Genomic DNA, 72,089 nt, shown 5'->3' on the forward strand with positions numbered 1-72,089 from the left:
AAGAAGGGCACTCCTTCAGCTATTATTTTAATCAACTATAGCATGTGCTGGTGTTCAACCATCAAGATGCATAAAATAGAATCCTGTCCCCATAAGAATTCTTTACCTAGTCAGGTAAGGTAGTGTGGAGGTGAAGAGGCCTTGGAGTGGAACAGATCAAGATCTAAGGATGGGGGCTTCCCTGGTGGCGCAGTGGTTGAGAGTCTGCCTGCTGATGCAGGGGACATGGGTTCGTGCCCCGGTCCGGGAAGATCCCACATGCCGCGGAGTGGCTGGGCCCGTGAGCCATGGCCGCTGAGCCTGCGCGTCCGGAGCCTGTGCTCTGCAATGCGAGAGGCCACAATGGTGAGAGGCCTGCGTATTGCAAAGAAAGAAAAAAAAAAAAGATCTAAGGATGGATCTAGGACAGATCTAAGGACAGCTCCTGACTCTGCCACAAATTAGCTATGAGAACCTCAGCTTCCTCATGTCTACAATAAGTATTTTTCTTAAAGTGAGGTTTTATCTGCTGGAACTCTGGAAAATAGTAAGCATGCAATAAAGGGCCATCATTATATTGCTCTTTGTTGTTTTCGTTATTATTTGTACGCACATAATAAATCATATAAGATTCAGAGCTCCTCAGCAGGTCTGCCTTTGTGTTGGTAGTCACAAGGAATAGGAGAGCAGCTTGTTCACAGCGATTGCCTGTCAGATCCTACAAGCTCAGCCAGATGACAAGCACTCCCATTTTGCAGTCACATAAGTATAAGTCACAGTGAGGCAAAGTGAGAGAGAGGGTGTGGGCCAAGCAACATGAAACAGCTCACATGGCTCACGACACAGAAGCAGGTACCCAAGAAGTTCTTACATACTCATTTAAATTTTCATACTCATTATAAAATCAAAACCCCTCCTTGTTTTTTCTCTCTTTTAATACTACTTAGATTCTCCTCAACTCATCTGCAGGCCCTACAGGGCAATATCTGACCACACGGCCCCTAAGTGCTGCCTATTTGCATACTCAAATAAAAAATAACACATTCTCATGTTATGGGAAATGTTCTGGAGTCTAGGGAAAACTTGTCTGGCATTTGAGCAGCCTTCCTTAGTAATAGTCCTAATACTAGTTGATTTTCTTCCAAATATGTGCAGGTTGTTTTATATTTTTATAACAGGATATTTGCAAGAACCAGAAATTTAGTTTCCATTACATATTGTTTCCTATTCTTCACAAGCCATTGTTGAATTCAGTACTGAAAATACTGACATATGCTATGATCAGCTATATGCCACAACATTACATATGACAAACAGCCAGAAAGTTGCTACAAGGGTTGAGAAAGGAAAAAATTCTTCCCTCTGGAGCAACCAAAAAGCCTAGAATAGAAAGGAAGCCTCTGAGCTGAACCACAAGGAATGGTTGTGATTTGGTTAAGTAGGAATGCAAGACAGGTGGTCCATGTCTGTACAAGAACAAACATGAATTAAGGCAAAGCAATAGGAAATAAGTCATTGTAGAGAACTATGATTCTGGTTTTACCTAGAACATCATAATCATAGCACCACAGAATTACTTAATTAACTTAACAATTCATTCAACAATTAATTGTGTAGCACCTAAAATGAATCCAGCACCTCACTAGGTACTACGATATATATAACCTGGATCCTTCTGTAACACCAGGGAACAAATCAATAATTATGGAGTTGTCAGGATCAACTGGTGGGAGGATGGGGGAAATGTCTGTATTCTAGAAATGGAGTAAGGACTCTAGAGTGTCCTTTGTATTACTCTATAAGTGCCATATAGTGTCACTAGTATGACTCAAATATGTCATCTCAAATTTGGCTCTGTCCACTAACGTATGAATTTATATATCATCATTGCTTTGTATCCTCCTGGATAGAACATGACCCAAGATGTACCTTCACTAACCTCCCTTTCCATCACAATTCATGGCTCCCAAGGACTGTCTCTGTCCTAATGGATGAATTCAATTCACAGAATTTAATTGTTTTCAGAGTTCTTCTCATCTACAGTGGGCTGAGGAGAAGCTATAAGAACAATCTGCATTGCTGCTAAATAATCATATTCACTGGGCTTTATCTGGGCTGCACATACCTTTAATGTGCTTTTAAAAACATCAAAACTCATTTAATTTACTTCTAAAAATGAATAAGGAAATAGAAAAGGAACACATTAATGACTATCCACATAACTTGTTAAAATTTTAACCCAGTTTATTATTTAGTGTACTGTAAATCAAATTAATTACAAATATTGGTATTATGATGTATACAAAATTAGTTTCTAATCTTTACCACTTTAACACAGTTAAGGTGCAAAAAAAAAGACTTCTAAGTGCTATCTGAGCATATTATAGACTGCTTAGAAGTAAACTACTATAATTCATATGCATTCTATTCACATACAACTCTCTGACAGGTCTATTGTGATACTTAATAATCCAATGCCAACATGGATTGAAATGGTTTAGCAAGCACTCACCAGAAGTGAAAATTAGTATCTGCCAAGAGATGACATGATTTTAAAGAAACACAACTTTCCAAGTCACTGTACTACAGCATATGGTTCTCAAAGATTAATCCAAACGTACAAAATCAGTGTTCTATTTGTATGACTGGAATTCTGTACTCATCAATCTAACTTAGTGCACTGTTAGGCAGTATGGCACCCTAAATCTACCTTGCTGCTTGAGGGCACCTTCGCGACTGAAACGAACCTCTTCCTTCTACAGATGAGAATATACGGTGCTATCAGGGAAGCTGTGTCTTATCCAGGCCCTACTCATAGGAAAGTTTGCCAATTCTAGTCCAGTATTTGCTCCTCCACACCTCATGGACACTCCAGGGGTCCCTACAGGGCTTCCTATTGTGCTACTGTGAGACAAAAAAGGAGTGAGGTAGCATCCTCCAAGATGTGATTGACGGGTAAGGAACAGGATCCTCTTTATAAGCTAGAGCTTGGAATTTCATCATCATTAATTATCCTTTGGGGATCTTACAAGATTTAATAAACTATTTTTTCTAAAATTTCCTGTTGATAGAATAGTCCTTATAGAAGAAAAGCTTAAATCATCAGTTAGCACCTTGGTAGAAATGCTAGCAAAATAAGGAGAGAATTGCCATAAGGCCAGTGAACAAAGAGGTAGGCTGTTTGAACACACAGAAAGGAAAAATGATTTGAGCCAAGTGTCAGAAAAATCATTCTCACAATCAGGGCAAAGTTAAATGGATGGAGGCAGGTGATACAGGCAGTAGATTTTCCATTATTGGCTGTGTCCGAGCACCAAATGGCCTTTTACTTGTCAAGGATGCTATAGAGATTATTTAAGAATCCGTTAAGGGTTACCAACAATAACTCTAAGTTCCTCTCTAACTCTGCAATCCCATGAGTCATTGAAAGAAAACTGAACAAAGGATATGTTAGAGAGTTGAGGGGTCCTAGAGATAAGTGGGATAACACCGAAGACAAGTTCTACTCACTTTGTATTTTTTATAAAGTAAAATTACCTTGAGAACAACTGAATAAAAAGAGAGAAGACATGCTTGAAACTGTGGAGTTCCTTACCATATCCTATCAAGTGGCACCCACAAGTGAGGGCTGTGGTACATCTAGATCCCTAAGATGTCAGAGAGACCTCTAAGCCTTGAACACTTTACAAAGGTCACAGATCCTAAGACTGTTTTCAATTCCCATCACCTCTGTAAGGAGGAGTTCAAGTACAGGATTTATTATTTTAATTAGGGGTAGAAAGCAGCAGACTTATTCAGTGGGCACTGAAAATTAATGCATTATTATTATTATTATTACACAAATTGTATATATGATTATTCTATTGTATATATGATTGTATATATGATTATTCTATTTCTCTAACCCTTGATCCAAAGGGATTATTATTTTTATGTTTTAGAATTATATATAGCTATGCTTAGTGCTCAGTTATACATACAAACTAGTTAATGTAAGTATGTATGCATTTATTTATTTTAAATGACAAAGGGCCAAACTTTTATGTATAGAGAAGCTCACCACCTTTAATCCATGACACCCCTAGTGGCTACTGAGTGAACTTCTAATATACAGCCCAGTATGAACAAACTATAGGTTGGAACTTCCCAAAAGTGTGCTATGCATGAGTTATGAGCAGGGGTAGAAGTCAGTGTTGTGGGGCCTAAAGTTTATACAATTTGGAAAATCTTTTAAAAGAAAATGAATTAAAAACTATGGATTCAAGACTTCCCTAGTGATCCAGTGGTTAAGATTCCATGCTTCCAAAGCAAGGGGTGTGGGTTCGATCCCTGGTCAGGCAACTAAGATCCCACATGCCACACAGCATGGCCAAGAAAATTTTAAAAAAACAAACGAACTATGGATTCAAAATTAGGTGCAGGACTTTGGATGGAGCCCATGAAAGTGAGAATTCCTGAAGTATAAGTTTCATAAGTATTCCAAACTATTCCAAAAAACTGCAGAGAAAGGAACACTTCTGAACTCATTCTATGAGGCCAGCATCACCCTGATACCAAAACCAGACACACACACAAACACACACACACACACACACACACACACACATTACAGGCCAATATCACTGATAAACATAGATGCAAAAATCCTCAACAAAATATCAGCAAGCCTAATTCAATAATACATTAAAAAAATCATACACCATGACTAAATGAGATTTATATCAGGAATGTAAGGATGGTTCAATATATGCAAATCAATCAATGTGATATACCATGCTGACAATTTGAAAAATAAAAATGATATGATTATCACAACAGATGCAGAAAAAACTTCTGACAAAATTCAACACCCATTTATGATAAAAATTTTCAACAAAGTGTGTATAGAAGCAACATACATCAACATAATAAAAGCCATATACGACAAGCCCACAGCTAACATCATACTCAATGGTTAAAAGCTGAAAGCATTTCCTCTAAGATCAGGAACACAATAAGGATGTCCATTCTCAGCACTTTTATTCAACATGGTATTGGTAGTCCTAGCCACAGCAATCAGACAAGAAAAAGAGATAAAAGGAATCCAGTTTGGAAAGGAAGAAGTAATTAAAACTGTCACTGTTTGCAGATGAGATGATATTATTCACAGAAAATCCTAAAGACACCACCAAAAAACTACTAGAACTTATCAATGTATTTGGTAGAGTTCAGGATACAAAATTAATACACAGAAATATGCTGCACTTCTATACACTGACAATAACCCATCAGAAAGAGAATTTTTTTTAAAATACCATTTCTAATCACACCAAACAATAAAATACCTAGAAAGAAATCTAACTAAGGAGGTAAAAGACCTGTATTTGGAAAACTGTAAGACAATGATCAAAGAAATTGAAGATGACACAGATGGAAAGTGTTCATGAACTGGAAGAATTAACATTGTTAAAATGATCATGCTACCCAAGGCAATCTAGGAAGTGAGGTGAGGGAGGTGAGGGAGGTGAGGTGAGGTGAGGTTAGGGAGGTGAGGAGAGGTGTGGGAGGTGACAGAGAGGTGAGGTGATGTGAGGGAGGTGAGGTGAGGTGAGGGAGGTAAGGGTGGTGAGGTGAGGGAGGTGAGGTGACGGAGGTGAGGGAGATTTAATGCAATCCCTATCAAAATACAAATGGCATTTTTCACAGAACTACAACCAATTATTCTAAAATTTGTATGGAAAACACAAATGACCCTGAATAGCTAAAACAATCTTGAGGAAGAAGAACAAAGCTGGAGGTATCACACGCCCTGATTTCAAACTATACTGCAAAGCTACAGTGATCAAAATAGTAAGGTACTGGCACAAAAAAAAGACAATAGATCAATGGTACAGAATAGAAAGCCCAGAATGAATCCATACTTATATGAGCGATTAATCTATGACAAAGGAGGCCAGAATATACAATGGGGGAAAGACAGCATCTTCAATAAATGGTGTTAGGAAAACTGGACAGCTGCATACAAAAGAATCACGCTGGACTGCACAAAAATAAATTCAAACTAGACGAAAGACTAAATGTAAGACCTGAAAGCATAAAACTTCTCGAAGAAAACATAGGCAGTAAGCTCTTTGACATCAGTCTTAGTAACATTTTCTTGGATATGTTTCCTCAGGCAAGGGAAACAAAAGCAAAAATAAACAAATAGAGCTACATCAAACTAAAAAGCTTTGGCACAGCTAAGGAAACTACCAACAAAGTGAAAAGACCATCTACAGAATGGGAGAAGATACTTGCAAATGATGTATCTGATAAGGGGCTAATATCCAAAATATTCAAAGGACTCATACAATTCAACATCAGAATTAACAAACAACCCAATTAAAAAATGGGCAGAGGATCTGAATAAACATTTTCCCAAAGAACACATATACGTGGTCAACAGACACATGAAAAGATGCTCAACATCACTAATCATAAAAGAAATGCAAATCAAAACCACAATGAGCTACCATCAGAATGGCTATTCTCAAAAACACAACAAATATCAAGTATTGGTGAGGATGTGGAAAAAAGGGAACCCTTGCGCACTGCTGGTGGGAATGTAAATTGGTGTGGTCACTGTGGAAAACAGTATGGAGATTCCTCAAAAAAGTAAAAAAAGAACTACCGTATGATCCACTAATTCCACTCCTGGGTATTTATCCGAAAAAAATGAAACCACTAATTAGAAAAGATATATACACCCCTATGTTCATAGCAAACTTATTCATAATAGCCAAAATATGGAAGCAACCTAAGTGTCCATCAATAGATGAATGGATAAAGATGTGATATATATTATATATATATGTGTATATATATTATCATATATATGTGATATATATTATCATATATATGTGTGTGTGTATATGTATGTGTGTATATATATATATATATAATGGGGTATTACTCATTTTGAATTCATTATGAAATGTATGGAAACACCGAATTACTTGTCGTGTAACAGGAAATAACACAGTGCTGTAGGTCAATTATACTTAAAAAAATAAAAAATGGAAAAAGAGGTAAGATTTGTGGTTACCAGTGGCAGGGGCTTGAGGGAGGGAAAGTTGGATGAAGGTAGTCAAAAGGTACAAACTTCCAGTTATAAGATAAATAATTACTAGGGATGTAATGTACAACATGATAAATATAATTATCACTGCTGTATGTTTTATATGAAAGTTGTTAAAAGTAAATCCTAAGGGTTCTCATCACAAGGAAAATTCTTTTAGTCCTTTAATTTTGTAGCTATATGAGATGTGTAGATGCTCACTAAACTTACTGTGATAATCATTTCATGATAAATTTAGGTCAAATTACTATGCCGTACACCTTAAACTTATACAGTGCTGTATGTCAACTATATCTCAATAAAACTGAAGAAAAAATAATAAATAAATAATTTTTTGGAAAAACTCCTATGGATTCAAAATTAGGTGCAGGATCTTGCATGGAGCCCACGAAAGTGAAGTTTCATAAGCAACCCAACAAAGAAACCTCTGGTTGACAGGTGTGGCAAGAATCTGACCCACTCATCTCTCAAAGTGGCCTGGTAGACTTGAGGTGGGCAGCATCCCCGGACTAACTGCCTCCAACCAGCCATGGATCTATTTACCCCTTTTGGCTATATCCATTGAGCACTGTTCCTGGTAACTTGAAGACAACTGCGCTTTCTGTGACTACAAACACATTATCTTCTTTACTTTAAGCTAGAACTGGAAGGGAAGACAGAACACACCTCATGTTTTCTAACTCTCCAAGGAATTATAGTCTCTTACCCAATTTATACCTCAAAACAATTCTGTAAGGCAAAACAGGTTGTATTATCCTTGTTTGATAAGAGAGTAAACAGAATTTTTTGTCATTTTTAAATGAATGTCCTTTTCATGTGCTTTTTTCTCCCTCCTTTTCTTAATCTCCTGTCTCTCATCTCCATTTCCACCAGAAAATACCAAATGATATCTTCATCATTTCACAGGAGTGTTTTTAATGTGATTGCCATTTGTGTTGTGAGAGCTAACTACATGAGCATGCTCACCTATGCAGAAGGAATCCCAGTACCGTTTTGAGTCTTTCAGTAAAGACTCCATGGGCACACAGGGCATCTTTTAAAAATACTTAATATATTTGCTATATACTGTGGTTCTGAACATGTCATTTCCAAAATGCTCGTTTACCAAGAAATCTGCATAATTAGCAGGTGCCAAAAAACGCTACAGAGGAGTATTTCCAATCTGCTGAATGACAATTCTTTTTCCCCATGAAGGCTGCAATGGCTTAACAAGGAGATGTTGAATTTTCTGTGCTGAAAAGTCACATATGCCCCATCTGGGCATCAAACACTATGGTATTTCCAGCTTCTTCTGTTCTTTCTAGGAAGATCTGTGAGGCAGGTGAGCTCAGGCCTGTAAAAATCTGGGTTAGCATGGAGAGCTTTTTGTCTCACTTATTGAAATTAAATGCTAATTGGTCCCAGAGCTGCAGACAATTCTGAGATACAAAACAGTGTGCATCACGGACATTTCTCCTTGGACTAGTGTGAAGTGTCCTCAAAAAGCACAGATGCTGGCCTACAGTAGGTATGCTCCTTGTTGAATTGTTGAAGGAAATAATGAATGAATGAATGAATGAATGAATGAATGAAAAAAATAAAGAGAAAATCCCCCACTGGTTTCAAAACTAACTTCTGGCCTACCAGAAGCTGTTAGTGATCACAGTATTATTCACAACAAATAATATTAATATTAGTTAACTCGTATGTATAAATCTCATCCAGCCACTTGAAGGGTAACATCTCCACCTTTGGCCTTTCCATACCTCAGAACTTTTACCTACACTATTTGACTAGCTCCTTTGAGGGTAGATATTTTTATTCTCATTTTTCATGTAAATAAATAAGCTCACTTGATGAGATTAGATTACTCATTATTATAAACTGAATATTTGTGCCCCCCAAAACGCATATTCTGAAACCCCCAGCTCCAATGGGATGGTATTAGCAGGTGGGGGCTTTAGGAGGTAGTTAGGTCATGAGGGTGGAGCCCACATAATGGGATTAATGTCTGTTGGGAAAGGCAATCTCTTGCACGCAGTCTTTTGACCCCCACTTAGCCACAGAAGAATGGACCTTGGTCCTGTAACACTTCCTTACCAAGAGATAAAGAGCCCTCACAGCCTGTGTTGGACTTGTCACCTTACGTGAGAATATCTTTCCCTGTTTCAGACTCAATGTGTACTCCTTTGTTCTGTTTAAGCGTGTGTGTCACATGTGGCACCTGACCAACCCCACTACCATATCTGTCCTCTTCGGGAAAGAAACAAGGTCTGTCTGCTACAGCACAAGAGGAGTGTGTGCAGACTGAATGCTGCTGAGAGAGACCTGCTGGCCACGGAAGACCGATGCCCACAACCGAAGCAGATCTTGCTCTGTCTCTTCCCTGTGTGAGTAAAGCATTGTTCTATCCAGTGCTTGCCTGGTTTGTCTTCTCCTTGGTGACTCCAATACCAAGATGCAGTGGGCAGAAGTCCTTGAACTTCTACCGCTGATAGTGGATACTGTCTAGCATCTGTTATCCACTGAGGATACGCCATGTGAGGATACAAAAGAAGTGAGTGCTCTCCAGACATTGAATCTGCTGGCACCTTGATCTTGGAATTTCCAGCCTCCAGAAGCAAGAAGTAAGTGTTTGTTGTTTAAGCCACCCAGTCTATGGTATTTTTGTTATAACAGCTCAAACTGAGAAGTTTGAGAACAAGGAGAGTACATAAGTTTTACTGAAAATGTCATTTCAATCCATTGGTACTGGCTTCTTGGAGTCTGATGCTGAGAGAAGAAGCTACATCCAAGTTCAAAAGAAAGGAGAGGCCTGAGTGATTAGCAATGTCTGCCATGAACATTGAAGAGGGAAGTAGTAAGTAGGTGTGCCACATTTTGCTGATCCTAACTGAGAATTATACTTTACTCACTCTACGTTTCTAATGCTCTAGTTTTTTTATGGAAAAGAACCATCACTTTTCTTTAATCCTCCAGAACTGAACTTAAGCACACCTTAGGTGCTCAATGTGGATTCATTCATTAAATCAACTAAATTAAAATGGCCTTCCATCACGCTAGATAGCAAAGATCAAGATTCTATGATGGTAACAAGAGCAACAATAACAGCAAAAATCACAAAATGTTTTGGCTTTTATGAGCACGATTTGAATCTATGACATGCAAATTCTCCATAATGTGCAACTTTATTTCCCCGATGAAACCACAGGAATTTAATAAAATAGCATTCTTTCCCATGGAATGATCTCTCTCCCCTATCCTCTCACTTTTAGTTGAAAATCAAATTTGAATGCTGTGTCTTCTCATGCATCTTCAAGATTTATTCATGAGTCACAGCTGAATGCTGTACGTGTTGTATTTATGTGAACAAACACACATTGAAAAAAAAAAGAATCAGTTCTATTATCTAGATAGATGTGTGTTTGTCAGCATCTGAGAGAATATCCATCCTGGATGGTATAAGTATTCAGCCACTCTTTTAAAAACATCAGTCTGGCATTGTAAGACATATAACTACAACGTAAGCAATGACCTTTATATGTGTCTTCCCTCCTATTATCTACACACTGTGAAATAGAAACAAGTTGATATTGGAAATCTCTGTAATATCGGTTTAGAAGCTATTTATTTCAAATGTATTCTGCTTGGCTCACCAACCATAATTTTATTAACAGTGGCAATATATCGAGACATTATTCAAGGGAATTCTATTCATTCACTCTACCCCACTACCCTCAACACACACACATATCCTTTTGAGAAGAATCAGAGGACTCTGTTTTTTTCTAACAAAGGATCCTATGGTCACTTAAAATCTTTATAACATTTTTTCAATTAAATTTCTAAAACCTTATCAGGAGTATGGCATCTTCAAGGGACGTAGCTTTCACAGGAACTATACTCTACAAGCTTTGTAATATTTCAAATGACTTAGCCACAGTGACTAATTTACCCTTCCATTCTCTAAAAGGTAAGTGGCACTTAGAACAAAAAAAAAAAAAAGGAGGTTTATTTTCGGCAGAAATTTTTCTAGGATTTTTCTTTAGATGTAGGTCATATTATATTGGTGCTCCAGCCAAACTAAATTCCTGCCACCACTCCTAGCAACACTGAATGACTCCCAACATTAGAAAAACTGGTGGCAGGAACATTGTTAATTACACTTCACGAAAAAGAAAATCATAAGATAATCTGGATACAAACTTCTGCAATTAATCAATTTTGTGCCAACTGGCCATTTCATATCATCCACCTTAAAAAAATCCATTGACCATAAAAGTGCTCTGCCTTCTTCACAATAGAAATCATGACACAATTTTCCCACTAACTACCTGAACACTTCACAATGCACGTGTGTGAGCTGCCATTGATCTTCCCCAGGCCGAAAACATAATAGAGTCAAAATGTACTGTTTTCTAAACCAAGCATAAGCCTACAAAATGATCTCATTTCTTCAACACCTAGTTTCCTATTACCACTGTAACAAATTACTAGAAGCTTAGTGGCTTAAAAAACCCCAAATTTATTTTCTTGTAGTTATGGAGGTCAGAAGTCTGAAAAGAGTCTTACAGTGATAAAACCAAGGTGTTGACAGGATTGGTTCCTTCTGGAGACTCTGAGGGGAGAATCTGTTCCTTTGTCTTTTCAGATTCTAGTGGATACCTGGGTTCTTTGGTTTGTGGCCCCTTCCTCTTTCTTTAAAGCACCACTCTAATCTGTTTCTGTCATCACATCGCCTTTTCCTCTTCTTAAGTCAAATCTCCCTCTACCTCTTTCTTATAAGGACACTTATAATTATATGTAGGGCCCACCCAAATAATCCAGGATAATCTCCCCATCTCAAGACCCTGAAATGAGTCACATATGCAAAGTCCTTTTTGTCATATAAATTAACATTCACAAGTTTCAGGGATTAAGACCTAAATATCTTAGAGCGTTATTATTCCACCAACCACATCAACTTATTAAGTTCCTTACCAAAATAAGAGGGAAATAAAATTGACTTCTCTTTTAAAATTAGACATCACTCACAAAGAAAGTATACAGAATAGATATAATAACTTGCATGTAACTTGCAGGTTCGAATGTAAATCTAACCTGTAATATCAAGCTCAGTCTTTAATATGGTACTTTAAGCAGTTTCTTGGAAGTGAATAAGGATCAGTGTTATACAATTAAGAACTTGGAAGGAGACCCTATGAACAAACAGGGTTTTTAGTTCTAAGCAACTATATCTAACTTCAGCTAACTTAAGGAGAAAAAAATATTCATTAAAGGATCGATAAATCAATGGGAAGCTAGAGGGCTCAGCTCTGACTCTGAGGAAAAAACCAAGAGAGACTGGACATAAGGAAATATGACTTAGGTTACATAATAGGAACAGATTGATTCATATGATGCTTCTGGACTTTTGCTAAACATGCTTGGGTTTTTAAAGCTAAGAAGCCTAGGGTTTCATCTAGAAACATGCCTTACTAGTAAACTGAGACAAGTTAATTAAAATCTCAGCCTCAGCCTCTTCATATGTAAAATGAATAACATAAGAGTACTCAATACACAAAGTTATCATGAGGATCAAATGAGATATTACATATAAATTACTTACAATGAATACCTGCCACATACTGTGGAAAATAAATTAGAAAAATCACTGACCCTTATTATTCTTGCAAACCCAACCATGATTAATTTCTCAACTGTCCCCGAGCCTTTGCCTCGCCTTCCCAAGATTCAAACTCCTGAATGGGATCACTTGAATCCCCTAGCTCTTCAAGGACAGAAACAAGAAAAAATCTTTCCCTTTATTTCCATAGGAAAGCAAAGCCCTATCTCACCCTTTGAGCGGTATCCCTCTAAATGAGAAGACAATTTGGACCTTGAATTGAAGATAAAGGAAAAACAAATGGCACCATGGCAAAATCCAATTTAGAATAGGAGCAGCCAACTGGAAGTAACCCAGGGCCAGGAGCCACATCCAGCAGAACAATCCAACGGCCACTTGACCATTCCCCCACCTTTGCCTGTTACCTTGGTGGCCTTAGTTCATTATCTCAATCCTTTTTTAGTTGGCTACCCCTTGATAGAATTTAATTCTAAATTTGATTTTTGGTATACATTTAAAAAAATAAAACACAAAAAAATACTAATATAATTTATGAAACACTTTATTGTACATGTCCATTGGATATTTTTAATTTGGATAAATATTGTTAAAATCGATGCATTTTTTCTTTTAAATGGATGAATTTCATATTTGGAGATGGAACACATGATAAGGAGTTGGAGAACAGATTTTCGGTAGTGATCAAAGGAAATTTTACATTCATCAGAAATAATTTTATTATTTTATTAAAAGTTTTATATTCACAGAAGGCAGACAGCAGAAGCAAGAAGAACTACACCCTGTAGCCTGTGGAACAAAAACAACATTCACAGAAAGATAGACAAGATGAAAAGGCAGAGGGCTATGTACCAGATGAAAGAACAAGATAAAAACCCAGAAAAACAACTAAATGAAGTGGTGATAGGCAACCTTCCAGAAAAAGAATTCAGAATAATGATAGTGAAGATGATCCAGGACCTCAGAAAAACAATGGAGGCAAAGATCGAGAAGATGCAAGAAACGTTTAACAAAGACCTAGAAGAATTATAGAACAAACAGAGATGAGCAATACAATAACAGAAATGAAAAATACACTAGAAGGAATCAATAGCAGAATAACTGAGGCAGAAGAATGGATAAGTGACCTGGAAGACAGATGGTGGAATTCACTGCTGCAGAACAGAATAAAGAAAAAAGAATGAAAAGAAATGAAGACAGCCTAAGAGACCTCTGGGACAACATTAAATGCACCAACATTCACATTACAGGGGTCCCAAGAGGAGAAGAGAGAGAGAAAGGACCAAAGAAAATATATGAAGAGACTATAGTCGAAAACTTCCCTAACATGGGAAAGGAAATAGCCACCCAATTCCAGGAAGCACAGAGAGTCCCATACAGGATGAACCCAAGGAGAAACATGCCGAGACACATAGTAATCAAATTGGCAAAAATTAAAGACAAAGAAAAATCACTGAAAGCAGCAAGGGGAAAACAACAAATAACATACAAGGGAACTCCCATAAGGTTAACAGCTGATTTCTCAGCAGAAACTCTACAAACCAGAAGGGAGTGCCATGACATATTTAAACTGATGAAAGGGAAGAACCTACAACCAAAATTACTCTACCCAGCAAGGATCTCATTCAGACTCGATGGAGAAATCGAAACCTTTACAGACAAGCAAAAGCTAAGAGAATTCAGCACCACCAGACCAACTCTACAACAAATGTTAAAGGAACTTCTCTAAGTGGGAAACACAAGAGAAGAAAAGGACCTACAAAAACAAACCCAAAACAATTAAGAAAATGGTAATAGGAACATACATATCAATAATTACCTTAAACGTGAATGGATTAAATGCTCCAACCAAAAGACATAGGCTCGCTGAATAGATACAAAAGCAAGACCCAAATATATGCTGTCTACAAGAGACGCACTTCAGACCTAGGGACACATACAGACTGAAAGTGAAGCGATGGAAAAAGATATTCCATGCAAATGGAAATCAAAAGAAAGCTGGAGTAGCAATACTCATATCAGATAAAATAGACATTAAAATAAAGAATGCTACAAGAGACAAGGAAGGACACTACATAATGATTAAGGGATCAATCCAAGAAGAAGATATAACAATTATAAATATATATGCACTGAACATAGGAGCACCTCAATATATAAGGCAACTGCTAAAAGCTATAAAAGAGGAAATCGACAGTAACACAATAGTGGGGGACTTTAACACCTCACTTACACCAATGGACAGATCATCCAGGCAGAAAATTAATAAGGAAACACAAGCTTTAAATGACACAATGGACCAGATAGATTTAATTGATATTTATAGGACATTCCATCCAAAAACAGCAGATTACACTTTCTTCTCAAGTGCGCACGGAACATTCTCCAGGATAAATCACATCTTAGGTCACAAATCAAGCCTCAGTAAATTTAAGAAAATTGAAATCATAGCAAGCATCTTTTCTGACAGCAATACTATGAGATTAGAAATCAATTACAGGGAAAAAAATGTAAAAAACAGAAACACATGGAGGCTAAACAATACATTACTAAATAACCAAGAGGTTACTGAAGAAATCAAAGAGGAAATCAAAAAATACCTAGAGACAGGTGACAATGAAAACATGACGATACAAAACCTATGGAATGCAGCAAAAGCAGTTCTAAGAGGGAAGTTTACAGCAATATAATCCTATGTCAAGAAACAACAAGCATCCCAAATAAACAATCTAACCTTACACCTAAAGGAACTAGAGAAAGAGGAACAAACAAAACCCAAAGTTAGTAGAAGGAAGGAAATCATAAAGATCAGAGCAGACATAAATGAAACAGAAACAAAGAAAATAATAGCAAAGATCAATAAAGCTGGCTCTTTGAGAAGATAAACAAAATTGATAAACCAATATCCAGACTCATCAAGAAAAGGAGGGAGAGGACTCAAATCAATAAAATTAGAAATGAAAAAGGAGAAGATACAACAGACACCGCAGAAATACAAAGCATCCTAAGAGACTACTACAAGCAACTCTATGCCAATAAAACGGACGACCTGGAAGAAATGGACAAATTCTTAGAAAGGTATAATCTGCCAAGGCTGAACCAGGAAGAGATAGAAAATATGAACAGACCAATCACAAGTAATGAAACTGAAACTGTGATTAAAATCTTCCAACAAACAAAAGTCCAGGACCAGACGGCTCCACAGGTGAATTCTATCAAACATTTAGAGAAGAGCTAACACCCATCCTTCTCAAACTCTTCCAAAAAATTGCAGAGGAAGGAACACTCCCAAACTCATTCTATGAGGCCACCATCACCCTGATACCAAAACCAGACAAATATACTACAAAAAAAAAATTACAGACCAATATCACTGATGAATACAGATGCAAAAATCCTCAAAAAAACAGTAGCAAACAGAATCCAACAACACGTTAAAAGGATCATACACCATGATCAAGTGGGATTTATCCCAGGGATGCAAGGATTCTTCAATATACGCAAATCAACGTGATACACCATATTAGCAAACTGAAGGAGAAAAACCATATGATCATCTCAGTAGATGCAGAGAAAGCTTTTGACAAAATTCAACACCCATTTATGATAAAAACCCTCCAGAAAGTGGGCAAAGAGGGAACCTAACTCAACATAATAAAGGCCATATACAACAAACCCACAGCAAACATCATTCTCAATGGTGAAAACTGAAAGCATTTCCTCTAAGATCAGGAACAAGACAAGGATGTCCACTCTCACCACTATTATTCAACATAGTTTTGGAAGTCCTAGCCACGGCAATCAGAGAAGAAAAAGAAATAAAAGGAATACAAATTGGAAAAGAAGAAGTAAAACTGTCACTGTTTGCAGATGACATGATACTACACATAGAGAATCCTAAAGATGCCACCAGAAAACTACTAGAGCTAATCAATGAATTTGGTAAAGTAGCAGGATACAAAATTAATGCACAGAAATCTCTTGCATTCCTATACACTAATGATGAAAAATCTGAAAGAGAAATTAAGGAAACACTCCCATTTACCATTGCAACAAAAGGAATAAAATACCTAGGAATAAACCTACCTAGGGAGACGAAAGACCTGTATGCAGAAAACTATAAGACACTGATGAAAGAAATTAAAGATGATACAAACAGATGGAGAGATATACCATGTTCTTGGATTGGAAGAATCAATATTGTGAAAATGACTATACCACCCAAAGCAATCTACAGAGTCAGTGCACTCCCTATCAAATTACCAGTGGCATTTTTTACAGAACTAGAACAAAAAATCTTAAAATTTGTATGGAGACACAAAAGACCCCGAATAGCCAAAGCAATCTTGAGAACGAAAAACGGAGCTGTAAGAATCAGACTCCCTGACTTCAGACTATACTACAAAGCTACAGTAATCAAGACAATATGGTACTGGCACAAAAACAGAAATATAGATCAATGGAACAAGATAGAAAGCCCAGAAATAAACCCACGCACCTGTGGTCAACTAAACTATGACAAAGGAGGAAACGATATACAATGAAGAAAAGACAGTCTCTTCAATAAATGGTGCTGGGAACTGGACAGCTACATGTAAAAGAATGAAATTAGAACACTCCCTAACACCATACAGAAAAATAAACTCAAAATGGATTAGAGACCTAAATGTAAGACCAGACATTATAAAACTCTTAGAGGAAAACATAGGAAGAACACTCTTTGACATAAATCACAGCAAGATTTTTTTTGATCCACCTCCTATAATAATGGAAATAAAAACAAAAATAAACAAATGGGACCTAGTGAAACTTAAAAGCTTTTGCACATCAAAGGAATCTACAAACAAGACAAAAAGACAACCCTCAGAATGGGAGAAAATATTTGCAAATGAATCAACGGACAAAGGATTAATCTCCAAAATATATAAACAGCTCATGCAGCTCAATATCAAAAAAACAAACAACCCAATCCAAAAATGGGCAGAAGACCTAAATAGACATTTCTCCAAAGAAGACATACAGATGGCCAAGAAGCACATTAAAAGCTGCTCAACATCACTAATTATTAGAGAAATGTAAATCAAAACTACAATGAGGTATCACCTCACACCAGTTAGAATGGGCATCATCAGAAAATCTACAAACAACAAATGCTGGAGAGGGTGTGAAGAAAAGGGGACCCTCTTGCACTGTTGGTGGGAATGTAAATTGATACAGCCACTATGGAGAACAGTATGGAAGTTCCTTAAAAAACTAAAAATAGAATAACCATATGACCCAGCAATCCCACTACTGAGCATATACTATGAGAAAACCATAATTCAAAAACAGTCATGTACCACAATGTTCATGGCAGCTCTATTTACAATAACCAGGACATGGAAGCAACCTAAGTGTCCACTGACAGATGAATGGATAAAGAAGATGTGGCACATATATACAATGGAATATTATTCAGCCATAAAAAGAAATGAAATTGGGTCATTTGTAGAGATGTGGATGGGTCTAGAGACTGTCCTACAGAGTGAAGTTACATCAGAAAGAGAAAAACAAATATTGTATATTAACGCATATATGTGGAACCTAGAAAAATGGTACAGATGAACTGGTTTGCAGGGCAGAAATTGAGACACAGGTGTAGAGAACAAACGTATGGACACCAAGGGGGGAAAGTGGTGGGGGGGTTGTGGTGGTGGTGTGATGAATTGAGAGATTGGGATTGACATATATACACTAATATGTATAAAATGGATAACTAATAAGAACCTGCTGTATACAAAAATAAGTTTTAAAATAAAAGGAAAAAATTTTTTAATTCAACCTGAAGCCATTATGGAAAAATATTTATAGCACTTAATTCTGGATGGTGAAAACACATGTTAATTACATTTTTCTACTTTCTCAACTTTTTAATTTCTCAAAAATATTCATACCAAGTTAAGGTATAATAAAACAGCAAATAGCCATAAAATGTGTTTTAAAAGCCCAAGTATTTAGTAATATGTACAAACCCATAAAGTGGAGAGGAGACAGAATTCTTTCCAGTTGTACGAAATGGAATTAAATAAAGTTCATTAAATTCATCGTGTTTTGTCCAATGAAAGCAGAAAAGTCATACGAATATGAAAAAGACCACACGGCATGGAAGAGGAAAAAGGTCTGAATACTAATCACTGTAGTTTGACATTGTAACAGCTCTTTGTTCTACTCTAACACAAAGGTCAAGGGCTCTAGGGAACAGTGGACTTTTCGTAATGTGATGAAGTGGGAAAACTCCCCTCCATGAATGCAGTGTCAACCAACCCTGGTCAATGAAGGGCATTCTGACAAAAGCAGACCAGCAAGAAGAGTGAGGCGAGAAGGGACATAATTTATTAAACACTCTGCCACAAAGATCATAGACAGCTTAAAACTAGAAGATGTCTTAGAGGCTAATCCTCTTTGCATACAGATGAGAAACCTGAGGCCCAAAGAGAGGTGACCAGTGTTACATAACCAGCACCTGGCAGCACAGAATTGGACCCTGGCACTTCTGCCCCCCTGACCAATGAATGTTAGTCCCCTTAACACATCATACAAAGGGCTTTGGCACTTGGCCCCTGCCCACCTTCCAGTTCCAATCTCCTACCACGATCCCATATTCTAATTTGGATCCCCTAGCAAGGGAACAATTCTCATTCCTCTCTTCCTCTGCACAGATGTTCCCTGTGCAAAGAAGGCCAATAGAGCTTTCCTCATCCTTCAAGACTGAGCCCCTCTCCTTTCTTTTTTGAGGCCCTAACTCCCAGCTTGAGCTGGGTTCCCTCATCTGTGCTCCCATAATATCCGTTACCTCTTCTTGTCATAGCTCTTCACATTTGCTGTGTTCCCTCTCCCACTACACCATGACCATTGGAGAGAAGACAGAACAGATCTCTATGCCCCTTTTAAATGGAAGGATTTATTGTCAAGATCTTTTTGCACTGTGCGTCTAGGGACCCTCCTAGAAAGAGAGAGTGGAAAAGCCATCACCACAATGATGATTATGGAAGCTTATCAGCTCTGACATTCTGTCATTATGAACCCCATCCTCATTGCTAGCTTTGGTTGAGGTACCACTTCCATTTGAAAGCCTTTTCCTCATTAACTCAGTCTGCAACACCTGATTGGATACTAAACATCCCAACAAATGACTGTCACTTCCTTTTCAGTCTGTCTCTTCAATTAGACTGTTGATTGCTTTAGGGCAGGAACTTACTCGTGCCTTTCAGGACTTTTATATAGAAGTATGTAATAAACACTTGTAGATGATAATTCTGTTACTAGAATACTGTTTATAGTGGCTCTGTTATTGTTAGTACCAGGTTAAAAGATGTTTATACAAAAGTATGTAATAAACACTTGTAGATGATAATTCTATTACTAGAATACTGTTATAGTGGCTCTGTTATTGTTAGTACCAGGTTAAAAGATGATAAGGAACAAAAAGTGTGTGTGTATGTAATCAAGCTTAGAAGTAAGTTGATCTAAGCGAGTCCCTGCTAGTAGCCTAATGTGGCACTATTTAGGATGGCACTGTTGATGGACCAAAAGAGGTACTGCGCAATAAGCTTGATAGAGCAGAGGAAGGGAACAAAGCAAGGAAAGTTCTTGCTTTTTCTAAATTGGTAAATCTTATATGTGTGATAACTTCTCATGTACTACAAATTCGTTGCCTTTCCTGTTGTCTCTGGCTGGGTCATTATTGATAATAAATCATGTAGTTACATATCCACATTGCTTTGCCTCTTCAACTGGTAGCATGGGACACAGAAGAAGCCATGGGCTGGGAAAAATTAGATTCTTGCTCTCCTAGTGCCCTGTCAACTGTCTTGGCATCAGAGCCACCATGCTGCATACTGCCTGTCTGTGTCAATGTTCAATAGTGTTGACCCTCCTATAGAGGGAGAGTGGAAAAGGCATTACCATGAATGGCATAAAATTATTCTGTGATAAGTAAATTAGGAAAAATCTGGGCCAGTTTAAACAAGTTTCTTTACTGCAGGACTTCTCAGAGCCTTTAGTATGCAGATAATGCCTCCAAGAAGGGTCTATAAAAATTCATAGAGCTTCCCACACTATGATTTTCCATTTGGCAGGAGTAGTATTCTATGAAACATACTTAGAGGAATGCTGTGCTAAATCAAATAAAAATCAGGTTAAGGAAAATCAGCATGATATGGAGGGACAAGAGAAAGGCTCTCACCCACCATTAAAGTTTTTGTTTGTTTGTTTTTTTAACACATTTGTTTTACATGATCTACCAGCTGGAAAATAATGTTGTAGACAAGGAAAAGTTATCCCCTGTGGAATCATTTTACCTAACATCTCTGTTGATTTCTTGTTCTAATGTTTCCCCCTTTGGGAGGATCCACATGCTCTAGTCTAATTGAGAATTTGATTGCTAGCTAATTTAGGATTCTGGCGCTCTACTAGAGATGGCTCAGTTCTTGAAACAAACTAAGCCCTCATTGTGTGTCATTATCAGTGACTAAATGATTGGATAAATGGTGAAATCGCTTTCCATATGTACATCCTGATCAGATTTTTTTTTTATTGATAACCCTGTTCATTGGGCCCATTAGGTCCTCCCTTCTCCCGTTAAAAAAAAAAAAAAAAAAAAAAGTGTTTTCTTACACAGATAGTACATTAAGAAATTATATTAACAAGAAAACAGAAAGACTCAGCAAACTGAACTTTGATCTTAGATTTTGTCCCTGAAAACTAAACTGCAATTGGTCAACTAAACTTAATGCTCAGATCTTCAGCCCAAGTCCTCCCAAGGTCAACAGCACCTTTATGGGGCACCCAGAGCTGAACTGCTCTAATGTACTGCAGGCAGAGGTGTTTTTACGCAACATCTGTGGTGGCAAGTACTTATAAACCACACTGGTTCCCCCCAAAACCAATGATGTACAGTGGAAAGAAACAGTATGTTTTGAAATAAAACACAAAGTACAAGATACTCCTTATTTTTAAGTAATATAACCTGAAAATGTAAATAGTACATAGTCTTTTAGCTTGGAATTTCATGTGAACCATGTACCATCCATTATCTGCCCATAGTTTGTATTTACCAAGGACAATAGTGTTCATACCTACTGAGGTTTAGTTCCTTCCATAGAGTTACTTGAATTTTTTAAAACTATACTTACTATGGAAATTTCCAGATAAAGCTTAGAGTGATTTTCTTATCTGATTAAAATATAATACACAAATAGTACAGAGAGGTTGGCTGCAAATCTTGCATAATGGCAAAAACAAACAGCATTCTGAAGAAACAGAGATAAAGAAAAAATGGAAAACAAACTCCAAAATATGTCACAGGGAATAAATTCCTACCAAGAAATATGCTCTCTTCTAAACTTCTTATTTATAACTTTGAAAACACATTTTATTTCAAGCATAAGTAATATAGCAAATGCATTTTACAAGGAAACATATAAACTTATACATACCAAATTTTAAACTTTATGAGAGCAGTTCTAAAAGCCTGGTATAAAGATGATATCTGGCAAAATAAAGGCTTGGGGAGGTATTAATTGGCCCCAATCGGTCTTCCTTCTGGGGAAAAGAGAAACTGAAAACTAAGATGAGAGACTTCCCAAGGCTCATTATATGATTTCTGACTCTGTTTTAGTGGCCAGTATCATTCTTCGTTTTCATAAAACGTTTAGCAATTCTTTCCCTATTATCAAGCAAGGGCACTGATGTCTGTCCACAAATATCTGCCTCAGTCTAGCATTCAGTATCACCTCAACAAGCCAATGTCAGACCCTTTTCATCCCCTCCTTCCAGAATCTCAAACCTCTCCTCCAAGGGGAGCTAGTGACTCATTATTTCCCATAATAGACCAGCATATTTCAATCAGCTCTCTCAGTTAATATGTTTCAGTATAAGGCACAGAAAGGCCAATTCAGAGATGCATTTATTATATCATGTAACTGAGAATTTTGGAGTCGAAGTAGGCTGTAGCATGGTTTAATTCAGAGATCTCTCTATTTTTATCTGATTCCCTTGACCATGTCCTACTCTATGTTGGCATATTTCTAGAGATGGCTTCTCTCATACAGCAGTTCTGCACCTCACATCTGCACACTGTACTAATCAGAGAAAGAGAGACTAATCACCAAGGCCTGGGGCTGAGGGGTTAGGGGGGATGGAATGATGATTGATATAGGTCATATGATCCACTCCTAGAAGTAGGAGTGAACTTCCCCAGAACCACGTGGGTCCACAAACAAAAGTCAGGGGCTGTTGAGAAGACAGAAATGGAGATGAATGTTAAAAGAGGCAATTACCAAGCACCTACCATAGCATACTTCTCCCTCCACTTTGTACTTTCCCTTCACTCCTCTTGTCAATCAAATTTCTTATCATCCATCCTTTGAGGCTCGACTCATATAAAACTTCCCCAGAAAATCTTCCCCAAGTCATTAGCTCTTTCTTCCAACCACCACTATAATACTTAACAGTTCATACTGTATTACCCAGAGTACTACTGGTTTACACACATACTTAACTGAATTGCCATTATTTATGGATAAAATATTGTTTCCTGAAGTCTTTTTTTTAATAGATCTTTATTGGAGTATAATTGCTTTACAATACTGTGTTAGTTGCTGCTGTACACCAAAGTGAATCAGCCATATGCATATAAATGTCCCCACATCCCCTCCCTCTTGAGCCTCCCTCCCACCCTCCCTATCCCATGTCTCTAGGTCATCGCAAAACACCGAGCTGATCTCCCTGTGCTATGCTGCTGCTTCCCACTAGCTAACTATTTTACATTCGGTAGTGTATATATGTCGATGCTACTCTCACTTTGCCCTGCTTCCCCTTCCCACCCCATGTCCTCAAGTCCATTCTCTATGTTTTTAAAGCACTTTGAAGAATGAGTGGTGCCTTTTACTTCATATACCCCCCATAAATCCTAGTACAATACTGGAAACAGGGTAGATACACAAAAAGTATGAATTAATTAAAAAAAGCCTTCCAAACAGATATGCCATTCATAAAAGTCAACTTTGATCATATTGCTCCACTGCTCAAAACTCTATGGCTTCCCATCACCTATAGGATGAACTCTAGGATTCACAGCATAACAGATTTTGTAAGATGGTATTTTTCAAACTGTAACTCCGTTTTTGTCCTACCAGTTTTTCATGTTTGGCCATCACCTAGCCCCATTCCCATTTAGTCAGCTAGGCCATTTCCATGTATATTGCCTCAGGAAAGGTGAAACCAGGAAGAAAACAGAGGCAGAAAACACAGAATTCCTTTTTTGTTTTCCAAAGGCATAATCCTTACATAAATTCTCCAACAACAAAAGAGTCCCTGTGTTGAAGAGAGAGACAAAAGAGAAAGATGAGAGAAGAGAGATTAGTGGGGTTCCAAAGGAAGAGGGTTAGCACATCAGGGCCACAGAAATATAGATGATTTCAGGGGAGGACCCACCAGGGACATTCACTGTGGGAGCTGGGTGGGTAGCCCATAAGGTTCCCAGTCTCATCCCAGTGAGTGCCTTCCAGAAGCACTGTTTCAGAGGCTCTGCCATCTTGCTTACCTCTAGCTTCTGGGGAGGACCTCCTTTGCCATAGTTGGTTAGCTCTGCCTGAGGACTGACTAGACCTGGGACCAGAGATCTTGTTCATTCTTTTTCCACATGTATACAACTCCATGTGGACAAGCCTCCTTGCAGTGTCAAGGATAAAGAGGGTGAAGCATGGGCATCTCTGCAGTGACACTGGTAGTAAAAGTAAAGCCTCCCACCATAACCTTTACCCTGGGAAAGAATGGGATAAGTAAGGGGTGGGAACTGTTTCTCACCAGGACCATGGTTAAAATAAAACCTCCATCTCCCACCATCCCCTCCCCAGTGGCAAATCTGAGTCAAAGAGTGGGAACATGGATGGGTCTTTCTTCTCCCAAGAACCTTTCCCTATTTAGCCAAACTTTTTCCTATGTTGAGGGTATGTAAATGTGACCAAGAAAAAGATGGGCCACACTTTTGACTGCATCAGGGGCCATATTCATTCATTCAATTTTCATTCAACACAGTATTATGTTTGCCCCCCAACAAAATACTTACCCATTATGCTAAGTGTCAGGAATAAAAAGATGAATGAGACCTGATATTTGTCATCAGAAAATCCACAGACAACACATACTGATAATTACAGATAAACAGATAATTACAGTGAAATGTCTTCAGTGGTGTTAAGGGATTATAATAGAGGAAGGAGATGGTCTTTGCTCCATGGTAAGAGGTATAAGAAGTGCGTAGAGACAAGAGATGCGGAATTTGCCAACCTAAAGGGTGAATCTTGTGGCACCTCACTGAGCCACAGGCTTGGAAGAGACTCTGAGCGATCACTGACTTCAACCTTCCAGGGACCTGCAAGATCTAACCTTAGCATCTAGCCTGGGAAAGACTGAGAGCAACTGAACAGCCCAGTCCCTTCTCAACATCCTGGAAAAACAAAAGAACTAGAGCAAATCCAACCCCCATGTACCTATGAAAATAAAACCATGAAAATTTGACTTCTTTATGGAGTCTTTCTATTATACTTTTAAAAAAAGACAAGAAGTTAGCATTGATTCTAGAAACTTCGATCCTACCTCCCAATCTCCTCAATAATGGCTGACAGCTTTACTTTTAAAATCCAAATTATATTGAATACAGGCTGAACTACCTGTAGAATGGCCAGGTAGTTGTTCTGACACCAAAGGAAGTATCACATACACCATACATAGATTACCTACTTTCCATAATGTATATTTAAGATAAACCAAACCAAACACAATCTGGTCTTTCTCCCATGTTTCAAAAGATTCCCCAGACATGTTCCCAGTTGAAGGTATTCCTAATTTCATGCAAACGTTTCCCACTTTCCAGTAAATAAAATTCTGAAGGAAAAAGTCATATTTTGTTTCAACAGCAAGATTTCTCTGTAATGATTAAAATAATAGTAACAACTGAGTGAAGAAGTAAAGCAAAGCTCTTCTTTGGAAGGTACAGTCTTCCTAGTGCTTACTTCCTAGTGCTTAATATGGGAAACGCTGGATAACAAAAAAAAAAAAGATGAAGGGGAGGAGGGCCATGCGGAGATGGCCAGGGAAGTTACATGCACTGTTTCACTGCATCCAGGCCAGCTCTATGAAAGAAATTATTTGGAGACTGAGGCTTAGGCATGATGTTGTTTATGCCAGAACACACAACCAGCGAGTGGAGGTGGTAAATCTAGAACCTCAGTCTCTGCCTCTCTCCCCTATAACAGGCTTCCTCTCCTTAACCTTGTACTACCTCTACTTAGCTGGGCAGAAGCCACTCAGAAGTCTCATAAACAAAAGGCACTTTTTGGAGAAGAATAAAATGTCACAGTTGTGAGCTGCATTCTTCCAATTCCTCTTTTTTTAATTTTTTTTAACATCTTTATTGGAGTATAATTGCTTTACAATGGTGCGTTAGTTTCTGTTGTATAACAAAGTGAATCAGTTATACATATACATATATCCCCATATCCCCTCCCTCTTGCGTCTCCCTCCCACCCTCCCTATCCCACCCCTCTAGGTGGTCACAAAGCACTGAGCTGATCTCCCTGTGTCATGCAGCTGCTTCCCACTAGCTACCTATTTTACGTTTGGTAGTGTATATATGATTCCTTTTAACACCATTCTGTTTTTTGCATCCCTGTGTTTTGCCCTCGGGTAGGTTGGGGATTGATAGAGAGATCCTCGAGTGAAGATGGTGATTTGCAAACCATCCTACTGGGTGCCTAATAAAATGCAAATCGAAACATGGGGAGAAGAGAAGTTCTCTGTCCTTCTCTTTACAAATAAAGTGTTACATGCCACTTGCGGGGGTCAGGAGCACCGTGCTGGGGCTGCACCTGCTCTTTCTGACAGCTCCCCAAAGAGCCCTGCTTCTTCTTTTTTGCAAGCCAGCAAGCTGTTCTTGGAGAGTACAAAAAGAAACCTGCTGCAGAAAAAAACCAAAGTTTCTCTGAAAAGCGAGAAGAAATTCAAAATCACCTAAAAAAAAATCAAAAGCTAAAATCTATGATAGTCGTTGACTGAAGAAAAGCACATAACCTAAAGGTTTCGAATTAAATTTTACTTGGGGACCTCACTGAGGACTATAGCCCTGGAGACAGCCTCTCGGGTAACTGAGGAACTGCTGCGAAGAGCTATGGGAGGAACCAGGATATATAAGATTTTTTTTTTTTTTCTGAAACAAAACATGTAGTCGAATATCAAAAGATTACTGCTAATCATAAAAAGCAGACGTCTCAAGTTAATGAGTTTAGTAGTTCTCTATGTATGGGGAGATGCAAGAGGCTGGGCTCACTGAAATTATTCCTTAGATACACATCTTAACTATCTAGAGCCAGTATCCAAAGCACAGAATCCTTCCTGTTTTCTCCATCCTGAATTCCCCTTAGGGAGCCGGGGAGGCAGTCACAGTGGCTGATGACTTGATCCTATAGAAATGGAATGGATGGCAACATTCTTTGTTTACTGGAATAGCAGATAATATTCCCTTTCCACAAGCAAAACCCAAGCTCATGTTCCCAATAAAGGAAGCCCTTTTCAGTTAGGAAGAGGAAAGTTTGCAAACTCATTGAGTACAGGGACCGAATGTGTGGATATGAGAGAAGTGACCAGGCTGGAGATGGTGGGGAACTGGAGAAAGCATGCTCTGTGTCACGAAAGCCATTGTTCAGCTCTAGCCAATGATGCCTTGAGGATGCACAGTCCCAGAGCTGGTGGAGGGTATAGTTTTTAAAGAGACACTAGAATTTGTAGATTTTTAAGTGAAGTCTCCCAGTTTTAAAGTTTTCCAAATTATTATTATTGTTTTGCCAGGCAAACTGAATAGGGTTCTTGGGAGTCAATGTTCCCCTTTCAATTTCCAGGATGGAGGAATGCTGGGACCACCTCAAATATCTGAGTGTGGTATGCAAGGGGGGACGTCCTCAAGAAGAAAGAGAAAGCCCCAAGAATACGCAAGAAGACACCTGGTGCTGTGGAACTGTAGACCCTGGGCTGTGAAATCCTCGAGCGTAGTGGGGAAATTACAGCAAAGCTAACTTTACATTCATTGAAAGTTTACCATGTGCCAGGCCCAGGGCTAAGCTCTTCAAAAACATCATCACATCCCATCCTGACTACCACCCTACAAAGTAGGTACAATTCTCATCACCAATTTACAAATGAGAAATCAAGGAGCAGAACAACAGCTAGTAAGTGGTGAAGAAAGAGCCTGGGTATCCCTCTCCATGGGATTTAATTGAAACACATCAGAGTTCCAAAAATGTCAATTCATACATGATGAATAAATTCTGGGCAGATCCCTGTCCCAGAGGAAAGGAGGGGCCCACTATTTTTAAATGCTGACATAAGAGATCTCTTGCCCATCATGTTCTTCTTAATATTGATGTTTAGATTATGTTAATACCTTTCATGCATTCTAAGGGGCAAGTCTTACTTTGTAAAAATCAAAGCTATATTCAATTGTAATTGTGTACTTCTCTTTAGTTTGCAGGCTTATTATTCAATGTACAAAGTCAGATTAAAATTTTAAACTGTGACACAACTAATCAAATAATAAAATGCTTTATCCTTTCTTTAAGCAAAACTGAGTATTCTCCTGAGAATCATCTTCTAAATTATTTTAGTATGTTCTGTCTGTTCACAGACTTTGACAGTTAAATTCATTTCCTGTGTTCAGCTCACTTCTCCCAAATAGACAATGAGCTTTCTGAGAAGCAACAAGGAGGCTTTGGAAAAAAAGAGCCAGGACAAAAATGGCTCCAGCCATATCTCATTTGGTCTGGATTTCAAGAAATTGAGCATGCTTACCAAGGAAATTTGGTAAGGAAGGCTTCAGTGTCAAAGGAAAAACACATGTAGATATTTCTGGATAATTAGAGGGTAGGTCTAATTAAATGAGAGATTAGAAAGTTGTACATGACTTATTTGAGTAGCACTACTACCAGTGGCAAAAGTCACTAGGAGAGAGTTTTCAGTTCAACATACTGAGGACTTGAGAAGAGTCAGCCTTTTAAGAAATGTAAAACTGGCTTCCACAATGGTGGGTCTAGACACCATTTCTGTTGCTAGAAGTTTCCAACTAAGACCTGGAATATCTATGGAATAAAAGATTCCAGCTCAGTAGGAAGTTAGACAATAAGGCCTTAAGCATTTCAAAAGTTTTATTATCTATTTCAGAAAATTGTTAATTTTTATTAAGACGTGAGTGTACAGAAATGGTTCAAAGAAAGGTAATATAGGGATGTATAATAACTGTATGGGTTAAAAAAATAATAAAAGAATGATCTATGTACCAATTACCCTGATAAGAAATGTTACCAAAGCCTTAGAAACCTCCTGTACATTCCTTTTTATCATATCCCTTTTCTCTCTTCCAAAGGCAACCAACATTCTGGATTTTGCATTCATCCTGTGCTCCTCTTATAGCTTTTCTATATATGTATTTACTCCTAAATAAATACTGTTTAATTGTGCCTCACGTGGAACTTTCTATAAATGAACTTTATAAAAACAGCATGTATTCTGCTTTCTTGCTTTTTCACCAAATGTATATTTTAGATACCATGTTGAAGTGTGTATCTACAGTTCATTCATTCTCATTGAATGACTGTAGCAAAATTTATTCATCCTTTCTACTATTGATGAACGTAAGTTTCATTCCTATTTTTTAATACTATGGATTATGCTGCTCTGAATATTCTTGATGTGCACTGATGCAAGCATTTCTCCAGGATTCATACTTTGGAGGACACAAACAGCTGGTTTATTGAGAAAGTGCAGGTTCAACTTTACTACATGTGGTAGGCTGCTTCTGAATGACTTTGTGATAGGCGATATTTTATTCAATATGACATGAAAAGCACAAGCTACAAAATAAAAACAGATAAATTGGACTTCACCTAAAAATTTGTGTGCATAAAAGGACACCATCAATCTTTACAGCAGAGTAATATTTCATTGTATACATACACAACATCTACTTTACTCATTCATTTATTGATGGACACAGGTTGCTTTCATATCTTGGCTATTATAAGTAATGCTGCTATAAACATTAGGGAACATGTATCATTTTGAATTAGTGGTATTTTTTCTTTTTTTCCAGAAAAAAAAAGTGGAACTGCTGGATCATATGGTAGTTCTATTTATTTTTCTTGAGGAAACTCCTTACTGTTTTCCATAGTGGCCGCACCAATTTACATTCTCATCAACAGTGTACAAGGGTTCCCTTTTCTCCACATACTCAGCAACATTTGTTATTTGTAGACTTTTTGATGATAGCCATTCTGAAAGGTGTGTGGTGATATCTAATCTAATGATTACTGATGCTGAGCACCTTTTCATATGCCTGTCAGCTATCTGTATGTCTTCTTTGGAAAAATATCTATAAGGTCTTCTGCCCTTTTTTTTTTTTTTTTTTTTTTTTTTTGCGGTACGCTGGCCTCTCACTGTTGTGGCCTCTCCCGTTGCGGAGCACAGGCTCCGGACGCGCAGGCTCAGCGGCCGTGGCTCACGGGCCCAGCCGCTCCGCGGCATGTGGGATCTTCCCGGACCGGGACACAAACCCGTGTCCCCTGCATCGGCAGGTGGACTCTCAACCACTGCGCCACCAGGGAAGCCCTCTATTTCATTTTTTTAAAGCCATGACACATGACATCCTCATTGTATAGATATACCCCAAATTTATTTATTCAACCTCCTGTAGGTGGGCTATTGGGCTTTTTAAACTGGGGGTTAGAAAGGTGGAGAGTAGTAAGAAAGGACTAGAAACACTGGTAATAGGGAGAAGTTAAGAAGAACTGTTCTTCTGGGAAGGGAAAAAAAGAAAAATATGAGGGAAAAGTCATTAGTGAAAAATTTCACACCTATGACAGAAACCATAACTTTCTTAAAGATGAAATAAATTAGAATATGAAAAGCCAAATTATATCTGGAAGAAAATATAGGAGGATATTCTTATGATTTCAGAGGAGGAAAAGATTTCTTAAGACTCAAAAAGTGCTATAAATAAAGGAAAGGATAGATGAATTTGACTATATTAAATTTGTTTACAGTTCTTCTCACTAAGAGACACCATAAGGAATGAAGAATAAGCCACAAACTGGGAGAAGAATTTGCATCATCTATAGCTGACAAAGGATTAGTATCTAAAATGTATTTGAAAACTGCTCTAATCATAAAAAGAAGCAAAGAAAAGGTAGAATAATGCACAAAAGCTAAAAAACAGATGTTTCATAAACTGTATATTTGAATAGCCTATAGACATATGAAAAGATAATCTCATTAGTAAGCTAGGAAATGCAAAATAAAATATCACTATTTTGAAGACTTGCCCAATTGGTAAACATTTAAAATTCAAACAACCAGGTGACAGCGAGGACATGGGAGACTGGGAAATTTCATTCACCACTAGTAGAAGTATAAATTATTACCACAACCATGGAAAAGGGTTTGGTGGTGCGTTCATTGTATTATGCTGCATAACACATTACCATAAAATTTAACAGTTTAAAATAACATTTATTATTCACAGTTTCTCTGGGTCAGAAATCCTGGAATGGCCTTGCTGGGTTCTTTGTCTCAGGGTTTCACACAAGGCCGTAATCAAGGTTTTGGCCCAGGCTGTGGTCTCATCTCAAGGCTCGACTAGGGAAAGATTCACTTTGAAGCTCACTCATGTATTGATAGTTGTTGGCAAGATTCAGTTCCTTGTGTATTGCTGGACTAGGGGGCCTTGGCTCCTTGCTGTCCTCTGGTTAGAGGCCTCTATCTGGTCCTTGCTACATGGATCTCTCTACAAGGCAGCTCACAACATGGCAGCTGGTTTCATCAGAGTGAACAAGTGAGAAAGAGTGACAGAAGCCACAGTCTTTTTTTAAAGAGCTTTATTGAGTAATTCACATAATATTTGCCCATTTAAAGTATTCAGTTTAGTGGTTTTTATATTCACACATTTGTGCAGCCAACACTACCATCTAATTTAAAAACGTTTTTATGACCTAAAAGGAATTTCATCATAAATACAGTCAACTGATCTTTGACAAAGGGGCAAAGATAATACAATAGAGCAAAGAAAGCCTTTTCAACTAATGGTGCTGGAACAACTGGACATTCACATGCAAAAAAATAAATCTAGACAGATTTACACACTTCAAAAAATTAACTCAAAATGGATCCTAGAGCTAGATGTAAAATGTGAAACTATAAAACTCCTAGAAGATAACGTAGGAGAAAACCTAGGTAACCTTGGGTACAGTGATGACTTTGTAGATTCAACACCCAAGGCACAATCCATGAAAGAAATAATTGATAAGCTGGACTTCATTAAAATTAAAAACTTCTCTATGAAAGATAATATCAAGAGAAAGAGAAGACAAACCACAGGCTGAGAGAAAATATTTGCAAAAAAATCTGATACAAAACTGTTATCCAAAATTTATAATGAACTGTTAAAGCTCAACAATAAGAAAACAAACAACCTGATTTAAAAAAAATAGGCCAAAGATCTTAACAGATACCTCACCAAAGAAGATATACAGATGGCAAATAAACATCTGAAGAGATGCTCCACATCATATGCATCAGGGAAATGCAAATTAAAACAACGAGGTAACGCTGCACCTTTTAAAATGGTCAAGATCCTGAGCATTGACAAAGCCAAATGCTGGTGAGCATAAGGACCAACAAGAACTCTCACTGACTGCTGGTGGGAGTACACTTTTGGTGATTTCTTACAAAACTGAACATATTCTTACCATACGACCCAGTGATTTTGTTCCTTGGTATTTATCCAAAGGAGCTGAAAACACATCTACACAGAAACCTGCACATGGATATTTATTCTCACTTTATTTATGATTGCCAAAATTGGAAGCAACAAAGATGTCCTTCAGTAGGTGAATGGATAAATTAACTCTGGCACATCCAGACAACGGAATATTATTCAGTACTAAAAAGTAATGAGCTATCAAGCCATAAAAAGACATGGAGGAACCTTAAGTGCATGTTGTCAAGTGAAAGAATTCAGTCTGAAAAGGCTGCACACTATGTGATTCCAACCAGATTACATTCTGGAAAAGGCAAAACTATGGAGGCAGTAAAAGGATCAATGGCTTCAGGGGCTGCGTGGAGGGCAGGGAGGGAGGCATGGAGCACAGGACTTTTAAGGTGGTGATAATACTCTGTACGATACTATAATGATGGGTATATGTCATTATACCTTTATCCAAACCATAGAATGTACAACACCAAGAGTAAACCATAATATAAACTATGGACTCCGGGTGTTAATGATGTGTTAATGTAGGTTCATCAATTATAATAAGTGTACATCAAAGATACCACTCTGGTAGGGGTTGGTGATAATGGAGGAAGGTGTGCATGCATGAAGATGGGACATATGGGAAATTTCTGAACCTTCTTAAACCTAAAACTATTCTAAAAAAATAAAGTCTTAAAAAAAAGGGATCCCATACTCATTAACAGTCACTACCCCTTCCTGCCCTCTGCCACCCCCAGCCACAGGTAACGACATTAATATGCTTTCTGTTTCTGTGGATTTGCCTATTCGGGATATTTCACATAAATGGAATCACACAGTACATGGTCTTTGTGACTGGCTTATTTCACTTGATAATTTTTAGGGTTCACTCATGTTGTAGCATGTATCAGTACTTGATTTTTTTTTACTGCTTAGTAATATTCCATTGTATGGACATACTCCAATTTTTTTTTCCATTCATCAGTTGGACACTTAGGTTGTTTCCAGTTTTTCACTATTATGAATGATACTGTTATGCACATGTGTATACAAGTTTCTGTGTGGACATAGTTTTTATTTCCCTTATGTATATACTTAGGAGTGGAATTTCTGGCTTGTATGGTAACACGTTTAACTTTTTAAGGAACTCAAAACTGTTTTCCATAGCAGCTGTACCATTTTTACATTCTTACCAGCAATACATGAAAGTTCCAATTTCTCCATGTCTTTATCAAAACTTATTATTACCTGTTATTATTATGTTATTACCTGTTGTTTTGATTATAGCTATCCTAGTGGGTATGAAATGGTGTATCATAGTGGTTTTGATTTGCAATTCCCTAATAACTAACAATATTAGTCCTTATTGGCCATTTGTAATCTTATTTGGAAAAAAATCTGTTTAGATACGTTGGCCATTTAAAAATTATGTTATTATCTTTTAATTGTTGCATTATAGTAGTTTTTATATGTTATAGATATATATTTCTTGTCAGATATGTTATTTGCAAATATTTTCTCCCATTTCGTGGGTTGTCTTTTCACTTTTCTGATGGTGTCCTTTCCTAAATATTTTGTTTTTTTTAATTGAAGTATAGTCATTTAAAGTATTATATTAGTTTCAGGTGTGCAGAATACTGCTTCAATATTTTTACAGATTATAATCCATTTAAAGTTCTTACAAAATAATGGCTATAGTTCCCTGTGGTTTACAATATGTCCCTGTTGCTTATCTATTTTATACATAGTAGTTTGTATCTATTAATCCCATACCCTTATTTTGCCCCTCCCCGTTCCCTCTCTCCGCTGGCAACCACTAGTTAGTTTTCTATGTCTGTGAGTCTGTTTCTGTTTTGTTATATACATTCATTTGTTTTATTTTTTAGATTCCACATGTAAGGGATAATATACAGTATTTGTCTTTGTCTGACTTATTCCGCTAAGCATGATACTTTCTAAGTCCAACCACATTGTTGCAAATGGCAGAATTTCAGATGACATGGTACTTTATATAGAAAACCCTAAAGTCTCCATCATAAAACTATTAGAACTAATAAATGAATTCAGTAAATTTGCAGGATACAAGATTAATATATAGAAATCTGTTGCTTTCCTATACACAGATAATGACCTATCAGAAAGAAAAAGCAAAAAAAAAAAAAATCCTGTTTAAAATCTCATCAAAAAGAATAAAATACCTATGAATAAACTTAACCAAAGAGGTGAATGACCTATACTTTGAAAATTATGAAACACTGATGAAGGAAATTGAAGATGATACAAAAAAATGGAAAGATATCCTATGTTCTTGGGTTGGAAGAATTAATGTTGTTAAAATGGCCATACTACCCAAAGCAATCTACAGATTTAATGCAATCTCTATCAAAATACCCATGATATTTTCACTTAACTACTTCAAGTAATCCTAAAATTTATATAGGATCACAAAAGATCCCCAATTGCCAAAGCAATCTTGAGAAAAAAGAACAAAGCTGGAGGTATCAATGCTCCTTGACTTCAGACTAAACTACAAAGCTACAGTAATCAAAACAGTATGATACTGTTACAAAAACAGACACACAGATCAATGGAACAGACTAGGGAGCCCAGAAATAAACACACACACCTATGGTCAATTAATCTACAACAAAGGAAGCAAGGATATACAATGGAGACAGTCTATTCAATAAGTGGTGCTGGGAAAACTGGACAGCTACATGTAAAAGAATGAGGTTAGAACATTTCCTCACATGATATACAAAAAGCAAACTAAAAATGGATTAAAGTCCTAAATGTAAGACTTGAAACCATAAAACTCCTAAAAGAGAACATAGGCAGTACACTTTGACATAACTATATATATATAGGATCTGTATCCTAAGGCAAAAGACATAAAAACAAAAATAAACAAATGGGATGTAATAAAACTTAAAGGTTTTTACACAGCATAGAAAACCATCAACAAAATGAAAAAACAACCTAATGAATGGGAGAAAATATTTGAAAATGATATGAGCAATAAAGGGTTAATATTCAAAAACCATGAACAGCTCATACAACTTAATATCAAAAAAATGTGATTTAAAAATGGGCAGAAATGTTTGCAGATGACATGATACTATACATAGAGAATCCTAAAGATGTTACCAGAAAACTACTAGAGCTAGTCAATGAATTTGGTAAAGTAGCAGGATACAAAATTAATGCACAGAAATCTCTTGCATTCCTATACACCAGTGAATAAAAATATGAAAGAGAAATTAAGGAAACACTCACATTTACCATTGCAACAAAAGAATAAAATACCTAGGAATAAACCTACCTAAGGAGACAAAAGACCTGTATGCACAAAAGTATAAGATACTGATGAAAGAAATTAAAGCTGATGCAAACAGATGGAGAGATATGCCATGTTCTTGGATTGGAAGAATCAATATTGTAAAAATGACTATAGTACCCAAAGCAATCTATAGATTCAATGCAGTCCCTATCAAACTACCAAACTACTGGCATTTTTCACAGAACTAGAACAAAAAACTTCATAATTTGTATGGAAACACAAAAGATCCCGAATAGCCAAAGCAATCTTGAGAAAGAAAAACGGAGCTGGAGGACTCAGACTCCCTGACTTCAGACTATACTACAAAGCTACAGTAATCAAGACAGCATGGTACTGGCACAAAAACAGAAATATAGATCAATGGAACAGGATAGAAAACCTCAGAGATAAACCCATGCACATATGGTCACCTTATGTTTGATAAAGGAGGCAAGAATATACAATGGAGAAAAGACAGTCTCTTCAATAAGTGGTGCTGGGAAAACTGGACAGCTACATGTAAAAGAATGAAATTAGAACACTCCCTAACACCATACACAGAAATAAACTCAAAATGGATTAAAGACCTAAATTTAAGGCCAGACACTATCAAACTCTTAGAGGAAATCATAGGCAGAACACTCTATGACATAAATCACAGGAGGCTCCTTTTTGATCCACCTCCTAGAGAAATGGAAATAAAAACAAAAATAAACAAATGGGACCTAATGAAACTTAAAAGCTTTTGCACAGCAGAGGAAACCATAAACAAGATGAAAAGAAAAAAAAAATGAAATAGAACTCTATGCTGAGCTAGAAGAATATGTGATAAAAGCAAGTAGCAGAATAGTACAGCTGTGAGTGTGTGAGCGTAGGTGTGCATGTGAAGAATTACGGAATAAACATCAAACTTACCAGGGGCTATCTCAAGGATAAGACACAAATTATATTACAGGCTTTCCCTGTTTAAATCCATAATGCTTGATGGTTTCGCAATGAGCATGTACCACTCTTATAATTTGCAAAAAATAAATATAATAAAATATGAGGCACAAAAGAAAACCTCCTACCTATCATGTATTTGATAAATATCTGCTCATGCAAGGGCCATATCCCACACTGGGGACACAACAGAGACAAGGAGGTCCCAACCTTCATGGAGATCATTGTAACAGACTTGCCTCCCAGTACGCATCCCTTCTGTTGTGCCTTTCCTAACTGTCCTGCCCTATCACATGAGTCTTCCTTTCTCTGTGCTCCTAAAACACCCATCCTCTTGTCCACTTTAGCTCACAGTAACAGATTATCTGATTATCACTGTTTCTTCTTATACAAATCTCATTTCCCTGAACAAATTAAGTAAGGCTTCCAAAGGACAAACACAATTTTTCACATGCCAAACTCTTCCCCCGGCAAGCATCAAAGAGTAGAGAGAAAGAGAGTGGGCACTCGATGGACAGTTGCCGATTGACTTGGATGAGGTGGAAGTTGGGATGGGCCTTTTGGGGAAAATCAAATTTTCTATTTTCACTTTAAGGAATGGGGATGATCCTGACTTATACTGCACTCTGAGAATAAAAACTCAATATCCTGCACGAGCAAAACAGGGCAATTGTCAATGTAACTATTAGAATATTGTAGGCATCAACTGCTTGTCTGCATGCTTGTTATCCACTTTGTGGATTATCTGTGGCCACACTGATATCCTCAGTTGGTTGTCCCCTCTCTGACCTGCAGCCTTCTGCTTGGTTGCAACACTGGTGTGTGCCCAAGGAACACTGACTCATTTAAACATCAGCTCAGAGCAAATGTAACTGGGAAGTTGAATCTGCTGCAAAGATACCACACATTGTGTATTCAAACCAAACAACAATAACGTTATCATGTATTGTTTTAGGTGATTCATGACTCTGCTCACCTCAATAACCATGAATAGTCATAATTTTCTCAGGGGAAATATTTTTTCTATAAGAATATATATTTTTTCTTATAAAAATACATATAACCTAAAGATACCATATGACCCAACAATCCCACTCCAAATTGACTTGGCATTCACCCAAGTGAAATAAAAACTTATATTCACGCAAAGACATGTACGCAAATGTTTATAGTGGTTTTATTCATAATCCTCCAAAACTAAAAACACATGTCCTTCAGTTGGTCAAAAATAAACTATGGTATAAGTAAACAATGCCATACTACTCAGCAATAAAAAGTACCAACTACCAATACCTCCTTCAACATAGATGAACTTAAGTGCATTGTGCTAGGTGACAGAAGCTAGACACAAAAATCTGTGCACTGTATGATCTCATCTATATGACACTCTGGAAAAGGCAAAATTATAGAGACAAAAAAAGGATAAGTGTGCACGCAGGGCTGGGGTGGAGAAGAGGTTAAGTACAAAGGAGGAAGAGAGAGCATTTGGAGGGAATGGCAGTGCTGCTTCTGTTTCTTGAATGTGGTGGTGACACAACTATAAGCGTTTGTCAAAACTCATAGAACTGTACCCTGACAAGAATGACTTTTACTGTATGTAAATTATAACTCAATAAACCTGACTAAAATCAAGTTTACCACTCCCTGAATCACAGATTTTTCCTTCTTCTGCAGAGTCCCTGGTATAACATCTCAGAGTGAGAAGTTCTCCTTAAAGGGGCATTTGATAAATGCCTTCAGAGTCATGGCGGAACAAGCCCTGTCACCTCTGTTTTCCAACTATACTACTGTAGGTTTGCAAGTTATTCACTGAGGCTCATCACCTAGCCTTTAGGAGGAATAGTCTAGATAGAGCTTTATTTTTCATGCACTTTTATTTTAGTAACTTGAAAAAATTTAATCCAGAGTTTTTCATTTGCATGAGCATTGTTTGATAAAGTAGCTTAAATTAGTGGAAGAATCACACACCGGTACCAAATTTTCATATCAACCACCTCAAAGACTTTGAGTCAGGGAAGAATTCATATCCAAAAATGATCTCTCATTTCATCATGCACATTGGTATGAAGGAAATAAAACATGTTAAAGAAAACAGAAAAATAAAAATAAAATCAAAGAGGTGGCATTTATGTTTCTCCACTTACATCTGATTATGAAGCAACTCTCAGAAGACTAAAAATATGTCAAGTTAGTGGTGAATATGTATCAAAACCAATCCTAACTGTCCTCTGTTATGTCTAGCCAATGAAAGGATAGATCATTTCAGGCATTCAGTAGTATGCCTCATGCTCTATCAGAACATTTTGTGGGTGAAATTCCACCCAACCGACAGTTGTGAACATCCATGAGATACCCATGACCTGTGCCAGAAACAATCTAATACATAAAGATGAAGAAAACTGTGGGCCCCAACCTTAATGAAATTGAAATTTAGCAGGAGAAACAGGCATGGACACAACTCTATGTAACACACAGCAAGGTGCAATCAACGTTATAATAATATGAGGTCACAGAAGACAGATTAATTTTGATGGAAGAACTGGGAAGCCTTCATGAAGGAGGTGGTATATGGTCTTGGTGGGGTTTCAGCAGGCAGTGATGGAGGCACGTGCTGCTCTGTGATTGGAGAACAATGGGAACAGCAAGGGGTAGCATGTAACTAGAGAATGAACGAGTTGGGTGTAGCTAAAGCTAAAGGGTAGAAGTTGGAGAAATGTCCTACAGACATAGCGGAGGGCATGAATTCCATGAAAGGGGCGGGGAGGAACTGAAGAACAGCAGGATCAGACTAGCTTTCCGGGCTGGGCATTAACAATACTTCCTGGGAGGCAGATAAAAAAAAAGAGTGATTAAAAGCCAATGCTAAGGAGCCAGGCAACCCTGTAGTCGAGTCCCAGGCCTGCTGCCTCAGAACTCAGACTTGTCTTGCATGCAGTGGTGTCTATACAACAGGCAATCTTCTCTCTTCACTGCTAATAAAACCTTGATTTTGTTTGCTCAGCTATCTGTCCAGCTTCAGGAGATGAATTATTAATGGTCTAAAACAGCAGTTTTCAAAGTGTGGTCCACAGACCCTTGGGGTCCCTGAGACCGTTTCAGGGAGTCTGCAAGAAATAAACTATTTTCAGACTTCCCTGGCAGTCCAGTAGTTAAGACTCTGCACTTCCAATGCAAGGGGCACGGGTTCGATCCCTGGTCGGGGAGCTAAGATCCCACATGCCGTGTGGCACAGCCAAGAAAATATTTTAAAAAAAGAAATAAACTATTTTCATAAGAATACTAAGACATTATTTACCTTTTTCACTGTGGTGAAAGCAATGGTGGGTAAAACTGCTGGCACTCTAGAATGAATTAAGGCAGGGGCACCAAACTGCATGGTAGCCATATACTACCATAAAAAAAAAAAAGCCAGTTTCACTTAAAAGAATCCTTGATGGAAGAGTAAAATTACTAACGAATTAGAAGTAATTCAATTAAATCCTGACCGTTGAATACACATCTTTTAATTGTGTGTGATGAAATGAGAAGCACACATGAAGCATTTCTGGGCATTTCTGGGCATACTGAAGGACTATGTCTCAAGGAAAGGCAACCTGTGCAAAGCTCTGAGTTATAGGCTGAACTAACCACTTTTTATCATGGAACATCATTTTTACTTAAAATAACAACTAAAAAAACATGGTTAACCAGACTTAGGTATTTGGCACACAATAAAACCTCACACTTCAAGGAAAACAACTGATAGTATTTGCTGCCAATAACAAAAAATGAGCTTTCAAGTGAAAATTAGAATTTTGGAAAATTTGTATATGCCACGGAAAGATTTGACAACTTCCCAATATGTAAAGATTTGTGATGATATCAATGGTGATATTGATGAATATGATTTTTTACATTGTTTAATAAAATATAACATTTGGAAAATCTGCATAACTCAATAAACCAATATTTTCCAAATGACCAATGCATGAGGTTACAAAGTCATAAAAGGTGGGTAAAAGGTCCCTTCAAATTACAAAAGAGACCAATGAATTTTAATGAAACAGAATTCAAAATGTTTATTGATATGGTTTCAGATTTCACATTGCAAGGAACCTTAAAATACTTCCACTTGGTGAGTTTGGGGAGTGTCAATAAAGAATACCCACGCTTATCTAAAAAGAGTTTTTAAAAATATCCTAACTTTTCCAACTAAATATCTGTGTGAGACTGGATTTCCCTCATATACTTCAACTAAAGCAACTTATCACAACAGATTGAATAGAAGGAGCTAGAAGAATCCAGGTGTCTTCTGTTAAGCCAGACATTAAAGATATTTACAAAAACATAAAGCAATACCACTCTTCTTGCTAATTTTTTTGGAAAACATTTTTAAGTAAAAATATTTTAATATTAATATGTATTTTGTTTCTTGTTATTGTTAACACCTTAATCTTTTTCATTTATCAATTTTAATTTCTAATATGGTAAATATCAATAGGTATAACTCATATAAAAAAAGCTCTCTGTTTTTAATAGTGAAAACAGGTCCTGAGACCAAAATGTTTGAGAACCACTGTTCTAAGCCAATCAAGGCAACTTCATTTTTCTTTGCCTCAAATTCACTTTGCCAGCTTCCCTGGAAGGTGAGCACGATGGTTATGACCTAATTCTAAGTAATGAGTTGAAAACGGGAATCTTCTGGGGTCATCTAGGAAGGATTTTCCTCCCTGAGAATTAAAGAACAGTACAGAGAAGAGGTCCTTTGCCACTTCCTCTCTTGTTTCCCGCTTTGGGTGTTTTTCTATGAAGGTGTGATGCTTGGGGCTGTTGCAGCCATCTTTCAATACACTGGTGACTCACTGAAGTTGTCAGAATTGAAAGTATCAAAGGAGACTGAGTCCTTTGGGACATTACTGAGCACTGGTAAGGCCTGCTTTGAGACTTCCTGTAGAGCAAACAATAAGTAATTTCACCAGTTTAAGCCACCTTTGGCCAGGTTTAGAAAGTATTCCCAACTTTTCCTCCTAGGGATATTGCCATCATTAAATGAGATAATACAAGTTAGGTACTAAAAACAGTGCTTGACTCATAGTAAGCACTCAGTAAATGTTAATGATCACTATAGGTTTGTTGTGAAGATCAAATAAGGTAACATATGTAAAGTGTTTAACTGAATTCTTACCTACATAAAACACTATTTGTGAGAAATCTTTCTCAGTGATACTCACGTGTGTATACTTGAGCTCATATTGTCTTGTTATTCTTTTTCTGGTTGAAATAGGTTAGATAACCAGATAGTTTAACCACTATTACTGTAGCAAGAAAGAAATCAATGTTCCCTGAGGGCAAAATAGAACTTCTAAGGTATTCACATTAAGTTTTATTTGCAGTTGTCATATTCCAAAAGGCAAGAAGCTTCCAAACCAGGCAATTATCTATAGTTTCAGTGAACATGCAATTGTTTTCTATCTGTAACACTGTTATTTTTGAGGCGTCACTAGGCACTTAGCTTACATGCATAGATAGATGTTAACCACAGGAAAATCTAGAATACAAACTAACATTCAGAAATCTGAAATAATTATAAGAGTATTGTCAGGCACCCAAAAATAATAGAGGGAGAAAAAAATACAAATGGCAGGAACCCAGATTAACGTTAGTTCAAGTGAGAAAACTTGGGTGTTAAATGAAATCTAGAGTCAGGAATGATGTCTCTGCCTCCCCAAAGCTGTGACTATATCTTAAGGCTATATTGATACAGTATCTAGAAGAACAGATTTAGAAGTCTTAGTTTATATTATTCAGACTATGCCTGAAATGCTACATTCTGGGAATCTCTTCTTACATACAAATTTTAGTAACTCAAGGATATTTAGGCCCACGCCACGTGCACTTTTCTAGGAGAACTCACCCTAGGGCCAGTGTTTGGTAAGGGCACAACTATGTCTAACTTGGACTTAGCATTGGCATGGGTTTGAAAGCTGTCTCTGCCATTTACCTGGCGGCATGATTGTGACTCTCTAATCAATACAAAATTTTGTGTTCAATTTTAGGAGGTTCATTTACACTCCCCTCCTGTCCCAAGCCCATCCAAAGACCCTTTATGCTTAGAGCTTGTCCATTTACCCTCCCAGTTAAGGTGACTAAAAACATACTGGTTTGCCCAGGACTGAAGAGGTCCTGGGATGTGGGTCTTTCAGTGCTGAAACTGGAAAAGTCCCAGGCAAACTGGGATGAGTTGGTCACCATATTCCCAGATGAAAGACTGGCTAGAAGCTACCCACATAGGATATTTTTGCATCATTTTGATTTTCCATTGGAACCCCTGTAAGGAATGATAAAGAAAAGGAATCGGGGCTAGGCGACTGGAATCCATTCTGCAGCCACTTTGACAGAAGCCCCCACAAAAGAAAGAGTAAATATGGGTAGTTATCCAGGTGAGAAGTGAGGCGACTGGGGCTCTGGGACCAGTAATCAGGAAGGAAAAGGAGATCACAGGGTGGCTACCTGGTCCTACGCCTAACAATGGATTCTGGAGCTCAACAATAGAAAAGCCTTAGAAGGGTTGCCACCAAGAGCATCATGGTAGGAGCAAAGGCTTTGGAGTCCGATGGACTCAGGTTTGAAATTCATCTGCCATCTACAAGGCCTGAATATGTAACCTAATTGATTTGAGCTTCAGTTGTTGCATCTATAAAATGGAAAAATATTACAGGGTTCCCATGAGGACTCAGTAGATTCATACTTATCTAAGTGCTTGGCACAAGCCACCGGAATTATAATTATGATCATTATTATTTTCTATGAAAGATACTTGTAGCGACTGATGATGTTCAGCCTGAAAAAGTGGTGGATGGGGCTGAAGGGTCATAACAGTTGCCTTTAAATACATGCAGGGCTACCACACAGAAGCGGGATTCACCTTTCATATAATAATAATTAAAATAAAAACACTCAATGCCTGAACAAGACTCTCCAGTTCCTAAAGTGCTTTGATATATACTAGGGATAAAATCAGAAGCAGTGGATAAAAAAGCTACAAGAATTGAGATTTTTATATAATAAAGGAAAATGCTTTTTTATAACAAAGGACTATCTTGAGATTCAGAGAGTTCCCATTCTGGTGTGTTAAAGCTGGCCTACATGTGGAATATTAGAAGAGGTTAGACTAGACCACAGTAGCACTTTACATTATTTGGCAGGCAGTTTAGAGGACAGGCAGCCTGCCTTGGTTCAAATTCTAGCCCCATCACTGAATAGCTGTGAAACCTTGGGCAAAACACTTAACCTCCCTGAGCCTCAATTATCAACTCATTAAACTGAAGCCAATATGTGCGCCTACCTCAGAGAAAAATGAAGAACAATCAGTGAGCTAATGCACCTAAAGCAGTTAATAGGGTGTCTAGCACATACTGGGCACTCAAGAAATGTTAGCTACTTTTAGCTAAAAATGAAAATTTTAGCTGGTGAAAATTTGGCATATTTTAAAAGTGTGAATATTTCATTGTTCTTTAATCTTTGAAAATTGCTAAAATATTAGCAAATATATTAGTAAATATATACTTACAGTTAACCAAATATCTAACTGCATGGTACATCCCATTTCCTGATCACTCTTGGTTAAAAAAAAAAAAAATGAGGAGCAGCAAAGTTTACTGAACAGCTTCAATCCACGAAGTATTGTCTGTCTTATGCACTATGTCACTGTTTCTCCAAAGATAGTCACCTATGATGTATAGTAACATACAGTACTTAATGGATCAAGAGATTTGATATGGACTTTTAGTAATAAATCCATGGTCCAAGAAGGGGGAATTTTCTTACAACCTTTTCTCCCCAAAGAGCTATTAATAAAAAATATCTCAGAGGATATATTTCTACTAAACCAAGATTCCTGGGATGTAAACCCTTACTGAGTCCTGCTGAGCTGTTTATTCCTACTGAAAAAGTCTGGAATGATTGATGAATCCTGCCAGGAGACTGTCACACATTTTGCCTTGCGCCATTATGTACATTTCATACGTAGTAAACTTTAATGTGGATATCTTTCAAGCTCTACCTGGAAACGGGCAAGTGTAAAGGAGGCCTTTCAGTTTAATAGCCCTGCAATTTGAGTCCCCATTCTGAATCAACCACGAGATCACTTAGTGGGAATGGTGAGAGCCCTCCACCTCTCATCACACCTGATCTACCTACCCAAACTGAAGCCGAAGGAGACCTGTAAATTTGGGCTCCAGGGCAGAAAGTCCAGAAAGCTGGCCTCAACACAAATTTCCCCTGATGGATGGTTAATTTGGAAGCACAGCCCCACATAATGAAGGGGCTATTCAAAGGAAAAGTTGAACTCTCCTGAACCAAGGTTATAGCTAGTAATTATTTCACAGCTTGCAATAAATATGATTGAACAGTGAGGTTTAATATATCAAAGGGTGACTAGCAATTCCAATAGTAATGGCATTTTATTCTGTATCTGGAGAGGAACTTTTGAGTTTATGTCAAATGATTCATCCAGGCAAAAGAATTTTTTAAAAAAAAAGGACACTACAGTGAATTTCGGAGCTTTCAGATCTCAACCAATCTGGGTCAACAGCTTTCTGGTATTCTGAACAATTTTCTTTTATTTTGGAGGGACACTGACATACACACATATTTAAAGTTTATTCCAAGTATCTATAAAACTTGTGATGGTTATTGACAAATCAATCAAGTATCTTAGTAGAAACCAGAAATAAAACTTCCCTGCTCCCTTTTCCTAGTTCACCTTGCCACATTTTTGAAATGTAGCTAAATGCTGCCCCTAAACTGTCCATCTTGTTCAGGATTCTATGACAGGTATTGGTGGTGTTAATTGAGTTCACGTTGAGTAATTCACTTGCTGCCTGATTCTGGAGTCGGGGAGGAGCTGGATTTACATCTCCTCTGGCCAGTCCACTGAGATGCAGTCGCAGCCGAAAAAGAGGATGCTAATAATCTGAGTCTCCAGAAGAAAGAGGCAGCCGCCAGAGGTGGCCTCTCTTTTTCCCGAATCCGAATGTACTATTTTCCTGCAGGCCAAAACAAATTGCTCCCTAGTCAGACTGGACACCCTGGAGAATCCCATCGGAAATTATTTTTGCTCTCTCAGAATCTACACATTACCAAGGGAAAGACTTCCTTCACAGGCCTGAGACCTAGAATGACTAGGAAAAGGGTGTGTGTTATATTTTGCCACTTTTTAAAAATATCACTCAATAAACCAACTCAAGAACTTGCCCAGGGTTAAAATTATCCTTCTTATGTGCATAAACTGCTCTCTTCACACCTATTACTTAACCAAGGGAAACTCATCTTTTCTTCTTTCCATGGAAAACAATCCTTAAAAGCAATAAAAAAAAAGCCCACCCCCTGTGAATTCAGGAGAAGTGGGAGCCTTTGGGGAGGAGGCAAGCAGCTGTGGAAGTCAAAAATGTCATTTGGAGAACATGTCATTCGTTCTGCTCAGCTCAGTAATCTTGACAGTTAAAGGGGCAAGGCATGCTTTGCCCCATGATAAAACGTGAAATGAATTCGTACATTTATAAATAAGTGATCTGACTCTAATTGGCATTTCTACTACCTCTCTGGGTAGTAGCTTTCTTGTTAACAAGCTACAGCATTTGACACTGGTGATATAGGAGCCTCAGAAGAGAAATTGCAAGTCTATTTCTAAACTCCTATTTAGTAACAGAACCTGAAACTTTCTTCTAATACCTGCACCTCTGGACTGACATACGGAGAAGTTAACAATAAAAGTTTCTGAGCACAGCTAAATCTGAAAATAAGAACCAAAATATTCTCAAGGAAGAAAAAGTCGATTTTTAAAGGTTGCACATCTTTGGAGAAGTAACTGATTTATTGGACTGGGGTAAGAGATATACAAAATGAGCCTGGAGCATCTTGTAATAGCAGAAAGTAAGGATGTGCTAAAAAACTAAAAAGCATAACAAAACAAAAAACCCACATTGATGTGGGTATATCAAAGGGACAAAGGAGTCAACTGAAAGAGCTCCCAATGGACAATGGTGGAACAACTTGGGCAGCAATATAAATAAAATAGTATTGGATTATAACTCAAAGTATAATATAAATATCCATGAGTTCATATGGATATAAATAGTTGAGCAAATAAATTAGGGGAGAAGCAACAAATCTCTCAAATTCATAAGAACTCCAAATAATTTATATAATTACTCTGTCCTCAAGGAGGTGGAGCATGACTTTTCACTCCTTAAGTGTGGGCTGTGCACAGTAACCTCCTACCCAAGTGTACCGTAAAGAAGTGGGGCGGGGGGTGTGGAGACACCTGACAAACAATTCCCCTAGGCCAAAAGGAATTGCTCCCTAGTCACCCTGGACACCCTGGAGAATCCCATCGGAAATTATTTTTGCTGTTTCAGAATCTACACATTACCATAGATAGATATGTGAATGATAAGATTTAGGGCTTATTTAGGTAAGCAACCTCAAAATGAAGAGTAGAACCAATCTAGTATTTCCAGTCTTTTTAGTACCTGAACTGTATCCCTGAAAGTCAATCCAGTTGCCACTCAATCAATTAAGAAAATAGCACTAGATTTCACATAGACCCACCTCCACCTCAATCCTTGGGCATGAGGCAACTAAAACGTGAGGATACTTTGCCAAGAATGTCTTTTCTCTTTGTGAATAGTAATTGCATGGACCTGCATCTCATATTACAAATTTCTACTACTGAGCAAACCTATTCATTATTCAGCCCCTTAAAAAATACTTACTGACACCTTTGTGTTACAGGAACTATTCTAGGCAATAAAGACAGCTAGCTGAAAATGAGACAGGCGATCTCTCAGGGACCTCACATTCTGGGGGGGAAAAGTAAGCAACAAGCAAGTCACTTAATTTCCAGTCACTCCCACTAGTCAATGACCACCAGACCTTTTCAGATGCACCCACCACCAGCTTCCAAGCTTTCTTAATTTCCTATGCTGTGATTCTATCTCTTGGATTTAACGTACAAGATCTTTTGCTCTTTCTGTAGGCAGCTTGAGGAGAGAAAATTTCTTCTGACAGCAAACTAAAGCAAGGAGAAGCCGTTGAATTCATAATTCAACTTCTTTATCTTTACAGATGAAGAAAGTGAAGCTTGGTGGCATTAGACAACCAACATAGCCAGGAAATGGGACCCTAAAACTAACAGTCTCCAATTCAGGGTTTCTTCTATGATCCCCAGAGCACCCACCGTGATGTTGTAAAATCTACAGATTCGTGAAAACGTTTTCTCACTCTGATATTCCATATAAATATCCAGATAGATATTCCATCCCTGAAGACCTCCAGGGAAACATATCAGCTTCTACCCTACCTACACATTCAAGTATTGCGCAGTTGACACCCCAGAGAAATCTGACTCTTTTCTGCCTGTTAGCAAAGTGGCAAGGAGTTAGAGAGTGAACAAAGGATAAGAATGAGACAGAAAATTTGCAGGCTGTGAAAGAAGTATCTTGAATTTTTTCCTTTAAAATATTGTGACATCATATCCATGGCAGACGTTATTTTCCCTATGATTGCAAGTAATCTAATTATTTCAGCATGTTTTACATCAGCAAGCCAATGTAGCACCTAACGAGAAGAGATGCTGTGACACACTTAGCAAAGTATCACCCTGTAATGCTTTAATCAATTATAGCATGGATGGCTGGTAAAGTTGGCAGGGCCCTGGAACTTCTAACCTCTTGGTCCCTGTTAATACCTGATGCTATTTTATCTGAGAATCTAATTTGGGTTTGTCAGTAATTAAAATGCATGAAACTCAGTCCACTATTAACCCCAGGTCTACCCTTCTGGATCCTGAATCTCTTATGAAAAGCTCTTTACCTCAACATAATGTCAATGGCTGTCTTGGATATTTATATGTGTATGGAATAAGCAACAGAAAGAAGAGGTGTGTCTCAGAATCCCATTTTAGAGATGGAGAGATGGAGATGCAGAAAATGTTAGTCAGCTAATAACTATTTGAGGAGTACCCACAGAATTACCATTACCTCTTTGTCAAAAAATGGAAATTGTGAAGAAAATGAATAATCATTTTAAGCAATATCAAAACAATATGGTTTGTAGGCATTAAAGTGATATTTCTGAAGACTGTGAAGTGAAATTGAAGATATAAATATATGTAAGATACTCAACCATATTAAAAAAAGAAGAAGACTGGAAGGAAATATATACCACAACAGTGACTATACCAGGGTGTTAGGATTTTTCTCTACACTTTAAACTATTTTCTAATTGTTAAATTTCCCACAGTAATAAAACACAGGGACTTTCCTGGCGGCCCAGTGGTTTAGACTCTGTGCTTCCACTGCAGAGGGTGTGGATTCGATCCCTGGTCCAGGAACTAAGATCCCACGTGTGCAACCAAAAAAGAAAAAAAAAAAACCTTAAAAAGTGTTTTTAAAACGTCAAAAAAGATAATAACAAAATCTTAGGAGATGATCCCAGTCTCCTGTGTTCTTTCTTTTTTTTCCCTCAATGCACCAGAAGAGAATTTGGTCTCACTGCCACCTCTCTTGCTTCATTCTGTTGGTTAAGAGGAGAACCTGTCATAAATCCGGTAACACTTGAGATGATCTATGTCTATTCTTTGTGTTCCACCCTGGGGCCTTACATTGAAACTAAAGCTGTTGCCTCCCTTCCTGTTTGCCACCAGATCGCTGAGTGGCTTTGCTTAGCACTCTTTTCCCAAGGCACTTATTGCATGAGTGATATCCATGATGGAACCTATAAATTTATACGACAAATCAAAGAAATGTTTCCTCACAAAGCTTTAAGAGGCAATATTAATTAAATATGTCTTTTCACATGGGATCATATAATATCTATTGCTGAAGTAATTAAGAATGAAGACATAAACTCATTAGATGTGTATTGCAAAGATGAAAACGCTCAGAAATTATTGACTGTTCATATATTACCACCTCAAGCCATTTAGGGACAATGCAATCAGCTAAGACGTAATGTGCCAGAGGTTTGAGTGAGAATAAAAATAAGTATTAACACATATTCCTTTATTCTTCGTGTAAATTCATTAACTAGCCGACTCAGGAAGTCCTCTAAGAAAGCCATTTAATTTTTTAAAATTAAGTGAATATGTCTGACTTTTCTGTTTCTCATCCAGTTTTCACAAATCTTAAAACCCACTTATTCTTCATGATCATTTTTTTGTTTGTTTCAAGGACTAAGGAAATAAGCTATCGAGACACTAACATTTTAGGCAGATCTACAATGTACAGCACCGTGCCTACTTAATAAATTCACCTTTGGTGACTCACTTTGGAAGATATTCAGAAACCAAGATAGAGCCTGTATTGGGCCATCCAACTGAGAAGATTTCCCTTCCTGCCATGCATTTCCTTATCACATCTGAGTAATGCAAACATTCTCCTTAGATCACAGTGCTAAGTTTACCTTTAAGACTTAGTCTCCAGAGAGTTATGGTTTCACCTTCACTGTCTTAGAGGCCCAAATATTTTTGGGTGATGAGAGTAAAGTGTCTGAAGGCTCTCACATACTATGTTTTTAATTTTCCTTTTCATAGAATGAAAGGGCATTATTGTTTCTTTTTGACTAGCAATAATAATTTTGGATTACTAAAAGAGTCTATGGAGTGTCCAAAACAATGAATTTAACATTTTTAAAAAGACCATATCAAAAGTGTTACTTTTCATTATAAGCCTTGTAAATCTATTTAACTTTTGAAACTATGTCATTGAATTATCTGACTAAGTAAAACCTAAGAGGAGAGAAGGGAAGAGAGAGAGAGCAAAAAGAAAGTTAGGCATCTAAGTATTGTCTTATAAGTTTAAGAATAATCACCAAAAGACCTGAGATACAAACCATAAATCAAAGCTTCCAAACTAAGAGAGGAAATCAAAGGGAATAAACAAAATCCTATCCAATCTACAAGAAGTATGAAAAGAAAAGAAAAAAAAAAGCTAAGAAAAATCATGGCCAACTGAAAACCAAAGACAGACAGTAGAAATAAGTTGTTTTTTTTTAAAGTGCAATGATATTAATTCAAGGAAATGTCAGATTGGATAAATAATGAAAACCCAACTGTTTTCTGCTTAGGGACATTGAACTAAGAGAAAATGTTTTGGAAGGTTAAGAAGAAAGAGATGGTGAAAGAAAAACAATTATAAACAACATCAAAATCTAGTATAGTGACATTATTATTATAATAAAATAGCATTTAAAGCAAGCGATACTAATAAAGCTAAACAAGGATATGCCTAATAAGATAACCATAAAGAAATAACTATTGCATAAAGAGAAATAACCAAGAAGATATTAAAATCATATGCATCAAACAAATGCAGCTTAAAAACATAAAGCAAAAAAGGGTTTAATTTCATACAGTGGGAGATTTTAACACACTTTGTTTATAAACTAATAGATCAAAATTACCAAAATCAAGGATAAAGGAGATATGAATAACAGAGTAAGATTTATTATTAGTGGCATAGTTCCCACTTCAAGTGATTCTCTTTAGAAGGTCACCTCTATTTATAGAGATCTGTCTATATATCGAGAGGAAAAAGAAAAACTTTTCAAGTACTCTTGGAACAAGGAATAAACATATTCTAGAGTTAAAATGTATTTCCCTTAACCCATGGTTTATTTAGGGTGAGCATTTTAGTTTCATGTATGTGTAATATATATTATGAACATTGCATACTCGTATTATTAGACACATTATACATACATGTAACGAAATGCCCACCTAAATAAACCATGGGTTAAGGAAATTAGATTGTAATTCTAGAATATTTAGAACAAATGACAATTATAAACAATATATATAAAAAACTTACAGGAGGGGCTTCCCTGGTGGCGCAGTGGTTGAGAATCTGCCTGCCAATGCAGGGGACACGGGTTCGAGCCCTGGTCTGGGAAGATCCCACATGCCGCAGAGCAACTAGGCCCGTGAGCCACAATTACTGAGCCTGCACGTCTGGAGCCTGTGCTCCCCAACAAGAGAGGCCGCAATAGTGAGAGGCCCACGCACCGCGATGAAGAATGGCCCCCGCTTGCTCCAACTAGAGAAAGCCCTCGCACAGAAACAAAGACCCAACACAGCCATAAATAAATAAATAAATAATTTTTTTAAAAAAAACTTACCAGGAATTCCCCAGCGGTCCAGTGATTAGGACTCAGCACTTTCACTGCTGAGGCCCCGGTTCAATCCCTGGTCGGGGAACTAAGATACTGCAAGCCACGTGGTACAGCTAAAAAAAAAAAAAAAAAAAAAATCAGTCACTTACGGGAGACATATAACACATATATCCAGCAATGGACTTATAAAAAGAATATATAAAGAACTATAAATCAGAAAGAAAATAACAGAATAGACAAAAGGGCAAAACACTTCAACAGACACTTCACAAAATATGATATTTAAACGGTCATGACAATTATGAAAACACGTTCGATTTCGTCATAAAAATACAATTAAAACCAAAATTACATAACACCACACACCCAGAATTCCTAAAAGGGAAAAGACAGAAAATAACAACTGTTGGCAAGAATTGACTTAAATTCTTTTACACTGCTGGTGAGAAAGTTAATTGATACAACTTTGGAAACTATATGACACTACTGACTAAAACTAAATATTTGACAACTCTGTAACCAAGTAATTCTCCCCCCCAGGTAATACAAAACAGAAATGCATACACGTGTTCATTAAAAGAGATATACAGAATATTTACGGCAACTATTAACCAAAAACTGGAAACTAACCAAATGCCTGTCAACAGGAGAATGGATAAAAAATGGAATCCTAGACAACAACAGGAGTGAATAATTTTCAACACCACGTAAAACATGAATGAATCTCACAAGCAAAATGTTTAACAGAAGAAGCCAGTTGCATAAGACAACATGACCTATGATCCCATTTACCTAAAGCTAAATAACAAGCCAAACTAATCAATGCTTTTAGAAATCAGGATACTAACTATTCTTGAGTGGGCAGTGACTAGAAAGGTGTTAAAGGGGGCTTCTAGAGTGTAAGAAATACACTCATGTGTATTCTGGGTACTTGTTACCCAGGTATGTTAAATTACTGAATATTCATAGAGCATTGTACTTATTATCTGTACATTTTTTTCTTTATTCATATTGCACATCTGCAAAAGTTTATTTTTAAAATTGTGGGATACAGCTAAAACACTACTTAGAGACAAAAGTATGGCTTTTAAATGCATGTATCAAAAAATAAGAAAAAATGTAATTAAATTGTACCCCCTCCCCAAGGAATATGTTCAAGTCCTAATCCCTGGTACCTGTAAATGTGGCCTTATTTGGAAATAAGGTCTTTGCAAGATGTAATCAAGCTAAGATGTGGTCTTACTGGAGTAGGGTAGGTCCTAAATCCATTATGACTGGTGTCCTTACCAGAGAATAAGAGACAGATGTAGGAAGAAGGTCATGTGAAGGCAGAGATTGGAGTGATGCTATCACAGACCAGGGAACAGCCAGGGCTAGCAGAAGCTGGAAGAAGCTGGAGAAATTAGTCTTTTCCTAGAGGTTTCATAGAGAACATGATCCTTGATCTTAAACTTCTAGCCTCAAGAACAGGGAGATAATAAATTTCTATGCTTTTAAGCCAGCCAGTTTGTGGTACTTTATTACAGCAGTCCTATGTAACTAATACAGTAATGAATTCACTAAATGAAGCTAGAAAGGTAACTAAAAATGAATTCAAAGGACGTACGAGTTAAAAATAATACAATAATAAAATAAAGTCAATAAATAACAAAATAAATAATAAAAAAATTAGTACTAAGTAATAAATGAGAGAAGAACAATCAAACAGAAGGAATAGAAACCAATAACAAAAAAGCTGAATCTGTTGGGGAGGGGATACAAATTTTAAAACAACTTATAAACTAATTAAGAAAAGAGAAAAGCCACTCACAACAATATTAGGGATAAAAAACTACCAAACAATAGATAAAATAGATTTTTAAATACTTTAAAATATTTTTAATTTTTATTTTATAATAATTTCAGAAGTTTTTAAAATTTGAAAAATTATGCAGGGTTCTAGTATAACCCTCATCCAAGTTTCCTTAAATGTTAATATCTTTTCCAATGTTAACACAGTGTTTATCTTTTATCTAGACCTTTATCTAGACCACAATCTAATTCAAACTCATAATGCTGCACTTAGTTGTCATTATCTCGTTAGTACTTCCATTCTCAGTTCCACAGTGTCCTTTCTCTTTTAAGACTGTGATACTTTAAAGAGTTATTTTGTAGAATATTCCTTAATTGGTGTTTACCTTATGCATTCTCACAATTAAACTCAGGTTATGCATTTTTTTGGCAACAAAACTACAGAAGTGATGTCGTGTCCTTAACAGTGCAACATAACAGCAATACATAATATCAGTATGTCTCATACTGGAGATGTTAACTATAATCGCGGGGTTAAGTGAGTTAAGATAGTTTCTCCACTGTAACGTTACCTTTTTCCCTTTGTAATTAATGAATATCTTATGGGGAAATACCTGGAGGCAATGCAGATACGCTGCTTAGCATAATAATTTCTCCCACTAATTTCAACATCTATTGATGATTTCTGTCTGCAACAATTGTTACTATGATGTTTGTAAAACGATGATTCTCTATATCATAATTCATTCTACCTTTATTAATTGAAATTATCCTTAAGGAAAAGCTATCCTTTCTCCACTTATTTATTTAAACAATTATTCAATTATTTGTTCCCATCAGTATGGACTCATGGGTATTTGCTTTATTCTATGGATTATCCCCCAATACTATCTATTACTGTTTATATTGTTCATCTAATTATCCAAGATATGGCCACTTGGAGCTCTTGGATGAGTTTCTGTGTATTTTCAACATGACATTATGTTTCAGAACTTCCTTTCTTTAGGACATCACAAGATGTTTTAGGTTCATCTTATATTTTACTGACCTTAACTTGGGAATCAGCATTTCTCCAAGAAGGCCCAACTACTTTTATTGGAAAATAGATTTAGTAACAAAGATGCTAAAACTAATAAATACCATAATCCACTTTATAACAGTATTTTTTAACTTAGATGAAATCTATAATATTTTGGGGGGTAAGGTAATCAAAAATAACTTGAGAAGATATCTAAACAAACTAGTCATAATTAAATATCAATAATTTTAATCTAATAGGAAAAAGAGATCTCTCCCTTATAAAGACACCATGCCCAGACACTTTACACTAATTTTTTCATGAACAACAAAAAGATAGTTCCTGCATTTTACCGTTTTATAGTTTCAGAGACTAGCAATAAGAAGGTAAAGCTTCCTTAATCATTCTTTTTCTTTCCATTAATTTATTATTAACAGATTTATTAAAATATAATTCATATACCATATAATTCACTCATTTAAAGCATATGATTCAACAGCATTTCATTTATTCACAGTTGTGCAGCCATCTTACCACAATCAATTTTAGGATACTTTCATCACCCCCAAAACAACTCCATACTCTTTAGCAGTATCCATTTTCTGCTTCTATGGATCTGCCTATTCTGGACATTTCATATAAACGGAATCATAAAATATGTGCTCCTCTGTAACTGGCTACTTTCACTTAGCGCAGTATTCTTAAGATTCATCATGTTGTAGCATGCATAAGCATTTTATTCCTTTTTATTGTCAAATAATACTGCATTGTATGGATATACCATTAGTTAACGGACATTTGGGCTGTTTTTACTTTGGGGTTATTATAAATAATTTTCTTATAAGCATTTCTGTATAAGTGTACATTTTGTGTTAACATATGTTTTCATTTATCTTGAATATAAACAGGAGTTTAATTGCTGGTCACATGGTGCTCACTGTTTAACTTTTTGAGGAACTTCCAGATGGTCTTCCAGTGTGGCTGCACCATTTTGCATTCCTACCAACAGTGTATGATGGTTCCAATTTCTCCACATTCTTGCCAGCAATTATTATTATCTGTCTTTTTTATTATGTCCATCCTAGTAAGTGTGAAGTGGTATCTCACTGTGGCTTTAATTTGCATCTCCGCACAGCTAATGATGTCAAAGCTTATTTTCATGTGCTTACTGGCAATTTTTATACCTTTTATGGAAAAATGTCTATCCAGATCCTTTGCCCATTTTTCAATTAGGTTATGTGTCTTTTTACTATTGAGTTGTAGGATTCTGTATATAGTCTAAATAGAAGCCCCTTACCACATATGGGATTTGCAAGTATTTTCTCCCATTTTGTGGGTTGTCTTCCATATCCTTGTGGATCTTCAGCATAGGGTGTTTTACCTATTCTTTCAAGTAGGATATGGATGCTTCCACATCCATATTTCACATTACTGTTGAAATGTCTATTTCTGACTTTCATTCTGTCAGCTTTTATGGGGCTCTATTTTTAGGGCATGTATGTTTATAATTGTTACATTTTCCCAAAGGATGGACCCTTTTACCATTATAAGATGTCCCTTGTTTTCTCTAGTAACGTTGTTTTAAAAATATTTTATCTTAACTATTGTAGTCACTCTAGCTTTCTTATGGTTGCTATTTGCATGATACATTTTTTATCCATTCTTTTTCTTTCAATCTATTTGTATCACTGAATCTAAAGTGTCTCCTGTAGACAGCATATAATAGGATATTATTTTTCTTTCTCCACGCTAACAATCTTTGCTTCGTGATTGGATTGTTTAATCCACTCGTATTTAATGTATTTATACAGTCTGCCATCTTACTTTTGGTTTCTGTATGTCTCATGTCTTTTTCCTTTCTCTTTCTCTTTTACTGCTTTCTTTTGCATGAAGTGAATATTTTCCAATGTAACAATTTAATTGCTTTAATGATTTTTTCCCTATTTTTTTGAGATATTTTCATACTCATTTCTCTAGGGCTTTATTTCTGAAAATAGTTTTGCTGGATATAAAATTCATCATTGATAGTTTGTATGTTTTTTTAATCACAGCTTGTTGAATATGTCATCCCACTGACTTCTGGCCTTCATGCTCTCTGATGAGGAGTCAACTTTAGTCTTACTGGAGTCCCCTTGTACATGATGAGTCATTATTCTCTGCTGATTTCAATATTATCTCTTGATATTTGACTTCCAGCATTTATACTATGATGTGTCTGTGTGTGGATCTCTTTGCATTTACTCTGCTTACAGTGTGTTGTGTTTCTTAGATGTGTAATTTTTCATCAGACTGGGAAAACTTTCAGCCATTATTTCTTCAAGTATTTTTCCAACCCTTTGTCTCCTTTCCTCTGGTACCCCTATGTACATGTTGGTGTGCTTAATGATATCCCACATTCGATGCTCTGATCATTTTTCTTCATTGTTTCCCCTCTATGTTCTTCAGGTTGAATAATCTCTATTGATCTATGTTCACGTTCACTGATCCTTTCTTCTGCCAGTTCAAGTCTACTATTGAGCCCATCAGTGAGTTTTTCATTTCAGTTATTATACTTTTAAACTATAATTAATCCTTGAACAATGAGGGGATTAGGGACACTGACCCTCCATGCAGTCAAAAATCGGTGTATAACTTTACAGTTGCCCCCCCCCATATCTGTGGTTCCACAGCCACAGATTCAACCAACCACATATCGTGTAGTACTATAGTATGTATTTATTGAAAAAAATGTGCATATAAGTGTACCCATGTTGTGCAAGGGTCAACTGTACAGAATATTTTGTTCTTTTTTATAATTTCTATCAATATTCTCTATTTTATGCTACATTGTCATACTTTACTTCTTTAACCATGGTTCTTTGAATATGTTTAGAATGGCTACTTTGAAGGGTTTGTGTTAAATCCAATGTCTGGTTCCTTTCACACACAGTTTCTGTTGTCTGGTTTTTTTTTTCCAGTTTATGTATCATATTTCCCCGTATCTTTGCATGTCTCATCTTTTGTGCTGTGGGGTGATAGAACATTTTAGATATATATTGTAACAACTCTGGATACTGGTGCCCTACCTCTGAGGACTCTTGTTGTTGTCTGTTCACTTTGTCAGTGAATGGCCGGACTATTCTAAGTCTATTCCCCACCGTTGTCCCTATGGTATGTAGCCTTTGGTGTTGTTCCTCTGGAGGCACAGCTTAGGGTATGCCCACAATCACCCTGGGATGACAGTGGTTTGAGCAGGACTCCCTTTGATCGTATCTTTCCATGGTCACACCCAGCTGTTAGGCTCCATTAATCAACAGATAGTTGTTGTATATTGTTTTTGACAATGGCCTGGAGCATAAATGGTTCCACAGTCTGCTCCAATTAAATTTGGATCCCTCTGCATGGGTAGTTTTTGAGGCCAGTGTTTGAGGTTTGTTCTGACCAAGCGAGAGCTCTTAGATATCTCTTTCCCTGATTCTCTTTGGTAAATTAACTGGCTTAGTATTTAGCATGTTGCTTTTACCTCCGAGACCTTCATTGTCTTTGAGAGCACGTTCAGGTTTGAACTTCCCCCACACTGTTTCAGATAAAGTCATTTCCTTTGGGTAGAGCTTTAAAGTTCTCAGTCATGAAGGCCTACCTCTCCCCTTGGACAAAATTTCTGAGTCACCAGCTCCAGAACTGGAAACAAGGACAGAGGCCTGCTTCTCTCTGAATAAGAACTCTCTTTGCTTTAAGAGCAGGATACTAGGTAGGGCAGTATCCTACATTCTTATTTGCTTGTTCTTCCTGGTACAGAACCTCCACTCTACGGATTTGCTAGAGTAAGGATGATAGTGGACCCAGGATTTCCAGCATTCCACAACTGAAGTAGAGCCTCCACCCTATTAGTAGTGACTGGGTGAAAGAAGGGAGCCCCCAACCTTCAACCACATTCACCTGGAGTTTAGCCTCTGAAACTGTAGCTGGGAAAGACAGGAAATGCTAGTAGCCTGCCCTTCCCAGGAAGATAACTTAGATCTCAATTTACAACTTATGGGATAAGGAATCCTATGTTCTTGGCTGTATCTGCCTTGAGTATGGTTTCAATCACACTGAGCTGAGAAGGGAACAGGTCATGATTCAAATGTCACAGATTCCCAATGCTCTTACCAAGTTTTAGTAGATTTTCTGGAATATTTCTTTATTTACTATATGCCCTTAGGAAAATTTCTGGAGACTTTAAATGGTTGTTTTTTTTAAATAAATTTCCACAGTTATGTTTTGCTGAAGAGCAGGTTCATGGAACTAATCACATTGACATTCCAACAGTGGAACTCCACTAGCTCACTTTTACAAGCTACTAAAACCATATGCATAAGCAAGCAAGGTCAATCAGGAAAAGTAAATTATAGACCAATCTTAAGTAAAAGTTCCAATAAATTATTAATAAAATGAAATTAGCAGTTTATTTGTTAAAAATCATAATCTTACTTGGACGTGATACATTATGCTAGGAATTCAAGGATGGTCCAAGATCATACCTATTCATCTTAAAAGATAAAAGCAAGTTGCAGAATAATACATGCCATACGGTCCCTTTCATATACATTTGAAAAGTATAAAAAATTCTATGTGTTTTAGTGAATGTGCTATACATGTAGCAATGTAGTAGAAGAAATGGACTGGGAAGGAAGAAAAGAGAATGTGATAGTAGAAGTGGACATAGGAGATTTCAAGTTGATCTGATGGATGTTTATTTAAGTATAAAGAATATTTTTCTCTATTTTTATATGTTAAAATATAGATAGATAGGTAGGTAGATAGATAGAAAGAACAACTAACCCAAAATGCAACTCAACATGCTCCTATATTTGCAGAATCTAGTCACAGTATCAAATATAGGGCATACATGTTGAAAAATCCAGGAAGGTTTGTATTATGCATTTTACAAACTTTTAAGACAAAAAATTATTTTTCTGTCTGCTTACACACCATATAACTTTGAGCAAGATTTTTTTCTTTCTGGACCTCAATTCCCACATATGTAAAACATGGCTAAGAAACCTACCGCCCAAAATTTTTATGATAACTAAAGGATTTCACATATGTGCAGTGCTTCATCCAACTTCCCAATTTATAGTAGATGTTCAGTAAATCCAAACCTTGCCTTTGGGCTCTTCCCCTGCACATATGCAGAAAACACTACTGATGAGTCCTCCTCGGAGAACAAGGTTAGAGCCAAAAAGTCAGACTCACACCACAGTTCCTAGTACAAGCAGAATATGACCTCTGGCATTTTGAATGCCCTACCCCCTGGACCATTTTCTCCTTGAACCATTTGCCTCCTCAATGGAAGGCAGGTTCGGAGCCCCATAGTCTTGAGTTAAGTTCTCAGCTCTGCCACTTATAAGCTATGTGACCTTGAGCAAATCATTTAACTTCTCTGTGCCTCAGTCTCCTAATCTATAAAATGTGGTTAATAATCCCTACCTTTAAGAATTATTGTGAGAATCACAGATCACATATACTAGCACCTGGCACATAGGAGATACTCAATATATTAGAATCACTATTATTATTACCATGGTTATTGTTCCTATTACTATTATTATTACAAAAGCACCTTCCATATACATATAAAAAAATCAACACTGATGTATATATTCTAATCAGCACTATATCATCCCCATTAAAAGACCATTTATAAAATGTGGCCACAACATTGGTTACCATCACAAAGATACAAACTGAGTTTTCAACATTAATCTCTCCTTAATGGATACTTCCTCCTTCCAGCTTCAGTTCCACTCTACAATAGAAGAATTTAACGTCCTATGGCTAGTGGATCTTAATAAACACAGAGCTTTTACTGGGTCCTGCTGCCTAAACTCAACTCCAAAGGTGGAATGTTACTCAAGTCAGAGTTATCGACAGAAGAGAGATTTATTTCAGATTGTCTCACAAAACAGCAACAAGGCTTGGCTCTAGACCTGTCTCAACTTTGCTCCAATTGCCCTCTGAATTACTGACGGAACTAATTAACTCAGCAATTTCTTAGTGATAATTACTATCTTTTCTTAGGCAACAGACCTGATCCCCAAGCCCAGATTTGCTAGGAAACCTAAAAGACATAGCAAAATAGTCACATCGAAGCCCAAAACTCTACCTAAACATCCTGTCAATTAAAATCTTTTATCCCACAGAAGGGACACATGTCAATTTTAAACAAGAATTAACCTTTTCATTCTTATTTTCCTTTTGAAGCTTAAGGTTAGAACGTACAGAAACTGAGAAAGGAGACACTCAGGAACCATCGCTTTGGGGTCATGGAAAGCTTTAAAACACCCCCAGAAACACACAGATAAATCTTTTGATTAAATACTTCCAATTCTTTAGAGGCATTTTTAGTAAACACAAATGTTTATCCCAATGTGCTTTCAGTGCTGTCAGTACAAGCCTGGCATGTTTATAATGCAGTTTGCATCAAGCTCAAGTCCAAAATCTGGGCAGTTTTCAGAGAAGGCACCCAGAAACCGTATTGTCTGCATTACACACAATCCTGGAAGCAAGATCAGTAGCTGCAGTTCACCAATGAAGCTCCAAAGCCCAGCAAGGAGTCTTGTTTGACACAGTTTAGCGAGAATGATGTGCTCCTTTGCCGAACCCAAAGGGCGGTATTCTCAGGTTAACAAAGATGATAATGAAGTAGAAGCCTTCGGGCCAGAGAATACCACCTGGGAACCATTCTTACTGGGAAGGGGTTGTGTGCAAATACAATATTCAAGAGGAGAAAAATCACAATGGAGTTACTGAATACACCAGAGTATATACCAGTAGAGGAAAAGTGTTCACAACAGAGCATCAGCCTAGGCAGGGGCCCATCTACCCCCTCCATTCCCATCTGCCAGCCCATCTGGAGACCACCAGGTCTTATACAGACTGAGGTCCTGGGGGCTCTTGGTTCTACCACCAGGAAGGCAAGACCTGTGGGGTTCTTCTTGAAAAAAAAAAAAGAACCAGATAAGGACCATGATGAATTTATCAGACACAACAAGGGGGATTATGTACAAGGGGTCACTTGTTAACCACTGGGTATGTATACAGATGATCTGGAAAACTTAAACAAGGCTAGTCTCTGACAACAACATCACTGTAACCAGAGGACGAGTTAAATCCTTCTGAGAGGTGCCAGCACAAATTTAACCACAGTCGGAAGTGATCTTTAAGTAGGAAGACACTTTAAGTAGGAAGATGTTAAGCTGGAATACCCTAACCAATATTATGGGTAAACTAACTAATGATTAAATAGGCACCTAACTTAAACACAGACATAATACTACTATTAGTAATAATAGAAGGAAACCACCAGTTCTTGATTGTCTACTACATGCCAAACATCACTAGGTGTATTATTTCACTGATTCTCCAATGGACCAAAGGGTGGGTAATATTTATACCCATTTTACTGATGAGAACTTAAGTTCTTAGAACTTAAGCTCTCAGCAGCATCAGATTCACCTAGGGACTTGCTATAAATGCAAATTATCAGGCCCAACACCAGACCTCGTGAATCAGAAACTCTGGGGCTGGCACCCAGAAATCAGTTTTAACAAGCCCTTCACGTGATACTGATGCATGCCAAAATTTGAGAATCTCTGCCCTGGAGCAAAGGTTCTCAGCCTTGGCTGCACACTGAAATCTGAACAGTTTCTAAAACTACTGATGCTTGCGTCTCATCCCTATATATCTGATTTAATTGATCTGGGTGCAACCTGGGTATAGGACTTTTTTTTTTCTTAATAGATCTTTATTGGAGTATAATTGCTTCACAATACCGTGTTAGTTTCTGTTGCACAACAAAGCGAATCAGCCATATGCATACACATGTCCCCATATCCCCTCCCTCTTGAGCCCCCCTCCCATCCTCCCTATCCCACCCCTCTAGGTCATAGCAAAGCACCCATCTGATCTCCCTGTGCTATGCTGCTGCTTCCCACGAGCCAACTATTTTACATTCAGTAGTGTATATGAATGGATAAAGAGGATGTGGCACATATATACAATGGAATATTACTCAGCCATAAAAAGAAACGAAATTGAGTTATTCGTAGTGAGGTGGATGGACCTAGAGTCTGTCATACGGAGTGGGTATAGGACTTTTAACTCGGGACTTATATGTAATGTGCAGCCAAGAATAAAAGCTGCAGCACTGTAAACTAATTTTCCCAAGTTCCCCAGAGATAATGAAAACAAGGGAGCCAAGATTCAAACTCAGGTCTAAGACAAATGTGTGCCCCATCTATACACCCTTGCTACTCAAAGCCTGGCCCAGAACCAGCAGCACCTCCATCACCTGGGAGCTTGCTAGGAATGCAGAATCTCAGCTCACACCCCAGACCTGTGGTATCAGAAGCTACACGTTAACAAGATCCCTAGATGACAGGCATATGCAATAGAGTTTGACAGATGGGACATTATTCAATGCAAGTGAGTATCATTAGCTACCATATAGTCATCAGCGCCAACTTACTTGTCCCTGTCAGTATGGCAGGTATTTTAAGATACTGACTGAGATTTCGCCTCCCATCCAATCCATTTTTCCCACTTCCTTGTGTCCATTACTCTTCTGATTCCATTCATCAACAGAAATAGCTGGTTAGCAGAAGAAAGAGGAAGCTTACACAGCCTTGAACAAAAAGTGAATTGAACTTCTGAACACATGTTTTAAATGTATATTAGAGGAAAAAAAAGAATTATGTATTGCAGAAGTATATATACTATAAACATTTTAAACACACAAAAGAATACCTTACATTATTTAGGAATACATATGTTTATAGTTAAAGAACAACCCAAATATGTGAACATGATAAATACTAAATTCTGAATAGTGGTTGCCTCTTCTGAAAAAGAGGGATGACAACCAGGGGGAAGTCATAGGGAGATTTTATTTTATTTTTTTTTAAGTAACTACTAATATTCTATTTCTTAAGCTGGGAGGTAGGCTTATGGGTCCTTGTTATAGTATTCATAAATATTTCTGTATGTCCAAAGTATTTAGTAATTTTTTAAGAAGAAAAGAAAGGGGCTTCCCTGGTGGCGCAGTGGTTGAGAGTCTGCCTGCCAATGCAGGGGACACGGATTCGTGCCCCGGTCCAAGAAGATCCCACATGCCGCGGAGCGGCTGGGCCCGTGAGCCATGGCCGCTGAGCCTGCGCTCCGCAATGGGAGAGGCCACAACAGTGAGAGGCCCACGTGCCGGAAAAAAAAAAAAAAAAAAGAAGAAGAAAAGAAAAACCAATTCTCTCTTCTTCCACTGTTTGGGGCTGGGGATTCAAATTTCCAAGCTTAATATGAAACCACAATGGCTTATATACAAATTACTGTGTTCCTGGAAGAAAAGTCCTCTTCCACATTTTGAATGCTTTATTAATTTCTACCTGCACATAGTAATATGAGGCAGATCCAACTGCATAGACCTATAGCAATACCCACCACCAGGGTGTGAAGTTTAGAAAGGTTAGTGAAATGTTAGAAAGAGTGAAGTCTAACTTTTGTCTTAGCAGTATTTTATAGGTTTCTACCTGGTCTATTAATGCCTCTGATCGGGAAATGAAATAGGATTGATGTCAAACTGATTCTGCTTGAAGTGCAGCTACACCAGTAAGAAAATGCTTATAAGTGCTTACTCCATGCCAAGCATTGTTCTAATCTTATTGGATCAGACGATGGATTAATGCTATTATGAATTTACAGTAATCCTATGAGGTAGGTACTATTATTACCCTATTTTATAGATTCAAGAAGGCCATATATTTCATCAAAATCACAAAGCTAGCAGAAGTCAGAGTCAAGATCCAAATCAAGTCATCTGTCTCCAGAGCTCATACTTAACCACTGCACTACAGTACCTTCTAGAAGTTATCAACATAGAGATTTCGACTCAATAAAAGAAAGATCTTGCTAATAATTGAAACTTCTCTCAATGGTAGGAACTGCCTTGTGGCTGAGAGCTCCATATCTCTAGAAAGATTCAAATAGGACTGAAAAGGAATCTCACTGGTTATAAGGTTATTGTAAGTCCTTGCAACAAAAGGATGATCCCTGGACCAGCAACATCACTAGGGTACTTATTAGAAATGCAGAATCTTGGGCCTTATCCCAGATCTACTGAAACAGAACCTTCATTTTAGCAAGCTCCCCCAGGGGAGAAGCACTAATCTAGATCCATGTTTTGAATCATCAGCTCGAAGGTTCTTGTGTCCCATCCCAAACCCACTAAATCAGTATCTCTAATTTTTTTTAATCTGTTTTTAACAAATGCTCTCAATTGCTTTGGATGAGCAGTCAGATTTGGAAGACAATGGTCAGGTGACCTTTAAGAGGGCCCTCCATCTCTGAGACTGGGTGATTCTGGGTCACCCCTTTTCATCTTCCAGGTAGGGTCCAAGTCTGAGTGGGCAGAGGAGTGATTTCCAATCATCTACTGCTAACATGAGCATTATGCAAGAAGGAGGCCCTAACAAGGTTTGTATATCCCATCACTTGCAGGGCTTAGATCAGGAAGCCAAGGCCTTTACTTTATCAAACACCGCATCTGACAATGGAACACACATGCTTAAGATGCTCACTCTTCTGACAAGGCAGGGAAATGTAACCCTGATATAATGGACTCTCTATGACTTCATCTGGGTTCACAGGTGGACTATTCCGCCTGCTCCCTGAGGTGGAGAGATGCTACCCACAAACCACAGACACAAATGGACCTGCTGTTTCTCCTTCAGAATGTGAAGGGATGCGTCAATGTTTCACATGCTCACCCCATTAGGCTGAAACTAAAGGCTCTCTGTGGCCTGCCTCTTATTCCCAGACTAGAGAGTCAATCCGCACATCTTACTCCAAGTCAGATTAGACCCTTGCACTGGAAACTCCACTCCACTTTCAAGAAACAATAAGTAAGTCTGAAATGTTCTACTCTGCATTTTTCCTATTCCTTTCTTTTTATAAATGAAATATTAAAATTTACTCAGAATTGTCGGTTGTTAGCATCTAGTCATATTTGCTTCAAGTATTCTTGAATGGAAAAAACTCATGCCATGTCTCCGAATCCAGACACCTCTCTTGCCTTGCCCCTCTCACCCAGACTCCTGCAACAGCCTCCCCTTCTTCTTCCTGCCCAGTTCTTGCCCCTTTTCATACACTCTCCATGAATCTGTTCACATCCTTCCACTGTTTCAATCAGTAGATATTAAATGCAATGGTATTAGATGCAACTAGAAATTTTAAAACAGCCAGTTAATCCTGTGATTACTCGTTCATCTGGCTCCCCTGCTAGACTGTACACTCCCAAGCAGGCCTGTGGCCCTCCTGTTCAGAGCCTCAGTGCCAGGATCTAGGATAGAGTGAGACACACTGGGTGCTAAGTAAGTATTTTTTGAACTGATAAATGTGTAATTGAATGAATAAGTTAAAAAATGGATGAATGACCCAAGCGGAATTAGGAGGAGAAACACACTGGGAAGTGAACCACCAAATATTTTCAAGAGCCAAGTAAGAATATTGAAAATACAATAGGACCATATTCTGAAGCCAGACCTCCTAGGTTTGAACATGGGCTCTTCCCCTTACCAGCTATGTGATTTGGGGCAAGTTTCTTAAATTCATTTTGCCCCAATTTCCTCTTATAAAAAAGTGACAATAACAGTACTTTCCTCAGAGAGCTGCTATGAAAATTAAATGAGTTTATGTATGTACCTTGTACGTGGTTATCATTGTATATATATCTACTGTGTTATTTTACTATCTGTGCATCTATTCTGCTCTTATTTGTGGAGATAATGAGCACTGAGCCCATATCAAACTCTCCCAGATCAGCACTGCAATTTGAGGGATCACAGAGTATGTCGTCTGTCAAACTCGATCTGGGTCTTAAGGACAGAGCAACCTGGCGAATGCACACAATGCTGGTGCTTTGGCAGTTGGGAAACAGAGAAGAAATGTTAGAGAAAAAAGGCAAGCCACATTAATAATTATGTGAAATCATACATGTGGATGAAAAGAAAATCTGCTCAGGGGCAATGACAAATGACCAAAAAGTCACATGAGTTTTGTTTGAGTTTTGTTCAGCTTTGTTAATGCTCTTTTAAGGCAATTCTGAGCTCCCCAAGATTCCAGGAATCTTACACAGCCCTGAGCCAGGCCCCCTGAGGTTTGCGCTGGGCGGGATTCTGACACTGGGGGCCGTGGCCGCCTCTTCACCTATGGCACTCCTTTATCTTCACAGGAAAGGTTGGGCAACTGGGCCTCACATCACTCAATCCTGACTTCTTCATAGATTTCAGTTTCTGCCTAATGTGTTTTTCTGGGTCTAGATACCACAATAAATGTGAAGAAAAAGTGAGTGAAAAAGAGGTGCTTATTGGGAAAACTTAACTAGAGAATAAGTAGTTGTCAAGGGTCAGCCATCCCCTAACTAAAATGAATTAGAATCAATTCTCTAACTGGACTCAAATAAATTAGCAAAAATATCTCCACAGACACAGTGTCTCCCATCAGGAAATCATCTTAAGCAATGAAAAAAAGATTAATTTTATTGCCAAGGGAAATATCCTGAAATTCCAACACGACGACTATATTTTCACCAGGGGACACATTTTTTTCCCATTAGCTGAAGCTCTTCCAATACAGTATTCTGCTGTTGCCTTTGAAGGGAAAGGAATATATTCTCATTAAATTTCTGTTTACTTGGAATGTAAGATGTGGGCAGAGAGGAAGAATTTTTACTCAGGTGTTCACCATAAGAAAATCTCAGTCTTATTCCCCAACAGCCATTCCAAGCTCCTGTGGCCAATAATGCCTTTAGTTAAATCCATTCTTAGAAAATGGCTATGGAAACACATTAGCAGAGTAAGTGGTTGGCTGCCTCTCCACCATTTTGAAGGAACAATATAGAATCATGTTTGCCTCCCTAAATTGTTCCTACCTCTTTCATTCATGCAATGATATCTAGTAAATTTCTACTAGGTATTTCAAACAATAAAAGGTTTATCTACAAATAAAAGTTGCCTCCACTGGATGGTATAAGAATCTTAGTGCCACTACTGGGTCAGGGAACTCTGCTATCTTATTTTGTTTTGTTCCTGTTTAAGTCATTTTAGGCTGTTTCCTTTGTTAAGGGCAGCACAGCCAGCCTTTGTCCCTACCACAGAGGACCGCAGCAGGGTCATATCTGAACAGAAGAAAATTCAACTGATTCTGAAGTGGTTGAACAGAATTTGTCCAGTAAAAGCTTCCCATTACTTATGGCAGGGAAACTACCCACTGTGGAAAAGTGGGAATGCAGGGTAAACAAAGAAAATGGTAGGATACTCAGCTCAGGTTCCTAGTCTTAAAGAAGTTACAGACTCTGGGGTACTTCTGAAGGCCTCCATGTGGGGAGAAACAGAGTCTAGAGTATCAGTGTGACTAATGCTTACCTGTGGGACAAATTCTAGCTCTCCCTGTTACCTTCACGGATCCTTGCAATCAACTTCCATCACTCCCAAGCATCTGACACAGGTTTGGTCCTTACGCCCAAGGAAGCTGCTTGGCTGGCACCATATGGCTACCCCCAGGAGGGTGCTGAGATCTCAACATCAAGAAAGCCCTAGCAAATGTATGTGCCAGGCACTGAGGTCCATGCTTTACATGCATATTTCACAGGATCCCCAGCATGATTCTATGAGACAGGATGACAATATCTTCATTTCTGAAGTGAGGAGCTTGAGGGCCTAGAAGGGTAAGTACTTTGCCTGAAGTCATCCAAAGAGCAAATGATAGAGCTGGGATACAAACCCTGACTGTCTGATTCAAGAGTTCATGGTCTTAACATCGTGATCTAACACACCCCATCATGTGTACTTCATTTAATCCAACAATAATGCTGTAAGGTGGGTATGATCGCCTCTCCTCGAGATAGGAAGAAAAGCTGATAAACCTTTCTTGATGACATTGCTGATCCCAGGTTTACCTGTCTTGGGAGCCCAAACAGTTAACCACTATACTTAAAGAATAGAGAAGAGGTTCTCCTAAACAGAACACAGCTCAGTTCTGTTAGGACGTGTCTTTACCAAGAATACTGGTGATGGAGGCCAGTTTGCATTTTTTCTTTTAAGCGGCACAGAGGTGCCTGTAGCACACAGTATTTGTATGTCCTACCCATCATAATTGGACGTTTTCCACATCATCCTACTGGTCTGTCTTCTGACTTCATTCCATACAAACACACCCAGCCAGGGGGTAACTTGGCTGGCAAAAACTCAACCCTCCTGATATTTTAAGGTTTGTTTCTTTTTATAATTATTTTGACTAATAATCTGCCTTGGCTATTCCTCATTTAACAGCAGTTCAGCTGATGGAGAAAGGCACTTAGGAGAAGGGATGACCCGGCTAGCAAGCAGACCATTGTATCTGAAATAAAAATCAACTGCCCACCATGCAGATTGCAGAAGAAGCTGCAAATAAAATTACTGTAAATTTAATTAAAACTTTCCAGCCAAGTCCATACATTTGGTATTGATTACCTGGCCTACAATTTCAGGGAGTTAATTAACACAGCCTGTGTCTGGACAACAAGCAAAAGCCAGAGCAGGCACTGGTTGTCCTAGCAACAAGTAGGCGAAAGCAGATCACAGATTAAATTGAAGGAAATAAAGAATCGTATTGAATTAGACTTAAATGCAATGATTTAAAAATATGAAGAGGCAACTTAAAGTTCAAAACAGACTTCCTGAACATCAGTCATTGTGTGTTTCTAACTGGGACAGAATGAAGTGTTTGGACTGAAGGATGGGAAGACAGAGTGGGAAAGGTGGAAGTGGAGGTCGTTTCAGATAAACCATTATTAGTGAGAGCATTTCCTCAGCACTGCTGGCTCAGGGTACTGACTCTTGCAAGAATTCATTTGGAAAAAAAAAATAAAAAGAAAGAAAAAAGACCATTATGAATAATCTCCTAGATCCATAAGTAGAATAAATCAATTTACCTTCCCTTCTCCACAACGAGGCATCTTATGGGAAGAAAGCACGTTCTAGGGGACTGCTTAATAGGATGACCACCATATAAACTACTTCTGTACCTTGTGTTAATACACATGCCCTAGACCACTGGCTGGGTGTGCACCCATGGCTCTCTCCGTCTCACCCACCCATCCTAGCACGCACACAGCCTATTCGTGGATGCCTCAAAGTTCCTTATTGAGTCTAGTATTCTAGCTTAGAGTTTTGCACCCTCTTAAAATACAAATAACTTTGGGAGAGGTGACATAATTATTATTACGAGGATGATGATGATTAATAAAAATTCCTAATTATCTATTATCTACCACATGCCAAGAATGATGCTAAGTACTTTCCTATATGTTGTTTCATTTGATATTTATAATAAACTCTAAGAAACGGGGGGGGGTTAACTTTATTTATTGTTTTTAACATCTTTATTGGAGTATAATTGCTTTACAAAGTGTGTTAGTTTCTGCTGTATAACAAAGTGAATCAGCTATACGTATACATATATCCCCATATCCCCTCCCTCATGCATCTCCCTCCCACCCTCCCTATCCCACCCCTCTAGGTGGACACAAAGCACCGAGCTGATCTCCCTGTGCTATGTGGCTGCTTCCCACTAGCTATCTATTTTACATTTGGTAGTGTATATATGTCCATGCCCTTTTCTCACTTCGTCCCAGCTTACCCTTCCCCCTCCCCATATCCTCAAGTCCATTCTCTACGTCTGTGTCTTCATTCCTGTCCTGCCCCTAGGTTCTTTAGAACCTTTTTATTTTTAGATTCCATATATACGTGTTAGCATATGGTATTTGTTTTTCTCTTTCTGACTTACTTCACTCTGTATGACAGTCTCTAGGTCCATCCACCTCACTACAAATAACTCAATTTCGTTTCTTTTTATGGCTGAGTAATATTCCATTGTATATATGTGGCACTTCTGCTTTACCCATTCATCTGTTGATGGACATTTAGGTTGCTTCCATGTCCTAGCTATTGTAAATAGAGCTGCAATGAACATTTTGGTACATGACTCTTTTTGAATTATGGTTTTCTCAGGGTATATGCCCAGTAGTGGGATTGCTGGGTCATATGGTAGTTCTATTTTTAGTTTTTTAAGGAACCTCCATACTGTTCTCCATAGTGGCTGTATCAGTTTACATTCCCACCAACAGTGCAAGAGGCTTCCCTTTTCTCCACACCCTCTCCAGCATTTATTGTTTGTAGATTTTTTGATGATGGCCATTCTGACTGGTGTGACGTGACCTCATTGTAGTTTTGATTTGCATTTCTCTAATGATTAGTGATGTTGAGCATCCTTTCATGTGTTTGTTGGCAACCTGTATATCTTCTTTGGAGAAATGTCTATTTAGGTCTTCTGCCCATTTTTATATTGGGTTGTTTGTGTTTTTGATACTGAGCTGCATGAGCTACTTGTAAATTTTGGAGATTAATCCTTTGTCAGTTGCTTCATTTGCAAATATTTTCTCCCATCCTGAGGGTTGTCTTTCCATCTTGTTTATGGTTTCCTTTGCTGTACAAAAGCTTTTAAGTTTCATTAGGTCCCATTTGTTTATTTTTGGTTTTATTTCCCTTTTTCTAGGCGGTGGGTCAAAAAGGAGGGGTGTTTAACTTTAACACTGAAGAAACTGTGGTTCACAAAGGTCAGTTAACTTACCACAGATCACATTTCTGGTGTATGACAAAGCGAGGATTTGTCAGACCCATCTTTCTCCAAAGTCTATGCTCTTTCCACTATACCAGCAATTTTCCAGCTTTTGCTAAGGAATCCCTCACCAATCCCCTTTTCTAAAAATTGAAATGGAATCCTATGTGGCACTCTGATTTGTAAACTATGTAAATGCAGAGAGGGCATGGGGACAGAGCCCACCTAACTCAGCTGCCCATACCCAGACCCCAGCCTCGCAGAGCCCCCTAAGACCCCTCTAAAGCAGCCTGGGGCTTTGAAGACATGGTGCGGATGCCCCTGAGGTCACCATCCTGACCTCCCGACTCAGCAGAGAGGAGCCTTGATGGGTGAATTCACTGCCTGCCTCTCCCTGCCTCATACCACTGCTGTGGAATCCCAGCTCGTACCACAGTCTTGGTTTTTCCCTCACTAGGGATCACCAATAAATAAACACATAATCAAAAGAAAAAGACAGAGATTTTACTCCAAAATGTATTTTAGCTGACCTTAGAGAGGATTTTTTAAGGATTTGGTTTACTTTCCTAATCTCATTTAACTTAAGTCCACACTAACTGGGATGAGCAGAGCCTCTCCCTCCACACGTCATTATAACAACATTTGCGTGTAACTCCTACACTATTATATTTGTTAACAAACATATTTAAA

Source organism: Globicephala melas, chromosome 19 (assembly GCF_963455315.2).
Source record: "Globicephala melas chromosome 19, mGloMel1.2, whole genome shotgun sequence".
Classification (NCBI taxonomy): domain Eukaryota; kingdom Metazoa; phylum Chordata; class Mammalia; order Artiodactyla; family Delphinidae; genus Globicephala; species Globicephala melas.